The 70,785-nt window shown below is 51.9% G+C and overlaps 1 protein-coding gene across 1 annotated transcript; it reads right to left on the bottom strand.

Annotated features, from left to right (window-relative positions):
• Nucleotides 1-47,231: 47,231 nt before the first annotated feature.
• EFNB1 (ephrin B1) lies at nt 47,232-60,357 on the bottom strand. Its single transcript, XM_003272670.3, has 5 exons — nt 59,417-60,357; nt 50,501-50,778; nt 49,640-49,732; nt 49,309-49,437; nt 47,232-49,153 (listed from the first exon to the last, which is right to left on the bottom strand). Exons 1-5 carry the CDS (start codon nt 59,542-59,544, stop codon nt 48,741-48,743), a joined length of 1,041 nt encoding a protein of 346 aa, XP_003272718.1. The 5' UTR covers nt 59,545-60,357; the 3' UTR covers nt 47,232-48,740.
• Nucleotides 60,358-70,785: the final 10,428 nt, after the last annotated feature.

Here is a 70,785-nt window from a genome sequence, read left to right as displayed (position 1 = left end):
TCCTCCCGCAGTCTGCCCATCTTAGTAAATGCCACTATTTACCAGTTGCCCAAGCACAAACCCCAGGAGTCATCCTTGATTGTTTCCTTCCCTTCACTCCCCATGTTCAATCGATCAGCCAGCTCTGTTGTTCTTTCTCCAGTGTATCTTGTCCGTCCACATCTCCACCTGCACTGCCGCCATCATTTCTCTCACAGTCAACTGCACAGGCCTCCTCATCGCTCTCCCTGCTTCCTTTCTTACCCTGCTAGTCTTGTTTCCTCACAATCATCAGAGTAATTTTTTATCAAAATGCATATTAGACTATTGTCCCTAACTTAAAACCTTGCAGTGGGTTTTAACTGTGCTTAGACTAAAATGCAAGTTTCTTACACTGGCCTACAATGTTCCCTGCCTCCCTCTCTGACCACATCTTGTCCCACTGCCCCCCTCATTCTCTTCACTTCAGCCACACTGGCATCTTTTCTGGTCCTTAGCACACTTGAGCTCTTTCTGTCTTCAGGGTCTTTGCAGTTGTTGTTCCCTCTGCTGAAAAGTTCTCTCCTCAGCTCTTCACATTACTGGCTCTTTGTCAACCTTCAGGTCTTAGCTTAAGTATTGTATCCTAACAAAAGCCTTTCCTGAAAGTCATATATAAAATTGGTGCACCCATCATCCTCTGTCTGGATGATCTATTTATTTCCTTTGTGTCTCTTTAAGTATTTATTTGTTTCTTTTTTGTCTATTTCCCTCACTAGAATGTGTCATGACGGAGATACCTTTACTGTCTTGTTCACCATGGTTGCTCCAGAGTCTGGCCCAGTGACTGTTACAAAGAATTCAATAACTGTTTGTTGAATGAATGAATGAATGAATGAATCAAAGAAAGTGGGACTGGAGAGACGGGAACAAACTGGGGAGATATTGAGAAAGTAGACACGTTGAGACTTGGTGATGGATTAGCTGTAGGGGAAGAGGAGAAGGAAAAGATCAGAGATGACTCCCAATTTCCTGGCCTTATTAGCTGGTGGAACCACTTATGAAACTAAACAGTATGGGAAGGGACCAGTTTGGGGGGGGAAGATGATGAGTTCAGCTTGATGCATTGAGTTCAAAGTCCCTGTATGACATAAAATGGACATGTCCCTGGGACCTGGGTCTGGAACTGAACAATGATCACAGCTAACAATAAAGAATGGGGCATCATGACAATGACTGAAAGCTGGAGAGTGGACGTTACTGTCTATTACTCTGGAGAAAGCAGTAATAAGGGGATAATTGAAGGAGTGTAGAGGGAGAAGACGTCAAAAGACAGAAGCTAGAGCCAAACTGACACTTGTATGGCAAGAGAGGAGAGTAAAGAGCCACAAGGTGCAGTGAGATAAGCAAGAGAAGGAAGAGGACACTCAGTGACTCCGAAGCCAAGGAAGGAGAGAATGGCAAGCAGGAAGGGAGAGTTGGCAGGGTCAGATGTGAGGATGGGAAAAAGCCACTTATGCTGGTGACAAAGAAGTCATCAGTGACCTTTAAGAGAGCAATTTCAGGCAAGAGGGGGAGAGGACATATTGCAGTCGACTGAGGAGAGAGTGGGAGGTGAGGAAGCAGAGACAGTGAGAGCAGACAACACTTTTCCAAGCAGTTTGACTGAAAATGGAAGGGAAGAGAGAAGGCAATAGCTTTAGAGGGAGGCAGGGTTAAGGGAGGGTTTCTTTGAAGGATGGGGGAGAGCTGAAAATCCTTGTAGGCTGAGGAGGAAATAGCACTCAAAGGAGGGGCAGAGATGGAGACACAAGAGAAAGGGGATAATTGATGGAGTTGGAGGTTAGTTATGGAGAGGAGGATAGATAAGTCTTCCTAGGAGACAAAAGGGAGAGGGGGAGAAGGAGGGAGACAGAGAGGGCAGGAAAGAAGGAGGGAGGAAGGAAGAGAGAGCACATACAGAGAGATTCCAAGATGGACAGCCTTAATCTTAGCAAAATTGGAAGCCAAGCATTAGGAGAGTGTAATTGTGGGGCTGGAATGTAAGAAAAGTAGAAGATGGGAATGCCAGCCCCCATGGGATGAGTTCAAGGACTGTGGAACATTGGCAAGGACCTCACACTGAGGCTGGCAAACTTATAATTGCCAGGAGCTAACTGGCCAAGGCTGGGACAACAGAAGGCAGGACCAGCAGAAGGTGTGCAAAGCTTGAATGACTTCGAGTCATGAAGGTCACAATTGGTGGCAGGGTTAAGAATATATGAAGCAGAGAGGTGGGGAAGGCCTAGAGATAGCTAGGGGCTGGGAAAATGAGGTTGTGGGTAGGGAGGAAGGACTGGAATGCTTGAGGGTGGGAAGACCATTCTTTTTTAAACAAGCGGTTACTTAATAGCCCAGTGCCAAGGACCAGGACCAAGACCAGGTTTGAGAAGAATGAGGGAGCCAGTTATCTGAAGGCTGGGGGTTGGGGGGCTGGGGATTGGAAATCATGGTACTGGAGCCATCCCAAGTAATGATAAGGCCCAAGATGTGCTCAAGCCCGTGGGCAGCTCCAGTAGAGAGGACATGTAGGTCATGGAGGTTGTAGGATGACTGGGTATCAGGCTCAGGGGGCATGTATGAGGGTGCTGAAGCGAGTGAGGAAGACAATGGGGTGGAGGGAAAGACCTGGGGGCCTGGGGCTATGGGAACTGGAAAAGGCCAGCCAATATTCTGGAGGGCAGTGGAGCTGAGAAAGGAGAAGGGGGCTTCGAGTCATTAGCATGACTTTCTGTGAAAGAGGGGGCATTGGACATAGGACAGAAACCAAGCCGGATAAAGGCAAAAAGCAGGGCATCAATTGAAGAAAGTTGTTAAAAGTGGACTCCACGTTCTGTTTGTGATCTGGAGTTAAAGGGAAGATAGTTTTGGTGAAAAGACAGAAGCCGGTGGCTTTGTTTCTGATAGAATAGCCAGGGCACTCACAGGGTAAGACCAGACCTGGGAGAGAAGGACAGGGCATATGGCAGGACCTGGGAGAGAAGGACAGGGCATATGGCAGTTCCTGGGAGCCCTCTGTGCTTGGAGCAGTCACTGCAGGTGTCTGGACCAGGAGTGAGGGAAGGAGGCCATGAGGGAGGTAAGGTTGACCTCTGGGAGCATGACCACAGCAACTGGTTCATCCCCTTCCCATCAGAGCCAGATACAGGAGAGACACAAGACAGTAGGGCTTCCTGGATCCCCAAATCTGACCAGCATAAAGCATGGTTGGCCTTCCACCACCTTTGCCTGGAGATTTCTCAGCTCTACCAGCCGCTCCATTTCTGCCAAGAAATTGGCCCTGATATCTCCCAAACGAATTTGAGGTTGGGGTTTTGGTGGTATTTACAGAGTACCAGATTGGCATAGGACTGTGTAAGCAGGTCTATATATGTTCTGTCTGGTTGCTTTGCCTCTCTGAACTGCTTCAGTTTCCTCACCTGAAAAATGAGTGTAAGAAAGCCTCCCTCACAGGATGGTTGTGGGGATTCACTGGGAGAATGCACTGAGTCTTAGTAAACCATCAGTTGCTGTAGAGCTGTCAGCTGGGAGCATCTCATTATGACTGGGAGGAGCACTGTGGCCCTGAGGCACTCTGATGAAGGCCAGCTGACCCAGAGGCTTGCCTAGCTGTCCAGCTGCCTATCTTTCCACCTGTCAGCACAGGAAGCTAGCAGTCAACTATCTGTGCCAGGCTGGGAACCTGCTGACTCCTGGGCAGGTAGGAGTCCAACGGAGAAAGGGGTGGGAAATCTGACCGCTGAGGAGAAGGACGCATGGAACATATATCCAAGAGGAGGCATCCATCAGGATCCCACCTAAGCTTTGCCCCTGGGGACTCCAGGACCAGTATGATTCCTATTTCTTGCCTTCTTGGCTGATTGGGGCCCCTCGGCTGGCCAACTGGATGCTGGCTGGGAAGCCCAGAGGATAAGCCTGAGCTGCAGGTGATTGCCACAGGGGACTCTAAGGAAACTAGAGAGTGGAGTGAGAGAAGCACTGGACTGAATAGGAGAGGTGTCTGCAGCCCCGAGCTGATACTGCCTGGGAGAGAGGAGATTCCAGTTAAACAGCTGAGCTGCAAATTGGGGAAATCAAACATAAACCACCTCAATAAACCTATCAAGGCCAGCAAACTCCCTCTTTTGTTCTCATTCCCTGACCTGTGCTTGGCTTCTAAAGGGACAGCAAAATAACTCTGGTTTGTAGGCAAGACCTCCAGTGTCACTCTGCCTGGGTTGGAATCCCAACTGTCCCACTTAGTATCGGTGAGAGCTTGAGTGGGTAAGTTATCCTCTATGTGCCTCAACTTCCTCATCTGTAAAATGGGGTTGTTGTGGGATTAAATGACCTAGTATTGGTAAAGCAGTTAAAATAGTGCCTGGCATGTAGTAAGCATTCTTATTGTTTCTAGAACACTACACCCTGGGCAGCAGAGGTTCTGTGAAAAGGCATTAGACTTGGACACCAGCAGATCTTGGCGTAAACCTTCCATTCTTCATGCAAGCTCTCAGATTCCTCATCTTTAAACTCTTAACCCATAGGATGGCCTATAGATTAGATGAAGAATATATCTGTGAATATGTCTGGCCATCCCTAGCATATAGTAGGTGCTCAATAAATGACAGCCTACAAAAATCCCCTGAACATCTGTCACCACTTTCCAGAGCTGGCACCATGACCTCAGATGCTTAAACAATCATCAGGCAGTCCAGGATCTCTCGCAGACACTTCAGTCGGCCTGGTGTCCATATTCATGGAGGTGGAGGGGTGTGACCCAAAGGCCTGAGACTTTTCCAGGAGGGTGTCCTGCTTTGTGTATCTTAGAGAGGCAACATTTCTCCAACTGTAGAGTCCAGACTAGGGTGGAGCCCAAGAATTTGCATTTCTAACAAGTTCCCAGGGGTGCTGAAGCTGCTGGTCTGGGGACCACACACAGAGAACAACTGCCTTGGAGCAGCAACTTTAATGTGCACGCAGAACACCTGCTGAAATTGTTAAACTCTGGATTCTGGTTGAGTAGGTCTTGGACGGGCCCTGGGACTCTGCATTTCTAATAAGACTCCAGGTGATGCTGCTGCTCCACTGACCAGACTTTGGGTAACAAGGCTTAGAGGAGTGGTTGATATATTGTTAATTATAAACCCTGACCAAGAGGTTGGCAGGTGAGCAGACCAGGGGAGGGAAGCATGGGGCTCCGGAGGCAGGAATTCAGCGAGAAGGCAGTATCAGGGGAGAGGTGAGAAGTTAGCACTTTACCAGCAAAACGAAGACAACAGTGAGGACAGCAGCGCTGGATTCTGGGATAGGCAGACAGCCCACATTGAAGGCCCTAGCATAGCAGTATGCGTGCATGCATAAAAGAGAGAACAAAATATCTTAAAAGAATTTGATATATTTTTTCAAGCATCAAAGTAGTATCCTGGGAAAAATCAAAACTTTGTTGGACTTCCTTACATGTATTTTATGAGCTAGTATTGTTTTTAATTTTAATTATATATGGCCAGTGGGTGGGAGAGGGGGAGGGCTCTGCAGTCTGTTTAGGGCTTAAGGCTTCTAAAGGTCTTAAAACCCAATCCTGGTGGCCACTGATGTCTTTGTCCCTGAGCTTTGAGGCCTGAGGTTGTGGCCAAGTTTGTGTTCTGCTGGTTCTCCCCTGCCAATCCCAGGATGTGCAGAGGAGATTCCATCTTAATAGATGGAATACACGTCATCATCTAAGGGAGCTCAGGGCTCTTAGATGGGGTGTCATACAAGAATAATGGGGGTTCACAGGACTTGAGGGGCATCAGTGTCAATGTCATGAAATCAAAGGAACAAAGAGAGGGGACGTGTTCCCCCTGGATGCTCCCTGCCAGCACACATCTGAACCAGCAGGTGAGGAGGACACCCTCAGCCCCTCCCAAAAGTCGGGGGCACAGGAATCCAAGTCACACACACCAGCCTGCATTTGAAACCCATCTCTACCTCTGCTTAGCTGTATGGCCTGGCACTAGCAACATTTCTGTTCTTGGTTTCTTTATCTGCAAAATGAGAATGATAAAAGTTTCTGTCTTACGTTATTGTCATAAGAACTAATTTGGTTAATATAAAGTGCTTAGAATAATGCCTGGAACATCATATACCTTCAAAACCAGTGATTGTCATAATTATCTAATAGCAGTCAGAGTCATAGTAATAACAGCATTTCAGCAGAAACACAGATGAGTTTGGGAACTGGGAAACCTCTGTCCAAGGAGGCAAAGGGCACAGGTGAGAGGTGGGTTGTGTGCAAGATGTGCCTGTCAAGATTCCTCAGCCCCACCCACCACTGCCCAGTCTAGCCAAGTCATGCATGGGGCCAGTGAGACCATCAGACAAGAACCAGAATGGGTCCTGAGTGACCAAAAAATCCTGGTGATGAAACTGCACACCTTGGGGACATGGGCTGTTTCCATCTCTTCTCCTAGGTGAAAGCTGTCCCTTGTGAAAACGGAGCAGCAATGGGTGGTTGGGAGTAGGCATGTTCTCTCCAGACTGCAGTGGGTATCAGGCCCCTGCTGCTGGAGGGGAAATGGCCATGCCATTCTTGGTGGCCCTTGGTGACCATGGGTCTCTCAGAGGGCAGAAGGAGGGGGAGGTCGGTGGTTTGTCTGGACTTAATTCTGGCCCACAAGAGAGACCCAGCTGAGGAGAGGGAGGAACTGGTCCCCTAGGAGGAATAAGCGTGTCTGCCCAGGACCACTTCTCACCAAGAGGGAGGGCTGGGCCCCCGAGGGCATGGACTCTGGGCACCTGGAACTTAGACTTCAGAGACGCCAAGGAAAAGAATGAGGGACAGTACCCACGTGAGAGGAGGTAATTCCAAGACTAAGGAGAATGGGAGGTTCATATGTGGCCTGAAAGAAGGGAAAACAAAAATAGAAGCAGGCATATTTTTAAAGAACAAGGAAGAAGAGACACATACGTAAATGTGAAAGCAGTGAATGACACAGGCCTATAAGAATAGTATCTGATCCTCTTCTCAGCACCAAAATGCTAGTACAGATCCGAAATGCCCAAGGCCTTCCTTTGCCAAAAGAGCACATCTGTATCCAGATGTACTTGGAAGTCCCGAATCCACTCTATATTTCCCATTGCCCATCAGCGCAGCTAGGATGGCTGAAAGAGTGATTTCAGAAGGTGACAAGAGGTGGTCCCTGGTCCCTGCCTCCTTCCAGACCTGTGCCAGCCCATCTGGGCCAGTGGGTTCCCCTTAGCATCATTAGGAACCTCCTTCACCAACTGCTTTGGGCTTTGAAAGATTTATTCTTCCAAACACACAGAATTCGTGGAGTAACAATTCATTTATCTTCCCAGTTTGATTGTACAGTCAACAACAGTTTGATTCGGCTGCCAGTCAACACTTCTGGCCAGCTTGAGATTGGCCAGGACACACTGAGCTGCTGCAGGCACAACAGTCCAAACCCTTTGGAAGTGCTGTGCCGACTCTCAGATGCCTCTCCAGCTGTTTTCATGGCACGAGCTTGAGATGGGAACCACAGATCTTGCCTCACCCCTTTAGGTTCCAGAAAGGGCCAGTGACTGACCTAAGGGTAAGCAGGGAGAGGTGGGAAGCAAAGGGCTCCTGGCTCTAGCCCGGAGCCCTGTTACAGGATGGCCTCAAACTTGTACTAACCTTCTACCAAATGTGCACGCAGTGCCTGTTAAATCAGTCTGCTTGGCCTGGCCAAAGCGCCTTCCCCTTCCCCCACAGCCCTACATCCTGCATCTCAGACCCCCTCCCCTCCAGCCTCAGGGCCTAATCCCAAGTGTCCTTTTCACGTCCGCACCCTCCCCTCCCCTCCCCCAGCCTGTTCTCCATAGGAATGGGCCCCCCAGCCTTCCCATCTCCTGCTTCCCACCCCCCTCAGCCCCAGCCCTATAGAGTGTCATAAATTCTAACGAAACCCCATCAGGGGAAGAAAAGGAGCAAAAAGTGCCTAATTGGCAGGGGCCTCGAAGCTCTTGGTCCCTGTGGTGGGATTGATAAGGTTCCTGGGAAGCGGTAGGGGTTTGGAGAGAGGAGGGGAAGGCTGGGGGCCTGCCTGCCAAATGTAGCCAATTAATGTCAGTGCTGCCTTTCATGCCAGCCAATTAAGTCCCACATACTTGTCACCAGCCCTGGGAAGGGGGGGTAGGGAGGGCGGGGCAGGGGGTTTCAAGGGAACAACTAATTTCCCTGCAGCCAGGATAATGCAGCCTTCAAAATGGGGAGAGGGTTCAGGGGGAGCTGGAAGGTGGCTGGGGGTCGCCGGGGGCAGGCGGCAGGGAGGGGCAAGGTGCAGAACACTGGGGCTCTGTGGGGACTTTTTGTTCGGAGCCCTGGGAGAAATGGAAGCTTCAGAGGGATCAGCTTTAAAGGCCAGAGGTTCTTGGGAACTGGGAAAGGAACTTACTTTCTTGCTTTGTGTCCCGCACTAGCAGAAGTAGGCACTTGTCAGAGTTATGTCATTTAATCTTCACAACTCCTGGGCACTTCAGAGAGGTTAGGGAACCTGTTCAAGATCTGCACAGTTCCAAATGGTCAGAGTCAGGGGCCATGAACCTGGGTGGCCAAGGTCCCATGATAAATGTACCTCAGGCCTCTGCAAAGCGTCACGGCTTCAGCATCCAGGAGCCCTTGCCTCCTCCCTTCTCACCTCCACCAACCATACAGAGGATCCTAATGGGGATGGCACAGCCCAGGCTCCCAGACTGCGGGTCGGGGTGGGAGATGTGAAAGATCGCTCAGGGCAGCAGTGAGGCAGATTGGGAGGGGAACATGGTGGGGCAGGTGGGGGATGGTATCTCACTGAAGGAGTATCATCGTGAAGCTAGGAATGCTCACGGTCAGCTCTCCAAGGATGCAACTGGCTACAAAGAGAAAGGACATTTTCGGACAGTCAAAGGTACCAAGAGGGTCTTGGCTGCTCTTCCCTTGGAAGTCCAAAATCTTAGGGGAGTCACCCATCTTGCTGGCTTGGGGGAGAATTCTGACAACTCCTGAAAGGAGGGCTCAAGAAGAGGCTGTGGAGTGGCCCAGGAGCAGGCAGGCAGAGGGCTTCAGGACCAGGGAAAGAGGCCCCTGGGAGTGAAAGAGGCTCCCCAGGGCAGCCCCTGGCTGAGCATTAAGGCTTTACCCTCATGAGTCAGTCTGTTCCCAGGCTCACCATGGGGAGAAAGTGAATGGGTGAGGCAGATCTGGGTTCCAACTGTGGCTCCACCACCTCTGAGCTGAGTGATCTTAGTCTTGGCACCTCTCCAAGCCTCAGTTGCCTCATCTATGAAATGGGGATGAGCCGAGTGCTTATATCCAGGTTATTTTGAAGCTTGCAGGAGAGAAAGGATGGAAAAAAGGGTTCGTAACTTGTGATGGACTGGTCAGTTTGGAGGTGCTTTGGAGCAGGAGGTTGGGGCAGAGGGCAGATGTGCCCAGGAGCTGGGCCACACAATGGTACCAGCTGCCCCTCTGCCCTGGGTGCAGGCAGAGGCGCCACAATGTGTGCATTGTCATGCAGATGCTTTGCCCATCCGCCTACCTCCAGTGGGCCCACTAATGACCCTGAGAGCTAGTTGGAGGCTGGGGCAGGCTAATTACATGGCCCTGAGCCCGCCAAGACCCAATAATTACACAGCAACTTGTACAGAGAGGGTGGCTAATTGTGTGACAAGCTGTGAGGGGAGGGCCAGGGCGCCCCTCGAGCTAATGAGCTTCCCCCAGAGTCCATGGGGCAGGGACAGGGTGAGGAGGGGATGTGGCAGGCAGGCCCTTCCCATTCCCAGCCCCCCATGGCGCCCGGCTCCTGGGAGGGTGGCAGGGCGTGCAGGAGGGAGGGAGCAGTGATTAAGAGCCAAAGCTTGCATCAGACCTGTCTCCTCTTGCCAAGTCTTGCTCAAAGCCGCACCTGGTCTGGTACTATGAGCCTGGCTCTCTCAGGAACCATCCCCCTACCACGCCTCCTTCATCCTGGGGTGGCTTGAACTCTTCCAGGCTTGCCTTCCTGCCTCGTGGCCCTGACTAGCTGGCAGACTGGCCATGCCAAGGAGTTTAACATAGATCTGAGAAATCCTCCAGGACCCTCCGGTCCAGCTCTCGCTTCTTCTAGGGGCAGGAAACCAGGGCCCAGGGAAGGGCCAGAGTTCAGGAGAGCTGATGAGCTGCTCTCTCACCTGCCTGCCTGCCCACCAGATGGAACTTCTTGATTCTCTGAAGGCCTTGGAGTTGACCAGATTTGTATTCTAATTTAGCCCTTTCACTTTCTACCTGTATGACTTTGAACAAGTCACTTTACCTCTTTGAGCCTCAGTTTCTCCACCTGTCAAACAACATGGTTATGGGGACAAAATGAGCTAATGCCAGTGAAGCCTAGAGCTCAGCGCCTGGCACCATGTGATGGCCCTGAGTGCGTATCTGTGCTCCTATCTAGTTTCCTCCTGCACACAGGTTTCTGACGCCCCACCTGGAGTCAAGCTCCAAATAACAGCTTGAGGCCCAAATATTCCACAACCCAGCACCCCCTACCATCTCCACCTCCTTTCCAGGCCCAATCTCTACCCCTATCCATCAGAAGCTGCCTGAAAACCTGCCCCTACCCCAGCCACCAGTTCCTCCCTGGATACCTCTGAGTATCCAGAGGTATCCCTAAGACTGGAGCAAAACTGGAGCGGGTGGGCTGTGAGGGCAGGAGGCTCATTATCCCATCTCTCTTCCCTTCAGACATGGCACCCTGTGGGGGTAAGGCTTCTTCACCCTGTGGTGGAGAGAGGACTGGGCACCCACTTCCCCTGGAGGCGTGTTTCTTGGACAATCTCCTCTCTCTCACTAGCCTGGCCCTCGGCTCCTGACATTTTTGGACCCCCCAAAAAAGCAAGCAGGAGGCAGAGGCATTGAAGTGGCTGCTGACAAGTTGGAACAGCTTAACAAATTACTCCTAATAAACTACCGGGGGCGAGAGGAGAGGAGGCCGGAAGCCAGTCTGCTCCCAGAGAGGCACCTCCATCTTTGCCCTGGTGCGCCGGGCTGCCCCCTCAGCCAGTCTGCCTACCTGGCCTGGCTTCCAGGAGAGCCACAGGCTTTCCTGCAGGGATGTCTCAATGGAATACACCTTTGGCCCTACCCAGCCCCAGCCCTGGGGTCTGAGATTTCTCAGACCTCAGATCCACGGTGGGGTGGGGGTGGCTGGGTCAGATTCTCACCTTCACCGAACCCCAGGGCCTCAGCCCAGCTCCTCCTGGCACAACCTCAAGCAGAAAGGAGAAGTGGCAAGGCCGGGTGCTCCCACCCTTAGGCTGTCTTAGGTGGTCCGGGAGCTCAGCCTGGAGGCCCCTAACTTATTTGGTACCTGACCATACTACCCACACCGGGGCAGGTGGGACTCCCTCTGTGGGCACAGCCCCGGCCACTGACTGAAGCTAATCATTTCTCCTATTGGCCTTGCTTGACTTCTTGTCTTTCAAACAGAGGCTGTTCATCCCCCATCTGCCTAACTCCTAGGGCTGTCCTAGGTATTAAATAAGATCATTTAAAAAAGTACTTTCTCAACTTTAAAGTGCCCACACACATGTTTGTTGTTAGGATGGCTGCTAATTATTGTTGCTGTTATTGTTATGATTCTTTTCTTTTCTGAATTCTTCACCTCTGGCCTCAGCTGAACTGGACCAGCAAGAAGAAAGGGTTGACAGGCTCCACCAGCAACAAGGAGCACTTCCAAAGCACTTTCATTTAATGCATCTTGTTTAATCCTGACATCAATGCTTTGAAGGAGGTGTTATTGTACCCTTTCACAAACGAGAAAACTGAGGCTCAGAAAGGTTAGATAACGTGCCCGAAGTCACACAGCCAGAGAGTGGCGGAGCTTAGCTTTGAACCCGTTTTGGTCTCAAATGCAAACCCGATGCCCTTCGAATGAGCTCATTTAGTGGGCCTGGACCTTGCTAGACTGGACAGACAGGGAGTCCCCACAGTGGAGGCTCAAGATGCTGGCCTTCCAAATGGGTCCCGACCACAGGGTGTGGGCTCTAACCTGAGAGCCATGGAACTGAGTCGCTGTTGAGGGTGAGCTGGGCACTGCTGGGACACACCATGCGCCCAGGCCTGTAATCTGATTAAACCATTAGAGACGCTGCCCCAAGCACGTGCTGCTGGGCCGCCAAGTCCCTCAATTAATCCCCAGATTAATCTGCTCCTTCTCCCTGTCCCCTCCCCTCCAACCCCCACTCCCAGTCCCAGGAAGTTCCCTTAGGCCTGGAGAGGGAGGCAAGCCAGACCCTGGGCCTTGTGGAGCTACAGCAGGGGCTCCTGACAGCTCCCTGGGATGCCATCACTGCTGCCTCTTGGAGAAGGGGGCCCAGGCTGCTCTGGCCACCTTATCTTGGATCTGCCTCCTTGTCAACACCTAGACCCCCTACTCGTTAAAAGACTGCATTCATTCAACAATTTATTGAGCACTTAGTACATGTCAGGCACTGATCTGGGGATCTAGTGGTGAACAAGACGGACAAGGCCCTAGGGAGCTCCCACTGCAGAGAAGAGGGATAAATGCAGAAGTAATGCCAGTTCGGTGTGCTCAGTGGGTGCTACAGCATGAGGCTACCAGTTGTCGAAGGAGGGCAGAGAAAAAGATTATTCCAAAGCAGAGGGAATGTGTGCAAAAAAGCACCACCATATAGTATGAAGCAGCCTATTTGAGGAAGATGGCTTGGTCGGGGGTGGGGAAGGACAGAAGCAGAGGCTGGTGGAAGATGAGGCTTGGGAGTGGACTGTGGCCCATGGTAAAGGCTCTGCATGGTGTATGATAGTGTGAGTGACGCATTCGTGCCTGTGTGTGCACATGCTTGTAGGAGTGAGTGGGCATGTCAGCTCGTGTGCATGTGCCATGATGGTCACTTTTGTGATGGGCGTTTGGATCTGAATGTGTGCTCCCGGGTGTGTTCTCCTGAACCATCTCCAAAAGCACCCCCCCCCCATTTTTTTTTTTTTTTCATTTCTCTCTGTTCTAGCAGACATCAGGGCTGGGGGCAGACTCTTCCTTAGCTTGTGTTGGGTCCCATCCCTGTGTGTGTTGGGTCTCCTTGACCACACTGCCAGCACCCCAGGGGCCAGGATTCACATTGCCATTTCCCCTGTAAATTACTTGCCCACCAAGTGTCAAGGACCAAGCCCTGTTCACGAGCAGCTTCCAACAGAGCATCACTGGACACATCTCTCAATCAAACATGCCAGGTTCTTGATGAGCATGAACTCATAGAACTGGATTCCTATTCCCTTCTTAGACAGGGCCCTTCACGAACCCCAGCCCTAATGAACCCCAGCCAGAGCCAGGCAAGCATGAGAGGCTGGCAAGGACACATCCTTCAAACCACCTCTCCACTCACCTCCTAGCTGAGCCCCCTTCGTGTCTCACCAGGATTGCTGCTCTCCAGCTCCTCCCTTCACCCTACCAAAGCCTATTCTCCAGGAAACAACCAGAGGGTTGCATTAAAACTCAATTCAATCTTGTCATTCCCCTGCTGCAAGCCCTGCCAGGGCTCCCATCCCACTTGGAGTAAATGCCACTGTCCATTCCATGGCTCTTATCACGGCCCTATCTGATGTGCCCTGCACCCCACTCCACCCCTGCCATTGCTTTTTTGACCCCCGCCCCCTATCACTCTCCTCCTTGCCTGATGCACTGCAGCCAGGCAGGCCTCCTTGCTGTTCCCCCAGCACACCAGGCACTCTCTTGCCTCAGCACCTTTGCACTTGCTACACCCTCTGCCTGCAGGGCTCTTCCTCCAGATACACAGGAGGCTCACTCCCTCTCCCCCTTCACCTTTTAACTCGCATGTCTTCTGTCACTTTCTCAATGAGGCCCACCAGTACTACTCTATTAACAATGGCAGATCACCTCCCACCCCACCCTGGGCCTCCATTTTCTCCCATACTCTGGCCCTTTCCTCTCCACAGCACCCACCATGCTCAAACATATTGCATGACTGGTTGATTTGTTGTCTCCCCTCACTAGACTGTAGCTCCCCCAGGATCTCTGTAGAATCTAATCACTGATGGATCCCAGCTCCTAAAACATTTTCTGGCATCTTATAGACACACAATGAACATACGGTGAAAGAATGCAGCCAGGGGAAGAAGCCCCAGGGGCCAAGTTCTTTGGGACACAGGAGCAAGCATTCAACAAGCTTTGGGATACAAGAGTTCCAGTCTCCATCCCCGATGGTACTGTGCCACCTCTCCTCCCACCAAGATGCTGTTAGGTTCCTCACAGCCCCAGTAGGTTTAGACTGACCATGTGCATGCATGCATGCACACACACACACACTGCCCATATGTGGGCACTGGGGCCAAATTCTTTGGCTCTGTCACTGGCCCATGGCTCCAGAAAACACCCAGGCTCTGCCCTTCTCCTCCCTTCAGCTGCTGCCCTGTTCCCTCAATAACCCTCTTTTCCTCTTCAGCCCCCCTATGCCCTGGTTCTCTGCCCTCAGGGTCTTTTCTGGCCCTCCTGTGACCCTGGCCTACCTCAGTGTCCCCAAGCCTTTTCCCCTCCCCTTACCAGTTCCCCTGGTCCCTAGCCTTCTCCCCTTGATGTCCCCAGATCTTGACTCTTCCCTTCCCAAGCCCCCAGATGCTATCTCTCTGCTCTGAAAGGCCTCTCCTGCCTCCTCCCTCTCTCTTTAGTGACCCGTGCCACTGCTGCCCCTCTCTGCTTGGTGCCCTCAAGTCCTATCCCCTTCCCTGTTTTGGTCTCCCTGCCCCCACCCCTTGCTGGCAAATGCCCAGGCTTCAGCTCTCACAGCCTCTATGAATTTCTGCCTGGCCTTTGTGCCACCTGCAGGCCCAGTGTCCCCAAGGGCTCTCCACACAGCCACTCACTAATTAGGTCAATTATGAGGTCAATTATCTAATCCTCTCCAATCCAGCTCTGCATTGCTCCACACACTGGAGTCCTTAGGCACTTTCAGGGGCTCCAGGCAGCAGATGCTCTGGCCTTTGCTACTTCTCACACAGATGCCCCCAGCCTGGCCTCCTGGCATCCTGGCCAAGCAACTTCTGCTCATCACAGAGAACTTTGAAAGGGGCAGAAACCACTGAGTGGCAGCTAGAAGGACGGTGATCCTTAAAAGCAATGCATGGTGAGCGCTTCCTACATGACACTAGGTCACCCTCCCAGTGATGTCACATCACTGAGGTCAATCCCCAGTGCCTCTCTGTGTGTATGTGTGTGTGTGTGTCAGGGTGGGACTGGGAGGTAGATCCAGCCTAGGGACAAGACGACCTCCTTCTTAATCTTTTTCTGAACTCATGAGTCTTTGAATGTCTTAATGAAAGAAGTAGGCTGTGGCAACACATACCCACACTAGTTTACAATTAATTTTAAAGAATTGGTCTCCAGACCCCTGGAAGCTGTCCAGACATCCTGGCCATTAACTTGGATCCAGAACCTCTGATCCAATGGCTCTCTACTGCATGGAGCCACCCCCTCTTGGGAAATATCACCCCTTCGGGATGAACTCAAGAAATCCCCAACCATCCCTGCCCTTTCCCCAAGCCTCAGTTTTTATTTCATGGGTATCTTGTCTGCCTGCCCTGTTGCCTGACATCCAGTGCCAGGAAAGCCCAGTGCCACTGTAGCCGCTGGGGCAACTAGAGCTGTTCTGGGGCTCTGGCATCCGGGTAGGTCTCTGCTGGAATGCCCGACCCCTGCCAGGCAGGGCTAGTGTTCAACAGAGGGGTCAGATCAGTGGGCCAACTGGGAAAGAGCCAGGGCCCACTGGCTGTCTGACCCGCTAGGAAAGCCAAGGAGAGGAGGACTAGAGGAGGTACAGGAGAGGTGGGCAGAAGTGAGGAAATGAAAAAAGGGAGACGGGGAGCCCAGGGAAGGAAGGAGGTGAGGGCCAGAGAAGGGCACTGAAGAGAATGAAAGCAAAGAAATAACTCAGTGGGGACAGGGCCTACATTGCCATAGAAAGCCCACCAGCACCACGTCCAATCTCCTCTATTGCACAGGTGGGGAGACTGAGGCCCCAGAGGGAGAAAGGGGCTTGTCCAAGATCCCACTGCCTTTCCCTGGCAGTTTCCAACACACAGGGGGTCAACAGAGATAGGGCGGGCAACTTCCAAATCTCCATCTCACTGGCCAGAAAATTACTCATTACAACAATAATTATAATAGGGAAATTTTAACAATGACAATAGAAGATTGAGTAAATACATTCTAGTTTACCCATCGCATTGAATACTTTATAACAAAAAGAACTTGTAGATTAAATTTAACGTCAGTAAATGATTGCAACATACATTAAAGACCTGTTTATAAAACCAAAATAGTAAATATGTTCAGCGAAGAAAGGCTACAAGGAGGAAATACACCAAAGTGTTAACACTTATTATCTCTGGCAAGAATATTGCAAATTATTGCTGTCTTCTATTTGCATGTCTATATTTTCCATCTTTTCTTTAATAAGCATGTATTGTTCTGTAATAAGAAAAAGCAGTAAAAAGTTATGTGTCAAATTTTTAAAAATCTGTCTCCGATTCAGACTTTTCTCCTGAGCCCCTGGCTCTAAAACCCACTAGCCAGGCAGCCAGGCCCAGAGCCAGCAAACAGGGCCACAGGCTCCTTCCCTCCTCTGGCTCCTGCAATTTTAACTCCACGATGTCTTTGAATTCCAGGGCTTTCTCTCTTTCCCCACAGCCACACCCCAGCCTGGGCTACTGCTTGGTCTCAGGCCAGGGCCCTGAAGCCTGCCCGCTGGTCTCCCTGACACCTGGCCTGGCCCCTTCCACTCCATCTTCTTCATGTTGCAAGCTGAGCAACTTTTGTTACAAGTTTCATCCAAACATGTCTCTCCCACCTTCAGAATAAGTTGGTGGTTCCCAAGTGCTCAGAGGAAAAAACCTATAGGCCTTTAAGCCTCTTTGCATATTTCATTTCCCAGATTCCCCTCTTTCAAGGAGGAGGAGGACCACACACACACACACACACACACACACACACACACACGTTTCCCACCTTTGCTCCTACTTGGTAGAATCCCTAGCAGTTAAGATGCACCTCATGCCACCCTCCCCTCACACATGCCCTTAATTCACACCCCAATTCATTCCTCCTTGTCTGCACTCATTGGGTATTGGTTTCACCTTCTCCCCTGGCCGGTCAGAGGCTGATTCTTATGGTTTGGATGTAGACTCCTGTAGAGCCCAGCCTTCTGATAGGGACAACTCCAAAGGGCAGCAGGGCAAGTCCCAAAGCAGGGCCTGGGCATGGGACTGCCTTGGGGGACTGGTGAGCTCAAAATGTGAGCACACACACAGCCCCTCCCTCAGCCCCCAGCACACTGCACAGGGTCTGCATCTGCCCCCACTGTAGCTGACCCGCACTTCCCTCAGCCCACGACCCCTGACATCCTGCAGCAAAGCCACAATCCCACCCACATGCACATCCCGGCACAGAATGTGCAACCCTCACACTACTCTCCACTCCAGAAGGCTTCCGCCTGGCCCTGTAGTTTGGGACTTCAAGAATCAGACTGCATGCCTGCAAACAAACACACACACCCCTCACACCCCAGGACATGGCCACAACACGGTGATTGTATCTCACTGTGTAGCCAGGGAAGAAGCATTCCGTGCGGCAGTGGCATATGGACACCAGAGTCACACTGGCCAACTACACAGCCTGGCTCCAACACACTCAAGCCGTGTGGCCTGGCCGCAAGTCATCTCACCTCTCTGAGCGTCAGATTCCTCGATTGTAAAATTGAAGTAACAATAGTACCTACACCATAAGGCTGTTGTGAAGATGAAATAAGTTAATACATGTAAAGTGCTCAGAACAGAGTAAGTGCTAGAGTGTTTGTTGTTATTATTACACGTCTCAAAAATGTATACCTATATACACACAATTCAGAACCTTATTGCAAAAGTGACATATGTGTGTGTGCAAGTGCGAGTGCATGCATGTGGTGTGTGTGTGACCTTATGAATAAATGATTACCTAAGTGGTATGATTTAGAGGGGACTACCCACACCTCCACCCATAATCAGCACCATTACCTGAAATTCCACCAATATAGCATATATTATTTGAGTCTTGAAGGCCATTCCTTTTCAGCAATCCCCTATTAAAATGCACATACCCCTTGGGGGGTGTTAAGCCTTATCAACTAACACCTTAGTTGTCAGCTAACACCTTAGTTATCAGCTAACACCTTAGATATCGCTTAACACTTTAGTTGACAACTAACACCTTAGTTGACAGCTAACACCTTAGTTGACAGCCAGCTGAGAGCAAGACCCTGCCGGACGGGCTTTTGGAAGAAGGAGGACAGGAATAGGAGAAATAGAGGGGCTTCAATAGGGTCAAGAAGGGGGCACCAGGGCCAAACCCCACCAATTTTCCAATGCCACCAAGCTACTGCTGCCCTGAAGTGTATAGAAGGGATGGATTCCTTCCTTCCAGCTGATGTCACCAGGTGTAGGTGGGGGTGAGGCAGAAGAAAAGGGAAATCATGTGCCAGGTATTCCCCACAGCAGCTGGTGAGTGTTGGCACAGTCAGCCTGAGCCTGCCTGGGAAGGTGAATGGAGGTTGGGATCTGGAATCTCTGTACCCTGTCGCCTCTTCTGTAGTTCCTGTGACTGCTCTATCCAAGTCCTCCTTTCCCCACCAGCCAGGAGCTAAACTAATGGAGTTAGGTGGAGGCAGTACAGGTAGATGGGTTTGGTGACCTCTCCACCTCCAATTTCCATCACCCAGAACTGCTGCTCTGAAAGCCCAGGGCTGGTCTCTGATTGGGCCCTAAGGGGCCACTTCCCTCCCATTGACCTTAGAGGTCAGTACTGCCAGCTCCTGCTCAGAGCCAACCATGTCTCTGGCACTTATCATTTTATCCAAAGCCATTCCCGTTTCCTGCCTGGACCATTCCTGTGTGTAATGAAAGCCATAAGCTCATTAAGTTGGGGTGAAAAAGGACTTCCTTTGATTTGTCCTCAATTTACCTCCCTCAAGCTTCAAAGAGGCCTCCCACATCCACAGAGCTGAAGCTTTGATGACCAAAGTATAGGCCCCTGTGTTCACAATGTTCGCGATTTGGAACATTTAAACCCAATTCATTTCTACCAACATCGGAGTTCAAGGATTCTCGGAATGTCAGAGCTAGGATGGTCAGAGATCTAGTCCCACTACACCCTCCCCAACCCCTGCACATCATCCAAATTAGGAGACTGAGGCCCAACAACATTATTAATCCCTTATATATGAACCCACTGACAGAGTGGATAAAGCTTTTTAGCATGTGTTCCTACATGGAATCCTCAGAACAATCCCGCAAGTAAGGGATGATTGTTATCCCCAGTTTAGAGGGAGGAAATTGAGGGTCAGAACTGCTTGAGAACTTGCCCAAGGTCTCAGAGCAAGGAGAGGTGGACTCCAACCCGAGCCTTCTCTGGACAGCACTTTCTGGCATGAGGGAGTGGTTACGGCATGGACTTTGGAGCCAAATAGACCTGAGATTGAGTCCCAGTTACACCACTTCCTAGCTGTGTGGCTTTGGACTTTCAGTGAGCTCCCTAAGTCTCACTTTCTTCCTCTGAAACCCAAGGGTGACAAGTACCACTCTCATGAGATTGTTGTCAAGATGAAAGAAGCTGATGCATTGTAAAGTGCTTATTCATTCAGTCCACACATGTTCAGTGAGTATCTACTATGTGCCAGCCATTATCTTGCTCCTTGAGATACAGCAGTGAACAAAATCAGGCGGCAACCCCCGCCTTCATGGAGCTTACAGGCCAGGAGAGTGGAGAAGCACATAAATAAATAAGTGAGCAAGGTAAATAATTTTAGCTAGGCATGAGTGGTGAGCAGGAAATAAAGCAGAGGTGTGGGATAGAGCATGACTAGGTAGGTGGCAGGAAGTGACTTTAGACTGAGGTGATGTTTGAGCTGTGACCTGAATGAGGACAAGGAGTTGGCCAGGTGAAGATAGGAAGTCAGAGTGTCGGGCAGAGGGAGGGGCAAGTTCAAAGGCTCCAAGGTGAAAACTCAGATGCCTTCCTTGTGTGTATCTCTTACTGTGACCATTCTACTGAGCTCCAGGCAACGTGACACCTCTGCTTGGCTATCTAATGGGATCTTGAACTTAATGTGGCCAGAGCAGAGCTCTTGCTTTCCCCCTAAACCTTCCTTCCCCCAGTGTTCCCCAGTTCAGTAAACGGCATCACTATCTATCCGCTTGCTCCAGCCACAAACCTAGGAGTTACCCTTGAATCTTTCTTTTTCTCACCTCCTGCATTCAATCCATCAGCAAGTCCCGCTCTAATCCTGAAATATATCCTAATCCATCCACCCCTCCCCACCTCCTCCTCCACCACCCTGGTTCAAGCTACCTTCTCTGCTCATCCAGATTATGGAAGGAGTCTGCCGACGGGCCTCCCCTCACCACCCCTTCCCCACAACCTATTCTCCACACAGAGACCAGGGTGATTTTTCTTTTAAAAATGCAAATCAGATCAAGTCACTCTCTTGCTTAACCACACCCTCCCACCACTGGCCTCTAGTCTCACTTAGAACAAAACCACAAGTCCTCGCCATGGCTCCCAGGGCCCTGCCCTCCAACAGGACAGAACCCATAGCACGTAGTAAGCGCTCAGAAAATGGTGGGTAAAAAACAAGGGGAGGGGAGACAGGACGGGGAGGAGGGACTCTGGAAACTCACAGAGGTTGATTGTATCCCCAGCCTATGGCCAGGAGGAGGTCTGAGGCAGCCTCCTCTTTAGCCCTCACGTCTCCTGACTGAAGGAAGAGGCCTCCCCTTCCTGGTCCAGCCTCACTCTTCCTCCACACGGGGAGAGAGAGCTGAGGTCACAGCAGCAGGAGAGTTTGCTGATGGGGGATTTTGGAAGGCGAAGAGAAGGAATCCAAGGGAAACCGGGAAGAAGCCTGAGAAGAACCGGCAGCGAGGCAGGAGGACCAGGAGAGAGCACAGATCAGATGAAACCCAGGAAGGAGCCCAGCGACAAGAGGCTGGGAAGTGTGTCAAGACACCAGGCGGGTGTTGTCAAGGCCCAAGGGTGGGGGGAGGAGATGACCTTCGGTCACCCAGACATCGCTGGTTTTCGCAGTGACAGCAGGGAGTGGGAGGCCGGCCAGGCCAGGAGACAGTGAGCACAGCTGACTGTTCAAGTCTATTGGCTGTGAGACGGGAGGCCAGCAGGAGGGCGGGAGCTTGAGGGGGGCAACTGGGCGGAGGAGGGGAGTTTTTCAGATGGGAAAAACTGGAATGTATTTGCAGGCTGAGGGCAAGGAGCCAGGAGAGGGGAGATAATTACTGGAGTGTGGTCCTCTGGGGGATGGGCTGGTAGGACTTAGGAGGAGGAGGGCCACTCCTTCGTCTGTGGAGGGCGGGGGCGAGGAGGCAAGAGGGCAGCTGAGAAGGGGAAGAGGGGAACGGGCTGGAGCCTGTGGCTGCCAGCCTCCTAGTATACCCCTTCACTTCCCCACCCTGCCAGGCTTCACCCACAAGGGACTCCAGCTCTGCATTCTCATTTGAGGAATGACTGGGGGTGGGCGCAGTGAAGTGGAGGTGCTGCGGCCACCCCTTCCCCTGCCCTGGGCCTATGGGAACCTTCCCAAATTTGGCTCAGGTGGCAGTGAGGAGATAAGTGGAACACGCCCCTGGGTAGCCTCTCTCCCTGGCTCCCTTGCCAGATCTCCTCATGACCCCGATCAGCACCGTGAACCACCAACCCCTGTGCCTACCACCTTAACTCACACCCCTGCCTCAGTGTGCATGGAAAATGAGCCTGGCCCTGGGACTGGGGTCACTGGTGGGGATGCCACCACTAACCCAAGCCTGATGGCCCCATGCTGCTTGAGGCCCACAGGTTCTGTGCCAGGACTCCTGCATACATAAGAATCCACAATTAATGCCCCCAAAGATCTTATGAGCAAGGCAGATTTCTGATGCCCTTTTTACAGTTTGTGAAACTGAGCTTAAATAGATGCCATTAACTGCCTAAAGCCACCCAGTGTCATTGACCGAGGAAAAAAATTCCCCAGGAACTTTCAGTCCTAGATCTTAGAGCGTGTATCCAGAGATGACCGTCATTGAGGAAGAAAGGGTCCCCGGATCATATCCTGGTGCAACCCCTCCCAATACCAATGGGAAAATGGAAGGCCTGGCATGGAGAGTAGTAACTTGCTGATGGTCACAGGTGAATGAAATTCAGGATCCTTGTCTCCTGACTCCCTGCCCTGTAGAGCTGCCACCTGCCCTACAGGGTCATGGAGGAGGCAGGGTGTATGCAGCCACGGAGAAGAGCCAAGAATACACTAGGCTCAGTGATCTTGGAGAACAGGACCATATCTGCCTGTTCACTATTCTGATAAAAACCCTGCCACAAGTAAATATGTATTGAATGGATGGATAGAAAAATGGCTGGAGCCTTGATTGAAAGCTCGATTCCCAAACTGGAAGAAACACTATCTATGAGCCTCTCAGCCTCTTCCCAGTGATCACTCCGGAACGTCCCCCAAGACCCCTCTTGACCATGCTGAGGAAGCAGAGGCCTCGCCATGTCACAAACACACACGCATACACCCTACTGCCCTCCTCAGTTGGGAAGGCTAAAGAAGAAAATTCCTTCTTTCCTAAGGCCCACAGGGAACAGCTTTGTGGCTGGGGCTGGCACATCCACAGCTGCCTGTCTTCTAGACCCTAGGGCCTGCTCAATTCTCTGGGGCCTGCCCTCCTTTCCACTCTTCCCATTACCCTCTCACCCAACTTACCCATCCCACCCACCCTCTGCCATGTGCTTGGGGAGGGCCTCGTGCCTATTCAGACTCAGGAAGCAGTAGAAACATTTACTGTCACACATGGGCACAAGCACACATCCTCCTGGCTCTCTCTCTCTCTTTCTCTCTCTCACTCTCTCTCTCTCTCTCTTTCATTCCATCTCTCTGTCTACACACACACACACATACACACTCCTGGCTACGCACACTCATGCATATGCCACTATACACACACACTGCCACATGTAGGCATGCATGCTCCCAAACAGATCTATGACAGAAACCCATTCAGTCAGACGTGAGTACACATGTCTCCTGCCAGGGCCAGTCTGTGGGGTGTCTTTTTTCTAGATGGATCTGTCTTTGTTGGGGTGAGGGAGATAAGAAAGAATGGAGGCTGGACAAGACAGTGAATGTAATTCTGTCTCTTGTGGTTGGAAAAGGCTCTAGGGTCCAAAGAACATGAGCCAGGGCTTGGACCTAATTCCTCTTTGCTTCCTCATGCCCTTACCTCTCTGTTGGGCTCTTCCTAAAGCTCAGCCTCCTGCCCCCGGCCCAGCCTGGGGCTCTGGCCAGGCTCTGCTCCGCCTGGTCTTCAGGGTGCCAAACATGGGGCCAGGGCTCAAGTGACAGGCTCATCTTACCCAGCCTCAGAAGCTGTTCTGATGTGGAGGCAGGTCCCCTGGGCCAGAGGTCACCTAGTGGCCATCTTCCTCTGAGGGAGTGCAGCCCCCATCCTCTGAGCCTCTTCCTGAAGAGAAAGCAGGAGATTTCCCCAAAGAGGAAGCTATGCTTCCCCACCTCACACCAACAGGCCCAGCCTGGATCCTGCTGACAGGAAGTGAGAAAAGAAGAGGGCATTGGGGCCATCAGAGCTGCGGGTAAAAGGTAGGAGGCACTGCCTGGACCGTGCTGTGCTGAACCCTCACTGCAGATTCCCCAAGACCCTCAGTCCACCCTGCAACTTGTCTCCCCCAGCTTGCCTCTCCTCCCTTCACCATCCCTCTCCTGATCCTCTCATGAAAAATGGATGGAGCTTTTATTAAACTGTTTTCTCTTCAAAGGAGGTTTCAATTTTTAATGCCTTGCCAGGGTGGGGGAGACAGACTGGCCCAGACAGACCATGGGGGCGGGGGCAGAGAGGTCTGAGGTGGGGGAGGGGGGAGGGAGAAGGGGGCCTCCTGCCTGCCTGAGGGTCGGAGAAGCAGGAAGCAGAAGAAGAGATACCTGCCAAGAGAGGTCTTTAGTCTTTGGGGGTGGAAATGCTTTTCTGGGCTGGACACAGCTCCTCCCTTCTCCCTCTGCTCTTCCCCTTGGACTGCAAGATCTTCAAGGACAGTGGACCAGCTTGGGATGAACACCTACTGTGTGCTAGGCCCAGTACTGGCCTGGCATTCGATGTCTAGAAGCCGCATCGACTCATCGTGCTAGCTCACCGATGGGAGGCCGTACCACAGAGTGAGAAACAAAGACTCTGGAGTCAGCCTGCCTATCTTCCAATTCTGACCTCATTGTTTGCTTGCTGTGGGATGCTGAGCAAATCACTTAATACCTCTGAGCCTCAGTTTCCCCATATGTGGAAGGGGTCTAGCAGTACCTGCCTTGTAGTGCTGCTGTGAAGATGCAGTGAGACTGTGTATGTCAATTGCACATACATGTCTGACACTTAGTAAGCCCACAATACATCCTTATGGTGATGGTGTGATAATCAGTGTTCACATCTTATACATGATGAGGCTGAGTCTCCAGGAAGTTAAGGGTTGAGGTTTAAAGTCACAGCCTCACTAAATAGTGGAGCCAGAATTTGGACTCCTTTTATTTGGCTCAAGTGCCTAAGTTTGTGCCTATCTGTCACACAGCCTCTCAAAGTGTAGAATTCTGCCTTTTTATGAACACCCCTGGCAGCTGGCACATAGTTGACACTCAGAAAGCAAGCACTGAATAATTGTTCCTACTATCTTAAGTTTTGCTGTCTTACCCAAACATAGTCTTAATTTACTATGTGTTCCCCTTAGACTAATCACTTTATTCCTCTGGTGACTGAGACTGGAATCCCCCACCTCCTTCCCTGGCTCCTCTGGCAGATGAAGCCAGTGTGGGAAAGAGGGACAGGGAGGAACCCAGTTATTGACAGAGATAATAATCCCCCAATAGAACCAGACAGCCTAAGACAGGGATCCACAGTCTCAGCCCAAAATGTCCATCACAATGTTAGGTACATGGTTTGGGTCTGCATTTTGAGTATGTGCTTTCATCCTGTCTATTGTGGGGTTTGCATTTGCTAATTGCAAAAGTAACACATGATAACTGTAGAAAATTTGGCAAATACAGAAAAACACATAAAAGAAGAGCTCTGCTTTGAATCCACAATGGCCATAGGGTTGATGTGACCGTGATTGGTCCGCATGCGTCTTCTCTGAATTCTGAAGCCAGAGGCTCAAGTTCAAGACAAATACTGTGGTGCATGCACGTGAAGAAAAAAAGCATGAGGCCTAGCTGAATTAAAGTCCACCATGGAACCAGCAGTGACCTAGGCATCTCCAGGGAGAAGGAGATGAGGACCTTTGTTCCTACAGATCTGGTCTTGCTCCAAGTGAAATAATGAAAGAAGGGTTGGTTCTAAATGATACATTGGAGAAAAATGAATACTCACAGTCACTGAGTTTTCAGGTATTTGTGATTTTGATGCACCATGAAGATGTTTTAGAAATTTTTTCATCAACTGTAAGCATTTTCAGTGCATTGTTTATGTTGAAAGGGGGAATTTGTTTTTCATTTGGGAGGTGATCTCTAATTTATTGAAAAACCTATTTTTCCTGTTCAGCTGCATTGGGGCAATTGTTTCATTTCAGTGGAAGAATCTATGTGTGCAAGGCCAGTGGGGAAACTACTCTGGGCCCAGAATCCAAACCACTGCCACCCAAGAGAGGCTCAAACCAGTTTTGGAAGGAGAGCCAGGGTTGGAAGCACCAGGCTTCAGACAACATAAACACTGAAGCAGCAGTAGGTGGGGTGTAAGGAACAATATGCTCTGATTCTCTTCAATGACATCAGAGGCTTCTCTCTCTTCACACCCCACCTTGTGTCCCTTGTGTGTGGTCATCATGCCAACTGGCATTTTCCTCACCAATATTTTCAAGCACCATTACACCAATGAAGCTCAGTCTAAGCTTGTCCCTGAAACTACAAATCACTTCAGTTCTGACAGGAAGCACCATCCCCAATGGTAGCAAGTGATTATCGTGGCACAGTTGAGAAGATGCTAAGCAAAAGCTGCTTACATCGAAAAGGAGTGTACATTAAAATTGATGAGGATGTGGGCTAAAGATAAAGTTGGCGTCACTGGCAAAAAAAAATTAATTTAAAAAACTTAAAGGCAAATCACTTGAAAAGCAGATTGTATTGCATTTAGAGGTTGCATATTCATCCCAGCTTGCACAAACTTAGAGAAGCTGGAACCAGCAGATGGAAACATTTCAGTTTCAACCCACTTACTTTTTTAGACAATTTACTTAGAATCGCAGGTAAAATTTCAAAGTTCATGACAATATTGCTGAACAACCAGGGCAGGAAGAATGAGTTGAAAATGAATTCCCAAATTATTCTCCCCCAAAATAAAAAATTTAAAATTCAGGAAACAGACAAACATGCTCAAAGGCTGCAAAAAAAAACCTTCCCCATAGTACCTGGAAATTACTATTGCATGGAAAAACATTGACTGGAGACATTTATTTTCAACCAATTTATAATTTCAACTGATTCGCTGTTGTCACTGATTTTTGACAAGTGTGTTTCTGACATATTACCAAATCCTCAAAGATCTCGCTGTCTTGGGTCTTCGATGGGGCATACTGGGGCTAGTGAACAGATACTGTATCAGGAAGCAGACAGAACACTTCCTAGCTTTGTACCCTGTGATCCAAATGCTCCTCATCTTTGAGCCACAGTTTTCTCTTCTATGAAATGGGGGAAATGACCATCCCTGTTATTATTTCCAGAACTATTGAAATGAAGGAGTTAAGAAAGTTTGCTCAGGAATCAGGAATTGGTGTGCTTGGCTCTGCTACCTAGAATCAGTTTATTTAACCTTCTCAGGCCTTATTATCCCCGTGTACAACAAAATGTGGCCATACCTTCCTCAATGACAGCTTGACATCATAGGTGTAAAGTAGCTGGCACACAGTACATGTTAAATAAATGTTAGTTGTCATTATGGGAAATGTCCAATTTGGAGAATTGTGAGGCACTATTATTATTTTCACGACTGCTCACCATTCCCTGACAGTCTAGGAGCTGGGGGAAATCAAGGACTTAACGTTACCCGTCTATGTATCTGTTACAGAACACAGACACGGTAGTCACTATGACATGAAGCCTTTGATTCCTACTTTCCCATTCACCCTCTGGATGAATTGATCACTTTAGTTTTTTCTTTTCTTTTTACTTTTTAAATTTTTTACAGAGGCAGGGTCTTGCTATGTTTTGGGAACATAGGCTGGTCTCAAGCTCCTGGTCTCAAGCAATCCTCCCACTTCAGCCTCACAAAGTGCTGGGATTATAGGTGTGAGCTACCGCATTGGAACTTGGATCTCTTTAAAAGATCCAAATGAGTCCATGCAGTCCCAATGAACAGAAAGAGAACCGACAAATTTGTAATGGAAACATCTGAGACACACACCTCTGCCATGCCTACTGCTCCTGGCCTGGCCTGAGCCTTGCCCCTGCAGAGTGTGCCAATAAGAGCCCTGGGCCAGGCTGAAGGAGCCCAGCCTTCCAGTCTCAGCTCTGCTCTGGCTTGCTGGAAGACCTTGAGCAAGTATCTGGCCTTCTCTGGGCCTCCATGTCCATGAGTGAAACATGAAGGGGCTGGGATACATTAGTGCTTCTGAATGTTGGGATGGAATACACAGACTTTCCCTTTTTAGGAAAAAAATTTCAGCAGAACCACCCTCTGAGAAGGTATCAATGAACACCTCTAACTCCCCACCCCAGGTCTGCATGTCCCCCAACTTGAGAAGCTCCCTCAGAACTGAATCCAGGCTGTGAAAATGGCTTGCAATTGTGAATCATAGCTGTTTTCATAAGTGTAGCAAAAATTGTGTTTAGCATCAAAATAAGACCATAAAAAAGTTCAATTCTCAGAGAACTTGTGGCCTCTGGGAATATATCAGTAGGCCCCCCCTCCCCCAAATTGCACAAACCCCAGGTTGAGAATCACTGGACCAGATGTTTGCCAACATGCTCTGGGCTGAAGCCTACTTTTATGGTCTATTGGCTGTGTCTACACCTTATGTTTAGGGGATCCAGATATTCCCCCTCTTGCTGTCCCATCCTGTCACCCCACAGCCCCTCTGGCAGGCTAGACAGAACAATCCCCACTTCCCTGCCAGGGACCCTGATGCAGGCAGGTGACCAGAGTGGAAAAGAGGCCTGGGCAGGAGTCAGCCTGAGGCCCCACCTTTCACCTTACACTGGGGCTGCGGTCATGTCCCCTGGGACAACCCCAGGGGGGCCCCCATATCCAGCAGATGAAATGGAAAGGGGACTCTACATCTGAAGCTTCTGCTGCCATCGATCCACCACTGAGTATCTCCTAGAAAATGACCACTGGATTCCTAGAGCTCCTCCATATTCCTGGGGCACCCTTCTCCTTCCTTGCAAAGAACAGGGAACTTGTTCTGCAGGTGCTGCTGACAGGAGGGAGAGGATGAGGGGTGTGGGGGTGAGCAGAAAGCCAAGGACGGCCATCTCTCTATCCCCTCTTTTTTCCCTGAGAGGCTGCTGTGGGCAGGGGGTGCCCTGGACTGGCACAGAAGACAGGGCAGAAGGATCTAAGAGAGGCACTGCATGTCAGAGAAGACCGCCATGCTTGGCATCTGCCAGGGACTGACTGCTGTATGACCTCACCTTCCTGGATGTCAGTTTACTCATTGAGAGGTGGGCGGAATCCTTGTTGTCGAGCAGCTAGGAGGAGGTTATGGGTGAGAAGGCTCTTTGGAAAGTGTAAAGCACTGTGCCCTGAACATATGTGTGTGCAAACATGGAAGTCTGCAAACCCAATATGCTGTGGGGCCTCTCCTCTCCTGTATGTCTCTAATGCTCACACTTGAGCATGCAATGGAATTCCCTGGAGGGCTTGCTAAAACAAAGATTGCTGGGCCTCACTCTGAGTCCCTGATCTAGTCTCACCTGGGTGGGGCCCAAGAAACTGCATTTCTGACAAGTTCACGGGTGATGCTGATGCTGCTGGTTCAGTAAGCACAGTTGGAAAGCCACTGCCCTGCAATGTGAAAAGGGTTTCGCATCCACCGTGCTGTCTGTGTATGTTCTTGCAAGTTGTGTTGCTCTTCCTATGATGGGGCGGTAAGGGGGTCTGGACATGGAGTCGCAGCAATGCTGAACCAAAGGCACCCTCCAGTCCCAAAGGGCACTGGCCGGGAGATCTCTTAGCTTGCCCTGTTCCCCAGGCAGCCCCTGCGAAGAGTGTGAAACGGCAATTGGGAGTTTGCCAGGATCACTTCCCAACACACGCATTCAGCCACACTCACACAGACATCATGCACATACACATACTCATCTCACACCTATGTAACCTAGTGGCTAAATACAAAGATTTATGAGCAAAACTGCCAAAATTGGTCAGCTCCTCCGCTTCCTAAGGTGTGGCCTTGGGCAAGTCACTTAGCCTCTCTGTGCTTCAGTTTCCTCATCAATGAAAATAGGGGTAATAATAATACTTCGTGGGGTTTTTGAGAGACTCACGAGATAACAAATGGAAGTCTCTTGGAAGAACGCTAAATGTAGCTACTGTTATAGTTTTTAGCAGTGGGCTCCAGACTGTCAAAGGAAGCCTCAGTAAGAAAAAAGGCCAAGGCAGGGGCTGTAACTATTAATAAATTGACCCGGGTCAAAACAGCTTCCATGACCCACTTGGGAGGCAGGAGACCTAGACCCCAGTGTCAGATGTGTTTCTGACTCTCACTGTGTGCCCTTGGGCCAGTCCTTTGCCTTCTTTGGGCCTCAGCATCCCCATTCATCCCATAGGGGCTTCTTTCCAGCTCTGCCACACTATGGGTTCATGCCCAGTCGTGCATGGCAGAGACGACAGCTATAATGCCACAGGTTGACATCGTGAAGGATGTAAGGATGAAACCTGTGGCCCAGTTTCATCTTTACTGGAGCTCAGAGAAGCTGTTCACCCTCCCCTGAACGAGGCACTGTCAGCAACTCTCCCGCTGCCTTCTCTTCAACTGGCTCCTCAGCCAGAGCCATGGGGCTGCTGGGGTAGGGGTGAGTGGCAGATGCCAGAGAGAAGATGTGTGACAATCCCTTTACCTCCAGGGCCTACCTGTCTAGCTACTAAGCACCATCGTGTCCATCATCTCACCACAGCCCCAGAAGTCAGGAAGTACAGGAGAAAATGGAGGCTCTGAGAGGTGGTTTCTTGCCCAAGGTACCAGGACTCAAATCCGGGACAGCCAGCTCCCAAGTCCACTGCCCTGGCCTGTGAACATCTGTGCGGGTCAGACATGGGAAGAGTCCCCACATTGCCTCTGCTTTCTCTCTTCAAGCTTTTGCTTAAATGTCACCTTCTGATATGGTTTGGCTGTGTCCCCACTCAAATCTCATCTCAAATTGTAGCTCTCATAATTCCCGCATGTTGTGGGAGGGACCTGATGAGAGATCATTGAATCGTGGGGGTGGTTTTCCCCTATACTGTCCTCATGGTAGTGAATAAGTCTCATGAGATCTGACACTTTTATAAGGGGAAACCCCTTTCGCTTGGTTCTTATTTTCTCTTGTCTGCTACCATGTAAGACATGCCTTTCACCTTCTGCCATGATTGTGAGACCTCCCCAGCCAAGTGAAACTGTGAGTCCGTTAAACCTCTTGTTCTTTATAAATTACCTAGTCTCAGGTATGCCTTTAGCAACATCATGAAAACAGACTAATATACCTTCTCAATAAGGTCTCATGCCAGCTCCACCCTCATAATCTCAATGCTCTTTATCATGCTCTATTTTCTCTTTGTCTGTAGCTTTTATTGCTTTCTAACATGACATATAAATTTCTTGTTTGTTGTGTTTATTATTTATTGTGCATGTCCCTCCACTAGCATGTAAGCTCTCTGCAAGGAGGGAGCTTCGTCCATGTTGTTTATTGCAGTATCTCCAGTGCCTAGAACAGTGCCCGATGCTTGATAGGCATTTGCTATGTGTGGCCTGAATGTTTGTGTCCTTCCAGAGTTCACATGTTGAAATCTTAACCTCCAAGGTGATGGTATTAGGGGGTGGGGACTTTGAAAGGTGATTAGGATTAGTGCCTTTATAAAAGATGACGGACTGAGAGAGACCCCCCGCCCATGCAATCCCTTCCACCATGTGAGGACACAGTGAGAAGGCACCACCTATGAACCAGAAAGTGGGCCGTCACCAGACTCAGAGTCTGCCAGTGCTTTGATCTCAGACTTCTAGTCTCCAGAACTGTGAGAAACAAATTTCCGTTCCTTATAAATTACCCAGTCTCAGGTATTAGCAGACTAAGATGGTGCTCAATAGATATTTTTGAAATGAGCAACACATGGGATAGCAGCTCAGAACACTGTGGTGGCATGATGGCGGTGAAAACTGCCTCTTAGCTGGTCTCCCTCTATGCCTCTCTGAGTGCGTGGATAACTTTCTGAAATGCAAAGCTGACCGGGTGCCTCCCCTACCTCAAACCTTTCCAGGGTTCCCCATCTGCCATATGAAAAACTCCAAACACCCTGGTCTTTCGTGATGTGGCCTCCTAGCCCCTCTAGCTTCATCTCTCAGGCCACCAACACACTCTCTACCCTCCAATCAAAAGGGGTTACTTGCAGCATTTCCAATATGCCCCATCTTTGTGCTTTTGTGACTGCCTTTGTGCCTTTGCCCATGTGGTTCTGTCTGCCCCCGGGACCCCTCTCTGCAGCCTAGCAAACTCCTAGTCATCCTCTAAGCTTCACTCAACTCCCCATCTTGGAAGCCTTTCCTAATGAGATAATAACTTCAAGCATTCCCTGACTCTCTATGACCTGGTCCCCACCCCAACTGCCTTGGTGCCTCCCAAACCCCATGAAGAGACCTCGGTTCCAGCGCATCTGTATCATGATCTGTAGCCTTCATGTATGTCTCACTCAGTGAGTTAGGAGCCCCTTGAGGGCAGAGATCCATCATGTCTTAGTGACCTTTGTGTCCCCAGTGCCCAGCCACATAGTAGTTGCATGATGGATGCACACATGAATGAATAGAGGTCCACAAAGGCATTAATGAACAGCCACGAGTATCTCCATTTTCAAAAGCCCTATGGGAGACTGATGTACCTTTATGGTAGGATTGCACTGGCTAAGACATTAAGTTCTTTTGCTTTGGGCTAGAATTGTATCACCTCGATGAGACAACCCTGGGTATCTTACAGAAAAACCAATCATATCTTCCATCTCACTGTCTGCCATCTATGCCTGTCATTCCCGCCTATGTCCATTTATCTCATCCATCATCTGTGCACATGCATCCCCTAGATTCCTGCCTGTGTGCCTTCTTTCCATTGATCCATCAGAGGCAGCACAGCCGAGCCAGGGTACAGCTCTGGATCAGACGGCACAGGTTCATTCCCAGGCCTACCAAGCTATACGATTTTGTGCATGTAACTTAACCTTTCTGAACTCCAATTCTCTTATCTGTAAGGAGGGGTTGATATTAATGGCCCCTTCCTCATGTGGCTGTTTGTTGCGAGAGTAAATAAACTCATTTTTGGTAAGCGCTGGTAATAGGAAATATTCACTCAATGATGGTGACTCTTACAACAGTCATTTGTAGCACATATTTTCATCAAAGAATTTGGGACAACTAAACAAAAGCTATAAAATATAAAATCATAAAATATGTACTTGAGAGAAATCAAGATAAAGAAAAATAATGTTAGGAAAATAATAAAGCCAGGATTAAGATTGGCACACACACCAAACGCCTTCCCTGACATTCTACACAGTTGCTAGAGCCTGTGTTTGGCTCTCAGCTCCCCTGGTAGCCTCATAAAAGAAGGAAATGCCATCAATTATAAGCTTCACGGCATCTGTAACATAAAAATAAACCAAGTATTCCAGAGAAGCATGGCTTTTGCCAGTTGGAAAAGGAATCACATCTTTCCCTTGGCCCTTTACAAATAGGGCCCTGGGAGAAGCGACCACACGATGTCTTCAACAACATCCCTGCAGTGAGTACCAGGTTGACACTGTCACGATGTTTCCTCCAACCATCTACTACAAGGACCTGTGGCAATTCTCCAAGAATAACAATAAATAATAATAGCCAGGCAGGGCGTGGTGGCTCACGCCTGTAATCCCAGCACTTTGAGAGGCCAAGGCAGGCAGATCGCCTGAGGTCAGGAGTTCGAGACCAGCCTGGCCAACATGGTAAAACCCCGTCTCTACTAAAAATACAAAAATTAGCCGGGCGTGGTGGTGGGCTCCCGTCATCCCAGCTACTCGGGAGGCTGAGGCAGGAGAATTGCTTGAACCCGGGAAGTGGAGGTTGCCGTGAGCCAAGATCATGCCATCACACTCCAGCCTAGGTGACAGAGCAAGACTCCGTCTCAATAAAAATAATAATAATAGCCATTGTTTACTACGTGCTAGGCATTAAATCCCCCAAAAGGTAAACACTGTTATTATCCTCACTTTACAAAGAAGGAAACTGAGTCAGGTGAAATCACTTGCCCAAGAACACACAGGGAGGAAGTGGTGGAGCTGGAGGCAAACCCAGGCCTGTCTGTTACCGAAGCCCAGATTCACAGTCCCTGTGCTCTCCCACCTCCTGAAATGCCACAGTACGGTGGTCTCAATACTCAGCCCTCTGATGAGCTGCCTTAAGCAAAGGAGAATATGAGACTCCAAGAGATAGAGTGGGCAGTCTGCCCTTCAGGCAGTCCACCATAAATATGATCTCCACCAACTTAGCTATTGATAAGGCTAGGGCAACAGGAGCTTCAAGGCTGAGTTATCTGGAGTGAGATCCTGGGCTGTCGCAGTCGTGAGTTACGGATGTAGGGCAGAGTCCCAGGCTCAGCCAGAGAGACAGGCAGAGGGGAGGGATCAAGAAGGCCTAGGGGTGATTCTCACAGAGAGGCCCGGAGGGGTATCCACTGACGAGGGCAATCATCTGCCCCCTGCCCCCTCTCCCCGCCCTGCAACAGTTTTCAATCCCCTCCAATGTGCAAAGTTCTCCACCTTCGAGCCAGGCCCACAGCCATTTCTGTCTGGAACACTTTCAAAGCAGGCGTTACCACTTGCCACTGTGGCCATTTAAAAACTCTCAATCGAACACCCCTAGAACATCTAATTTAGGCAATATAGCTTCCTGGTGAACCCTCCAAGATGGATTAGTCGCAAATTGCACCCCCAGGTAACTGAGTGATTTGACCTGCTGTATTAAATTGTTGGAGAGAAACCAATTGAATGCTGGGGGCCGCCTGCCAATGCTGATGATTTGAATTTTCAGGTAGTTGATCTTAAGTCGTGCTTTCTGACAAAAATTGGGCAGTAGGATCAATTGTCTCTTGCAGTCAGTCCTAGAGCATGACAATAAAACCATATCAACAGTGGAGAGAAAAATACCGATCTTTCTATTCTCACTTGCAGGGGGCCCAGCCCAGGCATCCGGTTTGCCCAGAAGTCACATGGAGTCATTCAAAATCTCAAGTTCAGAAGAAGCAGGGTTGGGGAAGAAGGCAAAATCCATACACCTCTCAAATGTGGTATCTGATTTCCCAGGAGACCAGCCTTTCCTGCTAACCCTGCTTTATATTTTTCCAATGCAGAGTGTTTGGTAGACAAGATCCATCAGAGCCTTGGTGTGAGGGCAGGGGGAGAAGAGGAATGGGGAGCAATCATTCAAAAGGATGGTTCTAGGTGGCCAAATGGTTAAGGACTACTGGCCCAGGGCACCTCTAAGGTCCCATCTGGCTCCATGAGGGTGGTCACACCTGAAGTGACCCTCTAAACTCTGCCTACCAAAACCCGTAAACAGGCACACACAAACCCCACATCTTCAGGTGCTTCCCCTAAACCCATTAGCTTTGGAAATTGGCTCAAAATAAACACTGGGAGAGGTGGGGTTTGTGTGTATATGTGAGGGTTTTAGGGGGCTGGGGAGGGGTCATTCCAAGTGGAAGGAACTGCCTGAGCAGTGGCTTGTAAGCAGGTAAGTACCCTTGGTGTTCTGGAGACATTCAGTTCTCAGGGTGCATTGTAATGCAAGGAGGAGGGGTGGAAGGGCCTTGAATGGCAGCTTAAGGAATTTACACTTTGTCCTCTAGGTACTGGGGAGTCGGAGACTGTTCCTAGGGTGGCAAAAATGACAGATTGGTTAAGAAGTCAAATCCGGAGTCAGATTATCTGGGTTCAAAGGCTGGTTCTGCAGGTTACTAGCAATGTGAACTGCAGCAAGCTGCATAATATTGCTGCGCCTCAGTACAGTTATCTGTGAAATGAGAATGACAGCAGTAATCCTCACCACATCGAACTGTTGTGGAGCTGACCTAAACCATCACACATATAAGGTGCTTAGAGCAGTGCTTGGCACATAGTAACTGCTCACTTGGCGTTAGCCTGTTTCATTATTAGCAGGTTAGATGATGAAGCATTTGCTTTACGTGTGTGCTCTCAGTTAATCCTTACAACCTTATGAGATAGGTATGATTCTTGTCCCCACTTTACAGATAAGGAAACTGAGGCACAGAGAAGTTAAGTAACTAACCTGGATCTGGAGTTTAAGAAGGTAGCTTCAGTGTGTAGAACAATGAGAGTGGCAACCGGAAGGCAGAATAAAACTGGGGGGAGGTAAAGGCAGAGATTGGAGTGAGAGGCTGTGGGGGCTTGGACAGTAAGAGCAGTGGTTGGAAGAAAGCAAGGCAGAAGGGATGGGAGAGACCTGGGCCTCAGCTCTCCCATGCAGGGCTCAGGCTCTTACAAGGCCTGTCTGGGCCTCCATTAATCTCAAGGTAGTTGTGCCCTAGAAGCCTCATGGATACCTACAAAACAGTTGATATCTCAGACCCCACCAATGGGCAGGACATGAGGACTGAGCGGCTCCGTGTTTTAGCCCTCTAGCCAGGACAGTCCCAGCCAGTAGACGGAGCAGATGGGAAGAATGGTTGGAGCCAGGGGCCACTGACTGAGTCAAAGACTCAGTTAGCCTCCTCCTCATCCAGGGCCCCCAGTTTACCTAGGTATGAATTTGGGAGATGGCTCCAGGGTATTTCTGATTAGAGTTGAGCAAAGGAGCTCCCCGGGGGAGGTAGGAGCAAGGTGAGAGCCCAAGGCAAGAGCTAGGTAGGAGAGTCAGAGGTGGAGAGAAACACTTAACTGCCCTGCCCCTCCTCAGCAAATCCAAGTTGTTGTCCCACTCTCAGACACCTGATAGTGTGTTGGGGAGAGAGCAGTGGAGGATTGATTGTGCCCCTGAAACTCAAGAGTCTGCCCTCCTCCTGACTACTGAGATGCATGGTGGGTGAGGACAGAGCTCGGCCCCAGGGCCAAGAGCCATAGCCTAGGATTGGCTGAAGAAAAATCTTTTCTGGCCGCCAGCAGCAGCCGCAACCCCTTCCCCTGCTGTCCCCACCCCTACCCTAAGCAGAGACCATGTTCTGTCCAGGCTCCTTGGTGAAGACTGAACAAACACAAGCAGCTGGGCCCTGTCTGGGGTGTCTTTGGGTTGAGTCAGGGGAGGGGGTGTCTGGCAGTCCCTTACATGCAGGTGTGACAAGAAACCTCTCTCATTCAGGGCCATCCACATGATGGCAAATCGAAGTTTTCATCTGAGTGTCAGAAGATCTGGGGCTGAGACCCATATTTTTGACCACCTTGCCATATGAACATGGGAACGTCTTTTCTCCTCTCTGGGCTGTGGGATTGTGTTAAAAGTTCTTGGCGCATTTGCCTGAAAACCCATCTCAAATCCAACGGAAGCCCGGGAGTCTGGGTTTCATGGGCACTGGCTCTCTGCCATATCAGCAGGTCCCATCTTAATCCAAGCATCCAGGGACTGAAACCGTCCTCAGCAGATCAGGGTGGGGTGTGGGGAAAAGAGAAACCTTGGAAGCAGAGAGCCCTGGGCTTGAAATCCCAGCTCTGTCACTGGAAGACTGTGTGATGCTGGGCAAGTGTTGTGGCTTCTAGGCGCACTGTGCCCCTGTCAATAAACAGGGATAATACTTCCTCCCTCTTAGGAGGATAGTGAGGAGGATTTCATGAGATGATACATTTAAAGCACCCACAACCACTCAGAAATCAGCCTCCCTACTCAGCCCACTGTGTCCCAGGAAAACATGTTCCCACACCAAAGATCAGCCTGGCAAGGAAGGGGACAACAATGGCCAGAGGGCTGACCCAGACTGTAGAGGAGGCTTCCACCTCAAAAAAGGGCAGAGTGCAACGCAGAGGCCTTGGATAGGGGTGGAGGGGGACAGATGGAGAGCTGGGGAAGGGAAGGTGGAGGAAAAGGGGACCTCTGAATGGAAAGCAAAGGAAAGGAAAGGAAAGGGGGGCAAGAGAAAGAAGTTTATTATTCTTCCTGCAGACCAATCATGGGGCTCCTGGAGTGTCGAATTCCAGCTCCTGCAGCCAGATGTGACCTGTTCCTGTTATCATGGAATATTAATCAGAGGGGCCCTTGGGTAATTGGGGAGTTTTGATTAGAGAAATAGCCCTTATAATAATAAGCAGGCAAGAGCCTGGGGAAACCCACCCCCAACCCTGGCCGCCCACCTCTTAGGCTTCGTACTTCTGAAGCCCAGGGACCTGGACCGAGGAGGTGGAGGGTATGGAGATGGGGATGGCACTATAGCTACAGTGGGGACCAGGAATGGACCTGGGGTGGGGAATGCAAGGATAGATAGGTAAGAATAGGACTAGAGACCGGAGGTCCGAGGGCCCAGGGCTAGCCTGGCTTCACTCACCTCCCCATCAATCATCACATTAGCTGTTCCCTGGGCTTCCCCCTCGCCAGGCCCCCCTCCCAGCCAGCCCTCTGCCGGCACTGCTGCCTCAGGCTCTGGCCCTGCTGGGACCCCAGCTCTGTTGCAGGCTGCACATGGCCCCTGGGCTCTGTATATTTAGACGGTTAATGAATCTTCCTGTTTGGCTGGGCTAGACTAGAGCACGAGATGGAGGGAACGAGGGCAAGAATGAAGAGGGAGGATCAGCACAACTGCCCCCGCCCCAGAGTCCCTCTGATCACAGGGATCTCAGACCCCCAAGTTCAGAAAGAGCCCAAGCAGTCCAACTCAAAGAATCCAGAAGGTTACTCACAATCCCACCCTCACCCTCAACTCCCCAGGGGAACCACAGCTTGAAGAGAGAAGACCTGGGTTCTAGTCTTAACTCTTGATTTGCCCTCTCCTGGGCCTCAGCTGCTTCTTTGTATTGAGGGCATAGGACTCAATTTATCCTTTTACCAAACTCACTCAGCACCCATCATATGTCAAGCTTTGTACTGGGCACTGGAGATTCAGAGAGAAAAAACTATAGCCTAGTCCCTACCATGGAAGAGATCACCGACTAATGATAGAGGCAGACTTGTGACTGTCTTGCACTGAGATAAGAATCACAACAATCAAATTGATTGAGTGGTTATGACCTGCCGGGCACTCTGCTAAGGGCTTTATATTTATTATCTCGTGGCATCTTTTCAACTGTCCAACATCATAGGCAATATCAGCTTCCCCATTTTACAGATGAGGAAACTGAGTTACTGAGAGTTGAAGACTCCAGTGGTTGCAGTCCAATGTGCTGGAGTCAAGAGAGACATATGCATAACTCAGGAGGGGAACTAGGAAAGTTTTTCAAAGGAGAAGACAGTTAATATAAGCTGCACCGAAAATTTTTCATTGTTACTGGAGGTGTATGTTTGTGTATATGTGTGTGCATGTGTGTGCGTGCATGCGTGTGTGTATGTGTGTGTAGATAAAGAAAACTACCCAGACATAGCCAAGAGTGGTGGCCTGTGCCTGTAGTCCCAGCTACTTGGGAGGCTGAGGTGGGAGGACCACTTGGGCCCAGGAGTTTGAGTCCAGCCTGGGCAACATAATGAGACCCCATCTTAAAAAAAAGAAAAATCACAAAAGCCCAAAACTACCCAGAGGAGATGGCTTTTGAAGTATTCTCCAATTTTTTTATATTAGAAAACCACTGCAAATACATAAGATTGTGATGAAAATCGCTTACACAGGGCCTTCATCCACATTGGAATTGCTGGGTCAGAGCGCCTCCACATTTTTAGGTTTTTGATGTGTATTGTTACTTAAGTGGCTCCCAGACAGGCTGTACCTGCTGAAACTTCACCAGCAAAACAGAGTGTAGAAAGGGGCCATTTAGTGTAGCACTGTCCTTCTTTCAAAAGTGCCTGCAGCTCTAGTGAACCTGTTGAGGATGGGAACAAAATAGTCTCTGGATCTTAGGCTGTGGTGCATGGGCTTCTCCTAAACATGGCAACACATCCTTCTCGACTTTCCCAGAGCATTCTAGGCCATTATCAGAGTGAGTGTCCTTGCTTCAGAATTGGATCTCTGGCTGCTAGAGTCTGGCTGGGGAGGAGCATGGATTCTGGGTGGGAGAAATACTCATTCATTATTCATTGGCTCTTTACTGAGGCCCAGGTTCACTGCCCCGAAGGAGCACACATTCTGATGGGAAATGGTGGCTCCTTACATCAAAGTATATGTGTTTTTTTCACAGAGCAGTTTTGCTTACATCATCCCACTTACATTCAACAGATGAAGAAGATACCCAGGCCTCAAGAGAAGACATGGCACATATGACTTTTAGGGGCAGAGTCAGGCCTCAAATGCAAGTCTCCCGATCCTGACTCCAGGCTCCTTGTAGGGGTTACAGCAGCCTAGGTATTCCTCCCCTTGGGCCTTCAGGAGTCAAGCCTAGGACAGCTAAACCCTGGGGCTGGGGCCTGGAGGAGCTTGCAGCCCACCACCCATTGCACCCTCACTGGGGACATAGCAACCTGGGCTGAGGCCAGGGAATCTTAGCAGCTGAACCTTCTGATTCAAGTGGCCAAGCAGTGACCAGCCCGGAGAGGACTCAGGCTGCCTAAGGCTGAGTGAAGGAACCAAAGGCTGCCTCGGGACTCAAAGGGTAGTAAATGGCGTTTACGAAGCAATTACCAGGGCTGGGCACTGTTCTAAGGGCTGGATGTATGTTTATTCACTTAATCCTCACTACAGTCTCATGAGATGGCTGCTACTCTCAGTGTCATCTTTTAGATGAATAAAACAGAAGCACGGAGGGGTTTAAGTAAATGGCTCAAGAATTCACAACTAGAAAGTGGTAAAGCTGGAATGTAAACCCTGGCAGCCTGACTCCAGAATCTGGGCTCTTAACTACCACACTAGACAGCCCCTGAAGCCACGTGGCCAGCATCGAGGGGTACAGACCGAAGGGCCCAGGTTCCTTTTTTCCCCAAGCTGCCACCATCACTTTGCCTTACTAGTGTGGTGAAGCACCTAAGTACTTGGACTCCACATTCTGGCTTCTCGAGTTCAAGTCCTTACATACAACTTCCTAGCCATGTGCCTGTGGGCAAGGCATTTTCCCTCTCTGAGCCTCCATTTCCTCATCTGTAAAACAGAGATAATCACAGTCCTACCTCGGACAGGGACCTCTCCGAGACATCACTGCAGCAGAAGGTGTCAACGAAGTAATGCACATGAAGTGTGGAGCATGGCGCCTGGCCCACAGTAAATGTTAGCGTTTATTGGAGGGGAATATAAGAAGATGTTGACTCTCCAGATTGCCTGGATGGTAAAGTGAGCAGTGGAGGGCAGGGATAGAGCCCTGGGGTGACTGTCCCAGCCCAGCCAAGCCCATTCAAGTCGACAAACATTTCAAAGGTTTATTGATATTGCCTCTGTGCTAAACTCTGTGCTGGGCACCATTCCAGGTGAGATGCAGAAATGAAACACTGGCTCTGTCCTCCGGAAGCTCACAATCTACTGGGGGAGACAGACACTGGCAGTGTGAGCAGAAGCGCTGTGAGGGCTCAGAAGAGAACACCAACTTGGCCTGGCTTGGGGATCAGAAATGTCCATGAAGAATAGGCTCAATAGGAGTTTGCCAGACAACGGGCAAGGGGACGGGCATTTCTGGCTGATGAGAGCACATACAGAAAGGCACAGAGGTTTAAGGGTGCCTGTTCTGGTCAGGTGCAAAGGAGTAGCTTCGGGTTGTTGGGGTGTAAGGTGTGCGTGGTGGGGAGGGGTAGAGGTGAGAGACTAAGGAGATGGGCAAGGGCCAGATCACCCATGACCCTGAAAGCCATTCTGAGGAGTTGGGGAACGATGGACAAATATGAAAGGTAAGCAGCGATGGGCAAGATCAGAACTGAGTTTTGGAAAGATGGCCCTGGCTGCTGTTTTGCAAGAGAGGGAGGTGGAATGGAAGCAGGGAGACCAGTCAGAAGGCTATTGCCATCGTCCAGGTAAGAGATAAAGGTAGTACAAACCAGAGTGGCTGGTGGTATTAGGGGTGCTCAGAAATGGGCAGAGTCAAGTTCAGTTCAGAGGCAGAACTGAAGGCAGATTTCAAGGATAACCCGGAAGTTTCTAGCTTGGGTCCATCTGTAGTAAGACCTCAGCTGAGCTGGGAGCAGACACCTGTGCTCTGTAAACTTGTCTCTTTTTCCCTTTTGGTGTTTATTTTCATTTCCTTTCGGTTTCCTTGTAAAGTTCATTTCAGAAAATTCCCATCTTGTTTCAGCTGAACTGAAGGGAAGGGAAAAGTTCCCATACTCCAGCTGGGGGACCAGGGTTCCCAGGGCCTCCCAGAACCCAAGCTTTGCTAGTGACCACTCCAGCAGAGTGATGATGCACAAACTTGGAAAGATCTGGTGGACTAGGGCCCAGGAGAAGGCTTGGCATAGCTTGGCAGGCCTGCTGGGTGGGCGGGGGATGGGGGCGGTTTGGCCAGTATCTGGGGATGGCAGCGCAGAGAGAGAAGTGAGCAAATCCTGTCTTTTGCCTGTTTCAAAGGAGAATGGCTCCCTTCCCTGGGCAATGCCCCTAAGTCATGGCTATCTCTGGTCTTTTCTTCTCTGGATTTCACACTCCCAGGCCCCACTGAGGGGTGTCTCCCAGGAGCATCTGTGCCAGAGAGAGGGATCCCAGAGTCCACAGTAAATACCCCATGATGGGGGTGGGGTGGGGGATGAGAGGGATTAAGAGGCTGTGTGGTGGTTTGAAGAGGCAATGGGCTGGAAGTCGGAAGACCTGGGTGAGGGCCAGTCCCGGTGAACTCTCTGTGTGACTGTGGGCAGTTCCTTCTTCCCCTCTTTGGGCCTCAGTTTTCCCATCCATCCAACAAGGGGGCTGGACTCGAAGGTCTCTAGACGCCCTAACAGCTTGAAAGATTCCATTCTCTTCGCTGAATCTGCCCAGGGGGAGGCCTTGGGGGCTGGGGCACCGGCAGGGGCTGAGAATTCCATAGCAATTTGCATGTGAAAGCATGTTACTGCCATGGCTATTAGTGTGTGCAGGGGGGCTGAACACAGTGCTAGGACAGCTAACTGTCAGGCTGGCCGGAAAGTCCCAGGCAGCCGGGGTGGGGGAGGGAAGAAGGCCTGCCCTGAGGTATGCGTGCAGAGGCTGGCCAGCCACAGTCAGCATCCAGACAAGGGTGAAACTGCTGGATCTATAAGGCTCTGCCCAGCCTTGAGATGCCCAATTCTGGGTCCGGGCTGTGAACCAGTGAGTCTGGCCCCTACGGATACCGCCACGCTATTTTGCTGATGAGTGACTTCAGAGCTGTGTAAGGTGCCACAGGAGAGGGACCCCCAGAGAGGGGGGCAGACTATGAGTACATTTTCGCGGTCTGCTCCGAACCAGGCCTAAACCTCCCAGGACCATAGTTTCCTCAGGGTTATAATGTGTCATTTTGGTAATTGCCTTGTGTAAACTTACACAGTTTGTCAATATAAATACTGTGTATATATAGGTTTGTTTGACACATACACACACACACACATACACACACACACACTCATAGGGATTCTGAGAACAAGGCCACACAGTATGCAAGAAGGGCAACCGGCTCTGGCCTGTGAGGCAAGGAAGCTGAGTCCAAGGCTTCGCTCTGCCAGCATTCCCTGTGTGCCCTTGGATAAGTCCCTTCCTGTCTCTGGGCCTCAGTTTTCTTTTTTTTTTTTTTTTTTTTTGAGACGGAGTCTCGCTCTGTCGCCCAGGCTGGAGTGCAGTGGCGCCATCTCGGCTCACTGCAAGCTCCGCCTCCCGGATTCACGCCATTCTCCTGCCTCAGCCTCTCCAAGTAGCTGGGACTACAGGCGCCCGCCACCACGCCCGGCTAATTTTTTGTATTTTTAGTAGAGACGGGGTTTCACCGTGGTCTCGATCTCCTGACCTTGTGATCCGCCCGCCTCGGCCTCCCAAAGTGCTGGGATTAGAAGCGTGAGCCACCGCGCCCGGCCACGGCCTCAGTTTTCTTATGAGGGGTTTGGTCTGGAAAAGAGCTCTCAAAAAAGTCCTAGCTCTACTGTTTCCTGGCCCCTGACTTCTTAGATTCTACCTGAACCAGCATGAGGGCAGCCAGTGAGGCTGCTAGCCACTTCCCCTGACAGCAAGCGTTCTACCCAGGAAAATCCAGCCATTGTAGAGTCTCCGGTGCAGGGGGTGGATTCTAGGGTCTCCCTTGGTTTCCCCTGGTGCCCTGGAACTGAAGGATCCACATGGAGCTTCTCCCTAGGGACCTGGCCAGAGAAAGGGGGCAAGCTCTTCTCTTAGAAGCCAGCTCCTCACCCACCACCGCTAGGGAGGCTGGGAGGGACCAGCCATAGGGCAACAGTGATAGGCAAGGGCTGAGGACACCTCTTCTAGTTTGGGCAGCTTCTGCCTACAGGCCCTGGGAAGTGTTTATCATGGGTATGTTTTGCTCAGGTACCTGGCCACGGGCTAGAGGAAGCAAGCTGGCATTAGAACCACAGGATAACTTCTTAGGATGTTTTACAACCTCGCAAAAGGCTGGCTTTGGTGGATGATGACAGCAACAGTCAGGTCATAGGGTCCACTCTCAAAGCAGGAACACTCCCCTAGAAGCTCAGCCCCAGGGCCAAATTGTCTACTCCGTCCCTCATGGGAGAAGCAACAGCTACTATTTATTGGTACTTGCTATGTGCCATGCATTCAATATTTGTTTAAAAAAAAATGAATAAGTGAATGAATGAATGACTCACTTTAGAACCCAAATTTTAAATCAGTGTATTCTCCATTCTACCTCTCACATTCTTGTGACTCAGTCACCAGTACAAAACAGAATCAAGAGTTACCTGGGCACTGAAAGACTTTTCTAGAATGTGAGGTCTCTGGGAGCAGGGACCTTGTCTATCCTGCTTTTCACTGTACTCCAGTGCCCAGACCATTGACTGGCATATAGTAGGTACTCGGTAAATATTTTCTGAATAAATGAATAAACCTAGTACTACTCCTTCATTACCCAGACAGGCATCTGCCTGCCCCTGGTCAAAAAGGGAGTTGTGGCAAAGCAGGGACAGGCCCTCAGGTCTCCAGCCTCTTGGTCTAGGGCTCTATCACCTGGATTAAAGGGCCCCATGGCAAACTCCTCCCACCCTCCCATATCCCTTCATCCTTATTCCCTCCAACTCCCAGCTTTCCCTTTTTTTCTCTTTGCCAGCTGAATAATTAACCATTGAAAACAGAAACTATAATTACTCTCTCCCCAATGCCTTTAAATTGCTTTCATTTTGGGTTCTATGACCCCTGTCCTGGGTGGGGGCTGGTCTCCCCCTCAGCAGCCTCCCAAAGGGGAAGCCAACCTAACAAGCGCCAGCTGGGGCCCCAGCCCCCCAGATCCGATGTCCAGCTGTATGGGAGGCCGGCAGCAGATGGGTGAGGAGGGTCCCAGGCAGGCTGGGGCTGACTCAGCTGGGGTTGTCAGTGGGACGTGCCCAGGCAGGACAGGAGGCCAGGTAGGCAGGCGGGCTGGATTTCCAAGAGTGATTGATGCCAGGTGGCCAGAGGTCCGCTTGCTCAGCAGGGTCCAACCTAGGATGGCCCCAGTGGGGCCTGGGTCTTTCCGTAGGTTGCTTGGCCCAGCTTCATGCCCCTGCCTAGTGGATACCAGGCCATTCATGTCACTGGTTCCTCAGGGAGGCCACCTGGGAGCTTAAAATCAACCAGTGCAATAAGGTCACAAGAGCCTTGGCCTTCCAGCTCCACAAGGCCTTACCTTTCAGGGAAACTGAGGCCTGGTTAGCACCTGCTCAGTTTGACTTTATTGGTGAACAGGGCTCAGCCTGCGGAGAAAGCCAGGCAGCCCCACCCTCACCTGGGAAGCATCCTGTATCCCTGACTCACCAGGAGCTTAGGCCCAGCTGGGACAGGAAGGAGAGTCAAGGGTGGGGCAGTCTGGGGCCCTACCACTGGAGGCTCACACCTCCTGCCTCCAGCTAGCTGAGCTTGGTCCCTCCCTGACCAAGACAGATGGAAAGGGAATGGGGAGTGGAGATGGGGAGGGCTCCTGTTTTTTAAGATCCCCAAGGAAGCATGCTTGCTCAAAGGCAAGAAGTGGGAAGTCATACCCCTTGCTCTCAAGGAATACCTCTTATTTGCTTGTGGTGTAATAAAAGGCCTGCACTTGTATCCTAGTGCTCCTGTTCACCTGATGTGTGTCCTTGGGCAAGTTACAGCCCCTCACAGGGTCTCGGTTTCCTCATCTCAAATATAAGTCAGGTAATTCCCCACCTACCACCCTCACAGGGCAGTTTGTGAGACTCAATGAAACAAAGTGTGTAAAAGCATTCGAACAAACTGGCAGGTGCTGTCCAGGTGAAGGACACAAGGAACTACTAAGCACACCGTGTGGCCAACGGTGTGAGCACCAAGCTCAAACCAGCGCCAGCCATGGCACCCATGCTAGGGCAAGGGAACAGCCAGTTGTGAAGCTTCTGGGCTACCCAGCAGATTGCCCCACTTTCCTTCATAAAATCTCCCTTGGATTTGACTTCACACTCCCACAGCTGCTCCCAGGGGGCCCCCAGGGCTCCATCCCCCACTGGGAGGGTTGAAGGCGTGGACTGGGTCGGGGACTACTGGAGGACACTCAGTTGGAGAAGTGTGGGAAGTGCTCACTCAACTGAGTCAGGCTCTACCCCAGTGAGCAACACCAATCTGGCCTGAACCAACCCTGATGAGAGACCCCCAGCCCAGGCCAGGCCCCACTCTGGGCAGGCAGTCAAGCAGCAGAGGCTCCATCTGATCCAGGCACTTCCTTTGGTTAATGAGAAACCAAATAAACAGCCTCTGCCCCAGCTGGCTCCAGGAGCACCCCAGCCAGGCCCAGCCCTACACTAGCCCAACCTTCCTTCCCTCCGCCTGCAGGCCCTGTGGCTTTCCGCCCCCTTTCTTCTCCACCAGCTCCCCACTTCCCTCATAGCCCGGGTGGATGCTTGGCTAATTCTCTGGGGCTTCCTACTCTGGATCACTCTCTCTCTCCTTCTTCCTCCTCTTTCCTCTGCTGCCTTCTACCCCATTTTTAGCTGCTGGATCTCACTTGTCCTCTTCCCCTGACATCTGTCTTAGCCGTCTCCACAGGGAGTCCCCCCACAAGACCAGCAGGCTGCTCTAGGCTGGAGCAGGAAGGCTCCAGGCCCTGCCAGTCTGCCTCTCCGCTGTGGGATGGAGGCCAAACCCTCTTCAGGGCCCTCACCACACTCTTTGACTTGAGCAAGTTACTCATCAGCCTGTGGGAGGTGGACCAGGTGCTCAAGGCTGCGCTGCTCTAGCTTGAGGGTATCGACTGCTGGCCAGAAGCCCCCAACTATGCCATGGTGGTGGCTGTGGTGTGGCCCAGCTCAGAAGCAAGATTCTTCTGGCTGAGAGGTAAACTGGGCAGCCTGAAGCAGGCCCAATATCCAGTAGGCTGCAGCTGAAGTTCAGATCTTGGGAAGTTATTTCTATCCACCTCCAGGCGTCCTGAGGCAGGGCAGGGCTGGGCCTGCCAGCAGGTCCCAGATCTAGCCCTAGCTAGGTGGTGGCAGTACTTGTGGACACACCCAGGTCCCCATGGGAACATCCCCTCCTCCATTAACCCTCTCTAACTGGGCCTGTGCCAGACTGGGCAGATGCCCGTGGCCTATGCCACAGAGGTGACAGGATGAACAGGGGAAATTGTCTCAGGCTCCATGACAGCAGAACAAGAGAGCAGAAAAACCTGGGGTGAAGGGAGTGGCAGGAGGGGCATAGGGCATTAAAACATCTTGCTCTACTAGGATAGCCATCCTCTTCCAGTACCTGCCCCAGTCACCAGTGGTTTGGGCACAGGAAAGCGCACACACGCACACACCCCCACCACATACACACTCACACAACTCTCACTCTCCATTTCCCAACATCACGACACCATTTTACACCCATTTCTCCGTGTGGTTAATTTTTTTTTTTTTTTTTTAGTTCTCATTTTTTTCTAAGAAAAAAGCAACAAGAAAATAATTCAGAGTTTATACAAAACATCTTTACATTATTTTTTTCCAAAAAGACTAGTATTTACACAAATGGCAACAGAAACAAAAACAAAAACCCTTCCGACTGCCACCTGGAAGGGGCTGGCTGTTCTGCTCCCTCTCCCACCTGGCACTGGGGTGGGCAGCTGGCCAGGAGGCAGTGTGGAGGTGGATGATGTGAGGCCCAGCTCCTTCCATGGCTGCTCTGGGAGTGCCTGCAAGGCGCACTCAAGTGGCAGTCTGTTAGCAGCCGTGCTGGCAAGGAACTGGGGTCAAAGTGCACAGCGGGCTGGCCCAGCCCCAGGCAGCCTCTTCCTCTTTCCAGGCCCCAGCCCAAGACTGGGACAGCAGCAGGAGCTGGGTTGGGTGGGGGTTACCCACCTGTGCTAGGGCCCAGAAAAGGAGCAGGCCACCTGGCCTTATACCCGCTTAGGTCTCCACCCTGGGCCTCTGTTTCCCCACCAGGCCAAAGGATGCCAAAGGTAAGGAGAGAACAGGGTGGGGGGTTGGGGGGAAACTCCCAGCTCTGCAGGGCAAATAGCCACCTGGGCACCTCACCTCCCTCCACCCCCCATGAGGTCATCTGCTTGCAGCAGCTCTCCTGTTCCCCAGGCAACAGCCAATTAAGACATTAATTACCGTGAGAGTGAGGGAGGCAGGAGATGCCCAAGAATCCCACAAGGAGGGGATTTTTTTTTTTTTTTTTTTTTTTTTGTGGAAGGGTGGCAGTGACTACCCCATTGCCAGGATAAGCCTCGTAGAAGGAGGGTCAGGAGGGGAGGGTGGGACACCTTGCCCAGTGGCACTTTCCTCTTCCCTCATGGGCGGGAACAGCCCTGGCCTGCCCCTTACCCCACCAGAAATACCAAGGAGTCTATAAAAGAAATGGCATCCTATGCTTCCTGGCTGACCACATCGTGCCCCAGGCCCTCTTATACTGGCTTGGGCCAGGCTCACAAAGCCTGGGGAGGGGCTGCCTTTTCCATTTTTCCATTTTTCTTCAAAAAACAGATGAAAATGAGTTGACAGCTAAAAAATGAACACAAACGCATTAAAAACAGTGATGATAGCGGACAAGCAGTCCTGGGAAGGTGGCAAGGGGGGCGAGGGAGGGGCAGGGCCAGGGGACTGTCTCCCTGCCTGCTGTCCATCAGCATCCAGCCCTGCCCTCCAAGAAGGGGCGCCCCCACGGAGCCCAGAGGCCTGGCCAGAGGGGGAAGGCACAAGAGCATGGGGTTAGGGGCACAAGCACCCCCCTCCGAAGCCCAGGGGGCAGGGAAAAAGGGGGATTATAAAAGCCAATAAACTACAAAACTAAATACAAAGGTGGGCACAGCTGGCGAGGGGAGGGGGTGTGGGGGCGAAAGGAGAGGTCCGGTCCAGGCCGACTGTCCCTTGGGGGCCTGAGGCCGTGCCGGGCACTCAGACCTTGTAGTAGATGTTCGCCGGGCTCTGGGGCGGCATCTCCTGGACGATGTAGACAGGGTGCCCGTAGTCCCCACTCACCTTCTCATAGTGGGGGCAGTAGTTGTTCTCTGTAGTCCGTAAGGGGATGATGATGTCGCTGGGCTCGGTGCCCGCTGTGCCACTGCCCCCCTTGGGACTGGCCAGGGTACTGAGCGAGAGGGCAGCCGCCCGCTGCTGTGTGTGCTTGCGGTGCCGCTTGCGGAGCTTCAGTAGTAGGACTGTCAGGAAGATGATGATGAGCAGGAAGATGACGCAACCGGCACCGACAGCCGCAAACAATGCCACCTTGGAGTTGAAGAAGCCATCAGGGTCCCCGCTGCTGCCCCCACTTGCACCTGGGCCACTCTTCTCTTCCTGGTTCACAGTCTCTGAGGAAGGGAAAGGGGGAGGAACAGTCAGCCAGGGGTCCCAGGGACACACAGCAGATTTCAGGCCAGGCCCGGCTTGCATTTCTTCAGAGACAGGGCCTAACAAGGCGACAGAGCAATGGCTCCTGTCCTCTGGGAAACACGTATACACTTACCATGCTTGCCATCAGAGTCACCCAGGGAGCCCCGACTACCAGGGGCCTGTGTGGCCATCTTGACAGTGTTGTCTGCCTCCTTACTGGGCCTGCTGGTAGTCAGCTGCTCAGGCGTCACAGCATTGGGATCTAAGATGGAGACAGAACAGGTGAGAGGGAGGGACCTGGCCAGCATAGGTGCCCTCACTCATCAAGGGTGGGCCAAGAATGGCCTGGATACTGTAACCCTACGCCTGCTCCCCCACTCCTAATACACATGCACCCAGCCAGGAACATCTGTTCCAAAGGTCAAACAGGGTGGGGTGAGGGGACCCTCAGACTAGGCACTCACCTTGCCCAACCTTCATGACGATCTTCATGGTGCGTGTGCGGCACACACCCCCCTCCCGGTTTTCCAGCCCCTCCAGGCTTCCATTGGATGTTGCTGTAGGAAGAGGCCAGAGAGTAAGAGAAATCAGGAGGAGAGAAAGGTCTACTAGCATTACCCAGGAACTCCCGTTCTGCCTCAGCCAACAGGGAGAGAAACTGCAGTCCGGAGAGGGAAGCAGCTCCCATCTACCAGTGAACCTTTTCATTTTCTTCCCTCCCACTAGGAACAAACTGGCCTAGTCCAGCCCAGGCCAAGAACAAGCCCCACCCCCAGGGGCGCTGCTCGTCTGTCACCAGCAGGCCATGGCCCCTCGGTAAGGTCTGCCTTCTCACTGGGATCATAATGGGGGCTTCTACATAGACTGAAAGGAATTCTGGAGTAGGAATCAGGAGAACTGGGTTGGAGTCCTGACCCTATCTCTAACTCACTGTGTGATCTAAGGCAAGAAGTCCCTTAGCCTTTTGGGGCCTTGGTTTTCCCTGAAGAAAAAGGCTGAATAGCTGGCTGATCCCAAAGGGCCTGGCAAATGCTACCATTCCCAATATTAGAACTTAGGTGGGCAAAGAAAATAAGAGAGAAGCAACATGAATTGGAGACCTCTCCTGCCCAACCCCTGGAGCCAAGGTGAGCTTGGTAAATGTTGGGGCCAGAATTCCAAGACCAGGCTAGGAGGTGAACATGCCAGTCTTCAAAGGGGATCAGATCCAGCAGGGCCTTAACTACGTGCAATAGCATTGCACCACTTAGAAGCTCCCATTACTACAGGAGAGGAAAGAGTTAAGCCCAGGGAGAGAGCCAGAGGATGGGATGGGCGGGACTCACAGGTAATGTAGTAATCATGGTGCTTCTTGAACTCCAGGCCCATGTAGTTGGGGCTGAACTCCTGGAACTTGATGGTAAAGCGTATTTCCTGCTCTGGCCTATTGCAGGTGACCAACACGTTGGGGTCGAGCACCGTGCTACAGGCAGCTGCCTGCTCAGGCCGCACCAGGTACAGCTTGTAGTACTCATAGGGCCGCCCTGCTTCTGCTCGGGGGCAGATGATGTCCAGCTTGTCTCCAATTTTCGGATAGATCACCAAGCCCTTCCCACTCAGGAACCTGCCCAGAAGGAAGAAGATGGTCAGCCTCAGGGTTGGGGGTGGCCCCAGGCCATTCCAGAACCAGGGAAGCGGACGAGAGCCGGGCTGGGCCTACTGGGTGGAGATGGCAAGAGCAAGCCTTCTGCCCTTCCTCCTTCCTCAGGCTGGGGGTGGGGAGAGAGAACCACACTACCAGGAGGGTGTGGAAGGGGTGGCCCATGGGCAAGGCTGCCAGGCTCTGACTGCTCGGCAGGGTGGAGCACTGCCTGGCTAGGGGAGCCCTTTGTCCTAATGTGGCATTTCCGCAGGGGGCTGACGTGGCCAATGGGCTGGTTACCAAGGTGTCAGGCCCATGCTACCTGGAGGTGGCAGTCTTATATACCCCCACCCCCAACAAACATTCCTTCATGACCGCTGCTACTACCTCTCCTATACCCATACACACGTGCGCACACACACACACACACACATATACACACACACAGCAAGCCCACACATGTCTTAGTCACCACCCCCCGCAGCTCCCAGCCAAAGGCTGGGGGAGCTCAATCTGTCTGGGACCCATGTCTTCTCCCCCATCCTTACTAATCTTGGGCATGATGGAAAGATAGGAACAGGCATCGCCTGGAGCAAAGGGATGATGGCCACAGTCTCTGGCCAGGTGCAGCTCTGCTCACTCCCACTGCCTATTGTCCTAATGGCAATTCATCCCACCCTCAAAATGCAAGAGCCTGAATTCCTAAACTTGATTCATCTCATTCCTAAAAAGAACAGAGGAGAAGAGAAGGGGCTCAACCAGAGACAACAGATCATAGAAGATAGGGCCTCATCTGTATCCTAACCTGTCACCTCTATGTTGCTCCTGAGAGGAGATGGACAAATGCCTTTCGAGCCAGGTTCATATTCTAATCCAGAAGGCAAGGCACTGGGGGACAGCAGGGAGGGTCAGCTGCCCAGGACCACCTATCCATAGGACTCTGTCCTTGCCTAAGCACACAGAAAGAAAATGGTGCTCCGTTGGCCATTTCTGAGCCTGGATGGGCTGGTGCTGAGAGCAAGGCAGAACCATGTAGGAGAAAGAACACAGACTTTAGAATCAGATTCCAAAGCTAGGCCCTTACTAACTCCATGACCTTGGATAAGCTGCCTGTTCTGAGCTTCAGTTTCTTCTCTTGTAAAGTGGGGGTGGCAAGAGCCCCTACCTTCCAATATTGTGGCGGGGAGACGAGGCAGCACATGGAGAACACCTGGCACACAATAGGCGTTCAACATATTTAACTGCCTCTTAGAAGCAGTCTCCCAAGAGGCAGGAGGTCAGATACTAACACTAAGTATCTATGAGCTCACTCTCATATTTTGGAGGGGAAACAGGAAGAGAAGATATGGCTCCATCGTCAAGGACTTTACTGTCCAGTTTGGGCCAGAAAAGTAAATAACCCACACTCGAGTGATAGACAACACCAGGCTATCTGTAGGTATGTGTGAGGATGATGATTCAAGCAGCAAGGGCTGGAGGCAGGGAGAGGAAAGAGATAGCTCATCTGACCAGGATGGTCAGTGATGTATCCACAGGAAAGGCAGGATAAAAGTGGGTCCTGGGTGAGGAGTAAGAAGTCAACACACTGAGAGAGTAGACAGCAGTGGCTACGACACAAAGCCCAGGCCAATGATTGGTCCAGCTTGGCTGGGAGTGAGGACAAAGAAACAGAAGAAGAGGTGGAAAAGTTCACCTGGGGCCAGACTGAAAGGCCTCAAGGGTCACAGCAAGCAGGGTGGGTTTCATCCCATTGGAGAGAGGCTCTCAGAGCAGGAAGGACAATGGAAGGCTTCAGGCAGTGCTTAAAGAGAAAGAAGCTGACAGTGTCATGCACCAGTTCACAGGCTACCACAATCATCTGAGAAAAGAGTGGTTCCATTTCCTGAGGGCCCATTACACCAAAGGGACTACAAGCAATACGGGCCTACTGGGAACTCTGGGCAAATGCCTTTGCAATGCCAAACCTGTGTCCTCATCTGAGGGAGGGAAATGATACCCAAGTAGGCAAAGAGGGAAACTGACCACATGGATGAAGTGGACGAAGAAAAGCAGCCTTTCTTCCATGTCGAGTGAGGCTCCACCAAATTGGGAGCTGCCATCTTGATGTGCAGGAGGGTACAAGCCAGAATGAGATGGCCTCCCCACTGGTACCTAACTATAGAGGGCCCAGAAAGGAAGTAGGCATGGGATGGAAGCCTGGATAAACATTTCAGATGGAATAACCCTGTCCCATGCACCATACAAAGCCAACAAGTTTCCCCAAAGCCTCTAGAATTCTCCAGGCATTTTTTTCCCTTTCCAGTGCTCACAACGGTTCCATCCAGATGGCAGGATTAGACAACTGCTCACATCTTAGAGCCAGCAGGAACCTTAGAGTCCAGGCCCTTCATGTGAGGGAATGAATGATCAGATGAACATTCCCATTGAAAAGAGGGGTCTAAACCTACCCAGGACAGTAACCCGATGGGTCTAAGAGGCCCTAAAACATTGCCTGAATCCTTGTACTGTTGCATCTTAACAACACATATATATGCAGCTACATAGAGGGCACAGAAAGGGAGACAGGCCAGCTCAGCTTTCTAACCACTCGGTTCTGGCTTACTCACCAGGGAGTCCTGTCTACTCCAAGTGCAGTCTCCCATTGCCACCCAGGTTCCAGAGCCCTGGAATTGGAACAGGGCTTCTAGCTAATTGGGGTTCTACCTTGAAGCCAGAGGCATTGAGGAAACAGATGTCTACATGATGGAGGAGGGGGGAGAAGAGAGAACTATTGCCCCCAAAACCCCTCAGAGTCTCTTCAACCTCAGTGAACAGACTTCATAAATATTCATTAGTTCATTTGCATGGCAGCTGGCAGAGGGAAACTCACCTTCCCTTAAAGTGCAGAAAGGAGTGGAGCCTGATGAGACCCGCCTTCCCTGACCCTGATCCCCCATACTGGTAACCTTCTTAGCATCTCCCCTACCACTGGGCAAACCTCATCTTGACCTGTCAGAAGCTCAAGAGAGTGGTAAGGGGCCATAAGGGATGGGTGTATAGCCAGTGAGAGTGAAGGCCAAAGCTAGGTAGAACACTAGCCATACTTTAAAGAGGGACCCTACAGTTCTCCCCTCTTACCAGATTAGGAGTAGGAGTAAGGGAAGAGGAGGAAGAGATGTCCCCAAGTGAAACTCTTTATCCCCCACCTTACTTCCCCCCACCCTAGGACCAAGCCAAGCTTTTCTGCCTGGGGCCACCCCCAGACAAAGCCCTTTTCTGAAAAATAAAGGGATTGACATGGCTCAGCAGGAAGCCTGAAGCAGGTCGCCATGGTAACCCCTGAGGCCTTCCCTCTCCAGCCTCACATAGCCCTGGGACCCCAGGGCGCCACCCCAGGGAGTAAAAGGACTTGGGGGAGGTGGCCTAAGCTATTCCCATTCTTCCCCTCTACCCTAGCCCAAGTTCTACCTTCAGCCTTTCTACCTAGCTTAGAAGCACCACCATGCCATCACTGCCACAAAGAATCCTGGGATATGAAAAGCCTGAAGGGGCTGGCGACAGTAGCCTCCAAGGCCCTGGACTGGCCAGAAACCAACTAACCAACAGCCCCCTCCTTGTTTTCTCCGGATAAGCCCTTCTCCACCCATGTGAATACAATTTACAGGGGGCAGGGAGAGCTTGCAGCTAGGAGGGTCTTGCCCAGAAAGCTGCCCACATCCCACCAGGTCTATACTTCTTTCCCTGTCACCCTGCTCTCAGGCTCTAGCAACTTGTGATCAGAGAATGGCCAAAGGGGGAGCCTGGTTCTAGGCCATGCAAGTCCAAGTCTGGTAGAAGACTCTAGCCTCCACCTCGATTCAGTGACCCCACCACCACTGCACCTGCACCTCCCAGGGTGGCAAGACCAATGGAGGACAGACCCCAAGCCAGAGCTCAAGTCTGTTCTCATCCCAGCTAGGGTGGGGAGCCCCCAAATTAAAGGCTCCTCTTTAACTCCCCCAGCTCCACCCAGCCCCCGAGGCTGGCAGGAGCAGGCCTGGCGTGTCCCAGCAGTGCCCGCCCAGGCGTGGGTGGGCAGGAACAGCAGCTGGGTCCTGGCACACACAGCTCTGTCAGAGGCAGGGAAGCCAGGAGAGTCCTGGAGGAAGCCACCCTCCCCATCTACACTGAACTATGCCCTTCCCTCTGCCCCACCTGGCTAAAGCTCGTGTCCATTATGAATTTAATACCCCCCTCCTCGATGTCGATGTCTGCTTTCTGTGGGGTCCCTGAGAAGAGAGATTCTTAGCTCAGAGAGGAACCAAAGGTGCCACTCAGAGCTCCACAGGGAGTGTGCCAGGCAGTGAGTTGGCTGCCTTTAGTTCAGGTCACCCAAGCAGTCAGCCCTGGGAGGTAGGCCTAGAAAAGTCAAATGAGGAAGTTGGAGCACTGCTTACCCCACACAGACAGGGCCTGAGTCACAGGGACAGATGCTTGCACACCTGCGAGGTAAGAGGGGAACTCAGGGGCAGGGAGCCAGGGCCTCTTCCCAAACCCCATCTTGAATTCCTGTCTCTCCTACATTTCAAGGCAGCAGGAATGAATGGCACACAACACAGCTCTGCCCCCACAGGCAAGTCATTGACTGGCCTTAGACAAGTCACTTCCCTTGTCCGGGCATATGCCTTCTTATCTGGAAAATGGGGCCAATACCTACTTCCCAGGGTTGTTGGGAGCATCCGATGAGATCATATATGAGAATGCATTGTAAGTAGCAAGGTGCCGCCTGCCTATTAGTTAGCATGCCAAACACAGCGTTATTTAGAAGTAAAAAGCTGAAGGAGCTTACATTCCTGGCTGCTAGCACCCTGACCCAAAACAATGACCGCGAAACACACCCAAGAGGGGCTGCTATGGTCTGCGGGGTAAGGAACCCAGAACGTGGCTGGTGAGCACCCCCGTATCTCAGCTCCTCTAATAATCACAGAGTGGACTCTCCCCAAAACCTGGTGTTCCCATGGCAACTAGCAGCCTCCTGGCTGGCCCACTCTCTCTCCTTTAGTCCCTAACCCCAGAAAACAGTGATGCACCATAGTATCCAGGGCCCACGCATCCCCATTCACCTGAGCGGATGAGGCAACAGAGAGCCCAAGGGAAGAAAGGGAACCCTCGATTCAGTCCCCACCCCAGCCTCACAGGTCCTTCTTGCCCTTGCCTGGCTGCCCTATGTGGGACAGGGAAGGCAGGGGAACAGGGGACTTTAGGAGCTGCTGGATTCCCATCACTCTCAGGCCCCCACCTGTGGCCAATCAGCCACAGAGTAGAAGAGGTCAGGTCCCTAACCACCCCGGAAAAGGGCCCCCTGAGCTGGCCTCCCCAGGACTGTGAGCTGGAACAGCTGTGTGGAGCTGGGGCCAACACTTTGGCTTGGAGCAGGCAAGCATGGGTTGGGGTCTGCAGCTGCCCCCACCCATGCTGGAGTCAAGGGTCCTGGATGCCAAGCTGAACCCCCCCACCCCCACCCCCTTGTAGGGAACGTTTGTAATGTGATCTCAGGCACATTCTGACTCCCTGGAGGTGGGGGAACCTGAGTGGGGGGCAGGAAGGGGTCAGGACGGGACTGAGAGACTGAACTGCAGCAGCTGGACTTGGCTGAGGACTCAAGTGTGAGGCCTGCCGGCTGCCCCAAGCTCCCAGGGGAAGAGGCTGCGGGAGGGGTCGCCTAGGACCATTTAGATAACAGCCCCCCAACTCAGACACACACACGCACACACAGAGGTTCCTAAAAAAACTCTAGCAGGACCAAACCCATCCCCCCACCTTGCGCTCATGGGGCAAATCTGACAGGAGGGGCCAAGGAGGCAGAAGCTCCTGCCACTCAGGGACTAGCACCCCAGAAGGCCCCAGCACCAATTTGGGAAAGAGGCTTGGGAGTCTTGGGCCAGCCATTCCAGCTTCCCCTCTCAGTCAGGGCTGGGGCCCGGCTGCACGCACCTTGGAACCTGGAAGCAGACCCCCAGCCCCACCACTTCTTTATTTTGATTTTTTTTTTCCCAAGGAGGAAGCAATTAAGCAAGGTTTATAGGCACTGGGAGATTTTCTTTTTTGGGAGGGCGGTTGCCAGCTTCTGACAGGGCTGAGGAGAGAGACCAAAAGCCGGGAGAGGAAGAGGGGAGGGAAGAGAGAAAATGAGCCCGAGAGGGAGAGCACGGGCATGTGCGAGAAACAAAAGGACTTGAGAAAAAGAGGCAGAGAGTGACTAAGAGTGAGAGGGAGTGTGAGAGCAAGGCAGAGCAGGCGAGCCTAGCTGGAGAGGGGAGGTGAGCGCTGCTCGCGGTGGGTATGAGAGGGCGAACTGACACGGGCCTGAGAGGAGAACTCGGGCAGGAGGCAGAGAGGGAGGGAGACAGAGAGGGACCGTTTATTTGAAAGGCTGTGGCAGCCTGAGGGTTGGGCGCGGTGGCAGAAGCAGCCCCCAAAGCTCGAGGAGAGCTGAGGGCAGTGCTTCCTTCCTGTCCATTTGCCCCCACCACCCCGAGCCAACACATGCAGACAGTGGCTGCATTCCAGACCCCTGAGCCTGGATGGAAGGGGGGGTGCACCAGGATCAGTCTCTGACCCTTCCCAGGATCTACCCAATTACAGAATGGAATTCGGACAGGTTCTAGAGAGTCTTCAGCCACCCCCCATCCCCACCCCACAATGCCTGCCCTCAGCTTGAGGTAGATGGGGAGGGGGGTCAGAGAGGATACCACCCCCCGAAACCTGTAAACCAGTCCAGAGCACTAAAGGCTCTGAGCACAAAAAGGGGGAAGCACAGACAGATCGTGTTTCTTCCAGCACCCCCAACTCTGCAGGAGGGCTCCTTTCCAGCTGTGGAGCTGCATGCTATCTCGGGTTAGAGACCCGAGAGAGCAATTAGGTCACTCCCATGAGCCCCTATGATGGGCTACCCCAGGCGGATTTCAACTCTCCTGGCTCAAGAGAGAACATTTCCAGCCTCCACCCTTACCGGGGAAACTGAGCACTTCACAACCACTGAGCACTTCACAACCTTCCCCCCTGGGCTCAAGCAACCCAGAGCTCCCAGAGCATTTTGAGCCCCTGCTATTAGGAGAGCGTTGTACCCCGTTTGGCTTCTGGGTAGGAAAGAAATTCTTGCCAATCCCTTTCCTTGTACCCAGGGAGAGCCCTCCACCCCAACCCTGGTTTAGCCATCCCACCAACCAGTAATAGGACTCTACCTTAATCGAGGAGAGGAAAACTAAAGCTGCCTTCTCCCACTCCAGGGCTGAGAGATCAAACGTCCCTGGGACCCAAGAGGCCAAGGTAGGCAGGGGCCTGGGAAGTTACCCGGGGCGGGGCGGGGTTGGGGGCGGGGGGAGGCGGCGGGGGGCAGCAAGAGTGGACAGGAAGAAATTTGAGATACAGGAATCAGTGATCACGGACGGAGCAGGTCAAAGCTCCCCAGTTTCCTGCTAAGTGGGGTTGTTCGCACATTGCTGGGACCTCCAGAAAACTGAGAGGAAGGGCAATTTTGACCCTGGGTTCCAACCTGAGTCCTGGATGCCAAAAGAGAAGAAGGTCCAGAGGTCACTACAACAGCCCCAGCGACTTCCCACTAAAAGCCCAGAAACCACTGAGCCACCGCCCTGAAAGGTGTGCGTGTTGTTTGGAGGGGTTGTGTGTGTGGTGGTGGTGGGGTAGTTGTGCAGGGGAAGGAGAAGAAAGAAAAGAAAGGATGTCCTTCATATAGCTGCCCACCCCCCGCCCCAACCCCTTGGAGAAAACTAAGCACAGCTCCCCAATCTGGGGGACAGACTCGGGGGCCAAGGGGACCTGCCTGGGCAGGAATCGCTCCTTCTCCACCCACCTCCCTCAACAGCTCGGCCGCCACTCTCCGCCCTGGCGGGCCCTTGAAGCTCTGTTACCGGCTCCATTGGACCCCTGACGGGCACTGGTTCGAACCCCCACTACCCAACGACCACTCTCCCACTCCGCCCCTCTCCACCCGCTGCCTTTGTGAGCCTGGGAGCAGCGCCCGCCTTTCTACCGCTCCGGCAGGGAGAAAGGAGGGGCGGGGGGCAAAAAGAGACAGCAAAGCAAAAAACCAGGGAGGCAAACAGGAAAGAAAGAGAAATGAAAATGGGAGAAGCTCGAGTGGGGATGTTGGCGCTGCCACCCACCCCAAGCGCCGGGTCCCGCTCTGTGTTCCCTCCACAGCTAAGCAAACGAGGAACCCCTGTTCTGGCCTCGTCCCTCGCCCGAGTCAAGCTCGCTCCTGGAGCGGCTCTCGGCGAAAATCACCACGTTCCCAGGGGCCCCGGAGGGAGCTGCGTTCTCGCCTCCACTCAGCTCTCCGGTGCGCTCTCGGGCGCCCGGACTCCCCAGCTCCGCATGTGCGACCACCTCGACTTGATCCAGGACGTGCAGAGGCAAGGGCTGGGAAGCCCAGGGGGTCACAACCCAGCCAAGTGCCCCTACCCCACCCCGCCGCACCCTGCTCCACCCGCCCGCCCGCAGGAAAACACTCGAAAAAGCCGGAGACAAAATGAGGCGCCGCTCCTCCTCCGAAGACCTCCCCACATGCACTCCGGGGCGTGCGGCCTCACCCTGAAGGAGTGCCTCCCACTCCAGCGTCCAGGGGAGATAAGTTACTCACTTGGGGTTGAGGGAGCTCCAGGATACGGGCTCCAGGTTCTTGGCCAGCGGTGTGGCGAGCCGGCACAGCGCCCACACGACCATCGCCACAAGCCACTTGCCGAGCCAACGCTGCCCAGGCCGAGCCATCTTCCCGGGGGCAGACTGCACTTCGGGATCCCTTGGCGCCTCCTCAGCAAAGCTCGCCTCGCCTTCCTCTGCCGCGCTGCGCTCGGAGCCGCTCAGGCGCCCATCCTCCGCAGCCGCCGGCCTTGAAGTGCTCCCCTCCCGCCGGCTTCGCTGTTGCTCTTCTCCGCCCGGCCGGCCAGGAGGACTCACTGGGCAGCCGCCCCCAACCCGGGCATGGGCTTCGGCCCCCGAGGACTCGTTCTCCTGGGCTCTCCGCTGCCGCACGAGGCGCGACGGGGGCTCTGCGCCCCCGAGTGATCCCGCCCGATTCCGCTCGACTCCCCGAGACGGTTCGGGGCTGCGCGCCCTCTCCCCGACGGGGTCTTCCCGCAGAGGTCTCGGTGACCGCCCCGACGCCTCGACCGTCCCGGGATCGCTGTCCCTTGGAAGAAGTGGGGGTTTCCCCACAACACAAGCTCGGTCCCCGGGCTCCCGACTGGGCCGCCCTGGCACGGGCTCCGTTCCTCCGGGCCACACTGGGACTCCGGGCTACGCGCCCCCGGACAGCTTCTACTTCAGCGCGGGCCCTGCTCAGTGTACTTAGAAGAGCGGGGAGATGCTGCCGAGCGAGCCAATCCCATTAGTTTGAGCCCCCGAAGCCTCAGCCGGGTAGCCCGGCAGCCTCGCGTCGCCAAGTCCTTGCTCCCAGGCGATCGAGCCCGAGGGTCTGCGGCCAGTGCGAGCCTCACACACCTCCCACTGCTGTCCAGCTCGCATAGACTCCCTCCGCTGCCGCTGTGCTGTCTACTCCCTTGCTCAGGCGAACGCAAGGCCAACCCTGCTCTCTTAGCCAATAGCAAGCTCAGTGGCGGGGTCCTTGCCCCATACCACGCCCCCAGAGCAGGAAGGGGGCGGGGTTTCAGGGAGCTCTTAAGGACGCCGCGCGCCCGATGGCACCAATCTGAGTGTGCGGCTCGTGCGGTTAGGGTTGGGCCCCGCTCAGTCCTGTTCCCAGAGCGCTCAACCCGTGGGAAGTTGGCACTCTCAAGAGCTGCCGGCCTGCTCTCCTCCCCACGCGTCTGGTCAACACCCCAGCCCACTGACCCTGTCCCAAGTACCCCAGGAAAGTATTTCCATTCTCTTTTTACACACAGGACCCCTGAAGTCCTGCTCTGTGCCCACCTCCGTGTCAAGGACAGCCTGTCTGCTCCTCGTCCAGTCCCACGTAAGGCTTTGGTGGGCTTTTCTCCTCTCGCCCTCAAAATGCACTGTCTGCTTGCACTTGGACCCGGAGTCGGGAACATAAAAGTGAGAGCAGTGGGAGGGGGACACTGGTGAGGGTCCAGTACTTGATTGGGGTTGGAGGTGGGGCGGGGAGCAGGGTGGGGTGTGGTGGGGAGAGAAGGCGTGTTCATCGCCCCTGGGGACCAGGCCTTCGGAATCTCAGCTTTCTGGGGGAGCCTTGTGGGACCTCTGGAGCCAAGATTTAGTCTTGTCCTGTCCGAAGGCGCGGGCAAGGTCCCTGGATAGGCAAGCGGGGATGAGAGGGCACGTCGATAAAGAAAGACACCTCGAGGGCAAAGAGGAAAAAGCACAGGGCACGAGACTTTTGAAAAAGCAAAAGCGGGCATCCTGGCCCCGAGAAGCCGGACTCCAGCCTGTCCCGGCCTCGCCATCTGGGTCTTTGTCTCCCAGCCCTGGCCCATTCTTCCCGCCCCGCCTTGCTTCTTTGCTTGTAACTTGGCTCGATCCCATAGCTCAGACCCTCCAGGTCCGACCCACTCTCCCTGGTCGGACCCCAGAGGACGTACCCACGTGCTAATGTCTCCCCCTGCTGGACTTCCATGGCACTGCGGGCGCCTGGGATAAACCCGGAGCGTGCTGTAACACAAGACCTGGGACAGGCACAGCCTTGGCAAAAACCGCCACCCTGTATGGGGAGGAAGGGAAAGAACTAGAAGGAATATCTGAGTTTGGGGTAGGCTTAGGGACTGCCAAGAATACAAGGTCTCCCCACTGTTTCTTTATGGAGATAGATGAGCAACATTCCCAAAGTGCTCCACCATTCACACAGTTTCATGTCCATCATCTCACTTAATAGGTGACTGAGCTACTGCGTTTCTCAGTGGCTCCTCTGATGATCTTTGTGGCTGTAGAGGTGGGAATAGCCCAGATTTTGTCTTTTTATTTTCTCCCAAATAGGGAAAATCTCGGCCCTTCCCACCTCCAGGGGCAGCCCTTGAGGGTGAAGTGGCTCTGGGTAGGTAGGGAAAAGAAGGAGCTGTTTGGGGTCTCTGAGCTCTCAGCTGGACCCTGCACTGGGGTTTAAGGAAGGAGAGATGAGAAGAACAGGGTGTAGGGACACACCAATAGTCTAGCTGGGAGACTGGGATCCCTGGAGTGCATGCTAGGACATCAAAACCTGAATACAGAAAGCAGCCTGCCGCTTACTGAGTGCCTACTATTGTCAAGAACCAAGTTAGATGCTTTTCCTTTCATAACCTTTTGAAATGAGTTTCAGTATCCCCATTTTACCTACAGGGGAAAGTAAGGCTCAGAGAGAAGTGACCCATCTGAGACCACCACGCTGATCAGTGGTGAAAGCGGGATTTGACTCCCGGAACATCTGTCTCCAAAGCCTGTGGCCATTCCCCTGTACCATACTGGCTCAAATTCCCAGCCAATCCTTGCTTCTTTGCTTCTTTGGTTCATTCCTGGTTAAGGCTGGGTCATGCATGGACAGCAGCAGCCTGGGGCTGGCCAGGACTCTTCCCTCACTGTCCTTCAAGAGGTTGCCAGGCATGGAAAGTTCATCTATATTCCTGGCCATAGCCCAGAGTTCTTCTCATCTAAGACCACCACTGCCAACCCTAGAGCCAGCCTCGATTCTTCCTCCCCACAGCCAGCATGCCCGGTGCCCCACAGGAGGAGAGCCCAAGGCCAGGTGGGGGATGGGGAGATGAGGCTATGCGGCCAGTCTTGGGAAACATGGGAAGACAGAAGCAGTTCCTGAGTGTGCCAGCACCTAATCCCGGTGGGCAGGGTGGCAGAGGAAATGAGGAGAAGACTCTTTATGTCCAGACCTGCTCCACATGCTACTTATCCCTGCTCACAGCACAGCCTTTCTGCCTCAACCTGCCCACACCAGCTACAGGGGCCTCAGGAGCAGAGCTGAGCCTACTCCCTGCCATGGCTAGGCCAGTGATTCCAGGTTCCCACCTCCTGCCCCACCCTGGCGGGGCCTCAGATGTAATGATTCAGGCCCCCGAGGTAGGGAAAAATTACTCCCAAGGGAGCCTGAGAGGAAGTCAGGATCTGTGAGCAATGGGGGCCCTCTCATCCAAGCTCTCCCCATACCACTGGCAGTCACTCCCCACCCATGCCTCCCAGGTTACTGTGTCATTACAGACGCGTCCACGCACGCGCTCACACACACACACACACACACATACACACAACTATCAGGTTTCAAGTCCACCAGCATTTCCTGAGCAGTGCCTCTGTGCTGACCTCTGAGCTGGGCCAGCCCTGTTGATACAAAGAGCAGCTCCAACAAGCCCTGCCCACAAGGAACACCAAACACTGATACCTGTATGTGGGGGATCCTGGACCCAGAGATGCAGGAGAACATCTGGCAGCTGCAGGAAGCCTCGGGCATCATGCAGCCCTGGGAGAGCAGAGCTGCTCCTTCTGAGCTCAGCTTCCCACACCCATGAGCAGCAGGGAGGTATAAACTTCAGAGCCACAGAGTTCCCTGCTTATGAACTGTGTCTCCTTGGGCAAGTCAATTCACCTCTGTGTGCCTCAGTTGTAACCTAGAGGTCGTCCCTCATTCACAGAGCCGTGGTGAGGGGTGAATGAGATAATGCATGTGAAGGGCTTAGTATCATGCCTGGCCCACTGTGGTACTTACTAAATGGAAACTCTTACTCTTCTGCAGAGCCTCCCACAGAGACACTCTCATCCCCAGTCACACACGTTCTCACCTGTTTACACATGCTTTGTGTGGCACACGCATTTTATCTCCTCTCATATTCTCACACACTTGTGCATATACGCACACAAACTCTCATTCTTTCTCACCTATCCATTTATTCAGCAGAAGGTGGCAGGACCGGGTCCTGTCCTCGTGGAATTTAAAATCTAGCCCCCACAGTTTCTCATGTTCACTATCATCCACACACATGTATGAACATGCACACACCTCCTTTCTATTTCTGTGGCCCTTGTCCTTGACTTCTCCCTGCCTGCCTTGCACTCTGAGACACAGAGAGGTGAAGTAACTCACCTAAGTCCACCCAGCCAGGAAGTGGGAAAGTCAGGATGTAAACCTAGACCACACTGATATACCAAGGCTGTGGAAAGGAGTGTGTGCCAAGGTGTGGGCCTGGGAGAGCCAGCAGGCCCAGCCAGAGCTAACAGTTAGAAAAGCAGACTGAAGGGTCAGGGAGCAAGGATCCTAACTTGAGGTCCAGGGCATTGCCAACTGGGACAACCCAGTGGGGCTAGCAACCCTCTCTCTTGTCTGCAGTCATCTCTAGCCTGCCCCATGCCTCCTATCTTCCTCCTAGAAGACCTACTGCCTGTGCCTGCACATCTCACATACACCGGCACCTATTCCCTACAAGGAGAGGGAGAGCTACCATTTCTTAAACACCTACTGTATGCCAGGCAGTGTGGCTGGGTGCTTTCACCTGGTGCTCTATTATCTTTGCTTAATCTTCACAACATCCCTGAGGTTGATATTGATAGACCTGTTTTAGAGATGAGAAAACTAAGGCTCCACTCTCAATCTGGCTGCATCCTCTGCTCCACCAACCTCAGTCTGCAAAGCGCTCTTTTGCTCAGCCAGCTTATTCCCACCACCCCCTTCTCTGCTGTCCTTCACTCTGCCCACACTTGCCTCCTAGCTGAGACCAGCTGGGGTCTATGCTGATCTTGGGTTGCCCTTTCTCTTCAGTGAATACTTTGCTTTTTTCCAGTTCACTCTATCTGTAGGTCAGTCTCTGGGCAAGCCTGGGGTGGGGCCTGAGACTTCCCACTCTTCCTCCTCTCCCCACGTGGCTGCACCATACCCCAGGGCTAGGTGAGATCTAGCTTCAGGCGGGTAAGATCTGGAATTCTGTTTTCACTGCACCCATGAGAGTTCCCAGTGGCTGGGGAAGAAGGGGGTGGTCCCAAAGGCCAAAGGTTCAGCCAGACTCTCTCCCCAGCCCCTCCCTGTCCCTGCCCCGGCTGCATGCCTGGTTTATGGGTGTTTGCACTGAGATCATCTTGATCTGCCAGATGCTAGCCTGTGTCAGGTTGATGGCAGAATGGCACTAGGGATGGGAGGAGCCCCTCTCTCCCTCAGATGGGTCTGGTCCCCGTCCCTCCTTCTCTGTTTATCTCCTCCTCATACCCCTTACCCCTACCCTGGACTCTTAGACATCTGTCCCAAAGCCTCAAGCTCCATACAGGCAGATGACCTGCCCCCTGTCCCTGCAAGAGCCTGAAATAGGGCATCTGAGAGCCAGAGCATGGCTTGGTGTGCATAACAGGTGCACAAGCCTCTAAAGGGCAGCTGGGACCCTGGGCCCTCAGAGGCCTCATTTTCGGAAACCCCTGCCCTGCTGGGTTTCACTGATCTAGGCTCAGTTTCCTCCAGTAGTGCCCCGTATTCTCTGCTCTCCAGCCCAGCAGGAGGCAGCCTAGGTAAGGGTAAGCCTGTTGCTCTCTTGCTCTGGTCACCTGGAGAATGTGCAAGGCTAGGCTGGGCCATTCATCACTGTCAGGGGCACAGGAATTCAAGGGAAGGGAGCAGCACCTGTCCTCACCTGTCACAGACCCCAGCCTAGCTCCTCATTTCATAGGGCCAGTGAGCCTGGAGGAGGGCGATGGGATGCATCTTTGCCAGGTCCTCCTCCTGGTTCCTGAGTGAACACACTAGACACGTCAGGCCCCACAAACACCGGGAATAAAGTTCCTATGGAGGAACACCCCAAGCCGAGAGTGCATTTGGGCAACCGAGGAGCAGACGGAAGGACAAGCTGCTTCCTCAGTAATCCAGCCCCCTAGCTCTGAGCCCTCTCTGGACTCCGAGCTAGCATCCTGCCTCCCACCCAACCATGGAGGTTAAAGAGTCAGGTTCTGGGCTTTCTTGGCTGATAACCCCAGGCCTACCAGGAGAGAGACCATGAGCCTCTTGGGGCATCCTGAGGACACAATAGGGGCTGGACCCAGCTGGCCAGATAACCACTGGCAGATATATGGCACCCTCCAGCTGCCCCTCAGCCAACCCAGCTAGGATGTCTGACACCTCCCCTCCCCACTCACAATTTAGTCTATCTTGGTTTAGAGACCTTCCTTCCCACCTTCAATCAGGAAGGTCCCGGTAAGGGCCCAGTCTCTAAGCCTTTAGTCTCTCAACCAAGCCTTCCCCGCCCCACCCCCACCAGACCTCCTCCTCTCCAGGGCTGCCCAAAGAAGTGTTGGGGTGAGGCTGAGGCCCTGACAAACCTCAATTGACAAACCACTCAGCATCTTCCTCGCCAGGAAGCCAGCCCCTCAGAGGAACATCAGTCTCCCTGGCCTGGCTTGTTTTTCTTCCACAGCCTCTTTCCAGGACACAAAGCAGAGCCTACGGCAGCCCCTGCCTTAACCGGGAAGGGTGGGGTGTGGAGAGGGAGGGAACTTTCCTCCTGGGATTGGTGTCCCTGGCAGAGGTGCAGAATGCAGGAAGTTTGGGAGCTTCTGCACTAACAGTGCCTGAAGGAATTAGGGCTCCAAAGACCAGGGAGGGAGAGGGTGTGATCTTAGAGGTGAGGAAAAGAGGCAGTAGACAGGTTATTGAATCAAAGTGGTGGAGTCCCCAAGCAATCTTTTCCTCTCCCTAGTAGCCTGCCTATTTCTCAAACTCTGTCGACCTCTGGTGGCCAGCTAAGTATTTGCATCCCTAAAGCTGAACCAGCACTGAGCCTCGCCCCCAGCAGCGGAACAGAAGACCTGGACACGGCCAGCTTCCGGTGCTGGCCTGGGCTGAGCTAAGCCAGGAACGCCCTCGTTTCTCCCTATCCTCCCTCCAGACACTGGAAGTTAATCTATTCAGGCCTGCCTGAGCACCCACCTCCTCCGGACAGCCTTCCTGGAAGGCCCTAGCCCACAGGGACTGTTCCTGTCTTTGAGTTCCATATTCTGACTGTACTGCCCGAGATCGCCATTTGGATTTTCATTATTTGTGTGCATCTTAGCTGTCTCACTAGATACTAACCTGGGGCAGAAACCACTGACTGCTTCTCCTTTATCTTTCTGCATCAAGGCCAAGCATAAGGATGGGCATACAGGAGGCACTCCACAGATGCTAATGGTGATGGTGATGATGGCAGCGGTAGTGGTAGTGACAGCCACTATTTATTGAGCACCTACTACATTCCAGATTGTTTGTATCTGTTTTCTCATAAGAAACTCATTCTATATACAGACGAGGAAATTGGTGCACTCAGAAGCCAAGTGACTTAAATAGTGTCTCGCATCCAGTAAGCAACAGAACCCAAAGTTTTATGCAGGTCTCTCTGGCTCCAAGCCACAAGTATCTACATCAGCCACATGCCAGACACAGCCTTTATTCCTGGGAGGGACACGGAGATGGCTGCAGCTCAGCCCCTGATGTCAAGGAATGGTGCTGGCCACAGCAAAGACTTGTATGCTCCATGGAACACGGAGGGACTAGCTCTGCATCCTTCCTCCTGCTCCCCTCTCCTCATCTCAGGGAAAGTCTTCTCTGGTTTCACCATTTGACAGAAGGACAGATTGCCCAGGCCAGATGAGCAGTCTCCTAGACCCTGTCACACACAGAGGCTATAGCTAATTAGGACACTCCTACAGACATCAGATGCCTGAAAAAGTCAAGAATCCTGGACCGAAGAGGGAGATTCCATCAGAGATCCTGCCAGTCTCTCCCAGGAATGAACATAGGTGAGTCCAGTTCACAAACAGTTCTGGGCCTCCCCTGACCTTGGTAGGTTCCAGGACCTGAGATTTAAAGAGATGAGAGAGACACTCAAGTCACTTCCCCTCACCACATGCCATGTCCAGTTAGTCACCAATCCCAAACCAACAAGTACGTTTGAGTAGAGGGTTCACCAACCCCACCCTCACTCTTGTCCATAGCTCCCTGAGACATTTAGTCTCTCTCCAACCTGGTAATCTTGGAGGAAACTGAGGCAGGTCACCTTTACCTTCTCCCCTTCCCATGGAAGCCACTCACCTGAGACTGTCTTTCAGTCACTCAGTTCTTGGTAGTCATTGGTGTGAAGAGTCTGCTCTGGCTAGTAAGGAAAAGAGCCCACTGTGGGGGTCTGAGGTGGTCCAACCTTCCTCTCCTTCCCTTGCCTGCTCCTACCATTCGTGTTTTAATGAGGCCCTGGCTTGGAGTTGATAACCCTGAAAAGCAGGCAGCCCAGTCAGGTTCCCAGGCCTATTCTGCAAGGACCCGAGCTTGCAGGTTTCAGGATGGAGTTTCCGTGGACACTTTATTAAGGGGTTTTATGTCCAAAGGGGATGATTGGTAACACCTGCTTTTAAAAAGGTCCAGGCTGAAATTACTACAGCTAGGCAATAAGGTCCAGGAGTCTGTGACTGTGATTACCCATTCTTCCTCCAGTTGGTGCAGTACGGAACAGCTTCCTGCAGGAAATCTCAACCCTGCCAGCAGGGCCTTCCAGGGTCCACTGCTGGGCATGAGCACAGTGGTCTTCCTCATAGGGGTGTGCGTGCCCTCGCTGGGCAACTCAGCTTCCATCAGCAGCTGACAACTTCCCTATCAGCCCCGCTGATTGCTAAGGCTGATGGGTGTGCACGTATTGCACGTGGCCTGCCACACAGAATATTTGCACTCCAGTAGCTCATTAGGGAAGATGGGCTCGGGTGCTGCCACCTAGCATATAGCAAAACTCCCACTTCTGGAAAGAATATTTCCAGGAGTCTTGCCTGAAAGGGTGAGGCCAGTGAATTCTCTTGACACCTTCAATGACCCCTTGGATTAAGTCAGGCCACTGGAGTCAATGGTGCCCAGAGGGGCATTGTGGGGGCACACTCCACCACTGCAGGTCAGGAGAGAACCATGAGTGGGACAAGGTGACACACAGTCCTGAGTAGTCTGTGGCATTCCCTGCAAGAAGCTGAGAGCCTACTTCATAGGATGGTGTGAGGGTTAAATGAGTGAGACATTTATATAGCAAGCGACATGGAGGTCATAACCCTTATTTGCTGTCTTTTTGATCTCTTCATATATTTATTAGCCATTTGTGTCTAGTCTCATCTTTGGGTATTTGTCTCCTTTGCTTTTGTGATTTTTAAAATTAACTTGTAAGAACAACTTACGTATTAAGAATGTTCATTTTTGTTGGAACTTTCTGAGGTCTAGAGCCCAAATTATTATTACTATTATTATTATTATTTGAGATGGAGTCTCCCTCTGTCACCTAGGCTGGAGTGCAGTGGTGCCATCTCAGCCCACTGCAACCTCCGCCTCCCGGGTTCAAGCGATTCTCCTGCCTCAGCCTCCTGAGTAGCTGGGATTACAGGCATGCTCCACTCCCGGCTAATTTTGTGTTTTTAGTAGAGACGGGTTTTCTCCGTGTTGGTCAGGCTGGTCTCAAACTCCCGATCTCGGATGATCCGCCCGCCTTGGCTTCCCAAAGAGCTGGGATTACAGGCATGAGCCACCGCACCTGGCCATTATTTTTATTATGTTACTGTTTTTCAGATTGTTCATTTTTGGTGTTGGTGGTGGGTTTTTTTATTTTTTATTTTTTATTTTTTTGAGATGGAGTCTTACTCTGTAGCCCAGGCTGGAATGCAGTGGCACAATCTCGGCTCACTGCAACCTCCGCCTCCCGTGTTCAAGCAATTCTCCTGCCTCAGACTCCCGAGTAGCTGGGGTTACAGGTGCGTACCACCAAGCCTGGCTAATTTTTGTATTTTCAGTAGAGATGGGGTTTCACCATGTTGGCCAGGCTGGTCTCGAACTCCTGACTTCAGGTTATCCACCTGCCTCGGCCTCCCAAAGTGCTGGGATTACAGGCATGAGCCATTGCACCCAGCCTGTTTCTTACTTTATAACAGTTTTATTGCAATGTAATTTATATACCATAAAATTTGCCCCCTTTTTTGGAGACAGAGTCTTAGCTCTGTCACTCAAGCTAGCATGCAGTGGCGTGATCACAGTTCACTGCAGCCTCCATCTCCTGGGTTCAAGTGATCCTCCCACCCCAGCCTCCTGAGCAGCTGGAACTACAGGTGTGCACCACCATGTCTACCTTTTTTTTTTATTTTGCCTTAAAACAGCAAACATTTATTATGTCACACAGTTTCTGAGGAGCAGGAATTTAGTAGTGGCTTTGCTGAGAGGTTCTGGTTCCAACTCTCTCACGAGGTTTTGGTCAAACTTGGCTGAGGATACAGCCATCCGAAGGCTTGAGTGAGGCTGGGGGATTCCAAGCCCACTCACGTGGTTGTTGGGAAGAGATCTCAGTACCTTGCCACATGGGGATCTCCCAATAGTTACTCATGACGTGGTAGCTGGCACGAGACAGAGTGACCAAGATGTATTTTATAGTCTCATCTTGCAAGGAATATTGATAATGTAAAAAATCAGTTATTCATGTATGTGTGGGTCTGTTTCTGGACTCTATTCTGTTCCATTGCTCTATTTTTCTGTCTTTATACTGATACCACATTGTCTTTTTGTTTTTCTTTTCTCTTTCATTTTAGAATCAAGGGGTACATATGTAGGTTTGTTACAAAGGAATAGTGCATGATACTGAGGTTTGGGGTATGATTGAACCCATCACAGGTAGGGAGCACAGTACCCTACAGGTAGCTTTTCAGCCCTTGCCCCCCTCCCTCTATCCCCACCTCTAGTAGACCCCAGTGTCTGTTGTTCCCATGTTTTTTTTTTTTTATTTCAATAGGTTTTTGGGGAACAGGTGGTGTTTGGTTACATGAAAAAGTTTAATAACTTTAAAGGTGATTTCTGAGATTTTGGTGCGCCCATCACCCAAACAGTGTACACTGTACCCAATGTTTAGTCCTTTATACCTCAGCCCACTCCCACCCTTTCCCTGAGTCCCCAAAGTCCTATCATTGTTAGGCCTTTGCATCCTGATAGCTTAGCTCACACTTATGAGTGAGAACATAGGATGTTTGTTTTTCTATTCCTGAGTTACTTCACTTAGAATAATGGTCTCCAACTCCATCCAGGTTGCTGCGAATACCATTATT

The sequence above is a fragment of the Nomascus leucogenys genome, chromosome X, assembly GCF_006542625.1.
Source record: "Nomascus leucogenys isolate Asia chromosome X, Asia_NLE_v1, whole genome shotgun sequence".
In the NCBI taxonomy this organism is placed as follows: Eukaryota; Metazoa; Chordata; class Mammalia; order Primates; family Hylobatidae; genus Nomascus; species Nomascus leucogenys.
The sequence above is the reverse complement of the archived record's forward strand: the minus strand, read 5'-3'. Positions and strand labels throughout refer to the sequence as shown.

What these genes read in the sequence shown, in the direction of transcription:
- EFNB1 (XM_003272670.3), bottom strand. Translation starts at nt 59,544, where the DNA reads ATGGCTCGGCCTGGGCAGCGTTGGCTCGGCAAGTGGCTTGTGGCGATG. An exon ending in CCATGATTACTACATTACCT is followed by an intron (nt 49,733 to 50,500) that starts GTGAGTCCCGCC and finishes CTCTTCCTACAG; the next exon opens with CAACATCCAATGGAAGCCTG. An exon ending in TGACTCTGATGGCAAGCATG is followed by an intron (nt 49,154 to 49,308) that starts GTAAGTGTATAC and finishes TCCCTTCCTCAG; the next exon opens with AGACTGTGAACCAGGAAGAG.